The sequence below is a fragment of the Gymnodraco acuticeps genome, unplaced genomic scaffold (genome assembly GCF_902827175.1).
Source record: "Gymnodraco acuticeps unplaced genomic scaffold, fGymAcu1.1, whole genome shotgun sequence".
Taxonomy (NCBI): domain Eukaryota; kingdom Metazoa; phylum Chordata; class Actinopteri; order Perciformes; family Bathydraconidae; genus Gymnodraco; species Gymnodraco acuticeps.
The window spans coordinates 554,196-626,284 of NW_022990908.1; the positions used below are offsets into that span (position 1 = coordinate 554,196).

Below are 72,089 nucleotides of genomic sequence, written 5' to 3' on the forward strand. Positions count from 1 at the left end.
TCTATTAAAATGTCTTGACATAGTACAGCTTAAAACAGTACTGGTTATGCCTAATACTATTCAAAAGCAGTTCCAAACCACAGCGTGAACATATGAATGTAAAAAATGTCACTTGAAAATAAGTGTTCACAATGTTTATATGCAATTATGCATATATTATTATTATTATTCATTTCCCAAGTACATGTGTACATATGCATATATTTATATATTTTCATTTCCAAAAAAAGATAGTTGAAACTGCTATTGACATGTGCAGAAAATGACCCTATATCTAGTTTTCGTATATATATATATATATATGCATTTATTGTTTTCCTGCCCTAACTTTTATTGCATTTTTTCTCCTGTTTTCTTTATTTCTATACGTTTTTGACGCAATAATGCAGATGTTGTATTAGGATGATGCACGGGAGGGCTACTTTCCATAAGTTATGCTTCAACCCTCCTGCTTCTACTAATTTTGTTCATCTTTGTGTCTATGAATTATACTTTTTTTGTTTTTTGGATGAATAATAATATAAATAAATACTTTCAGCCTGGGGGCCCCCTAGTGGCCGCGGGGGCCCTATGCATCTGCATAGTCCCCCTATAGGAAGAAACGGCCCTGCATTGAATGTATTCCAGGCCGAGAGGATAAATCTGTACAACATCCTTCTTTGACTTTGTTCTTGGAAGGAGAACAACAACACAGACCTTATACAGCAAATGGTTGTCCTAGTTTGTTATTAATTATAGTTCTTGAGATTGCATTTCTTTATTTTGGTATTATGTATGTCACATCTGAGTGATACAGTATGCGTCTGGGCTATGTTCTGTAGTGTGCTGTATATTTCTTCAGGAGTTCTTATGATTTATTATACGTCTACAATATATTTGGGGAACCCCTCGAGGGCAAAGCTATCTCCACACATAAAAGTTCACATATTTGTTTCAAATATTGTCTAAAATCCTTTGACATAATGTGTCTGACTCGATACCAAAGGTCAAAGTCTGTAGGCTGAAAAATTAGAGTTTGCTCCACTGACGATGAGGCGCTCACCTCGTGGAGCCTTCAGATGCTAAACTGAGCTGACAAACCAAATTAATTTCATATTCTAGCACTGCTAACAGGTATGACCCAGAATTTGAACATAACTTGTCAGAAAGAATTGACACACAGCAAATGTAATGGTAAAACAATGTGAATGTCTCATTTTTACACAGAGAAGGGACAAATTGTATACCCCTGACATCAAATATGAATGGTTTGCTTTTGCGTTTTTTAGGAAAGAAAATTACACTCAAGTGCCTATCCTGTGTCTCAGCCTCAAGAATAATACATGATTTGTTGTTATTGGGTGACATTCCTCTTTTTAACAATGAATTGTCTTGCAGCAGTGACAAGGATAAGGAAAACATGAAAACTACTGAGTCTAAAATATATGAGGGAGAAGACTAACACTGATCTTGCTTGGAGCAACATGAAAACAAAGATATGCCTAATTACTAAAAGGAGAAGAGAAAGAGGCAACAAATACTTCAATTGGAAATAAAGCAACACAAAATAGGTTAAAAAAACGAAAACAAAGGGATGCAAAAAAAGAAAAAACCACATGACTGAACAACACCGACTTGAAGCGACTTAAAAAAAGATCCCAAAATCACAATGAGACAAAATGGAGCATCAAGACACAAAACAAGCACACATGAAGACGTATTTGGATCTTTGTTGTCTTTTATGCTATGAAACTTAATCTCTTCTAGGTTTTGGACAAAAGGTTGGACAAAAAAATACATTTTAAGAAGTCACTATAATTTATCGATTCATCAATTATTTTCATCAATAATGAAAATAATTGACTGGCAGCCCTATAGTTACAATCACTGATTACATCTGTAGTAGCTTGTGTAGAGGAAAGCTTGAATAGGCTCCATGAGCTCTTGTGGGGATAAACACAGTCGTTTTTTTACTTTATACAACACCCTCTCCACAACATTGAGAGGAGTGATCAAACAGGCAACGCAAAGCTTGGTTTATATGCAAACAGTCATGTGTTTGATAAATAAGCCATTAGCCAGGAGGCGTAGGTATACAAACCTTTTGTTAACCTGTGGTTTAGGACTACCTTAGGGGAAGCCCAATGCTAAAGTGATGATGGTAACTTGATAACAGTCTACAAGAGGTTTGCTTTTAATTATTTTCAAGCCAGTGGGATACCATGTTTCACACTGAGGGACACAGGTTAAATTGTACTCTTTGTGAGGAGCTAAGCTGCACACGAACTCTCCTGAAAATTAATCACATGCACTAGCTCCAGAGGAGTATTTGAAGGTTGAATGCTATTCTGGTATTCTGTTGAGAACAATTTCACTTGTCCACTTCCACATTCACACCTGCTAACAGTCTGGCCTATTTGTACGTCATTGGTAATAAACAAGCTCCAGTGGAACAGAATAAATATACATTTGTCTTGATGATTGAGGTTAAGCATTGATCCTGAATGGTTGGGATAGGTTGTCGGTCGCAACAGTTTTTGCAGATATAAGGTTTTGCAGACACAACCTCCTTTTAGTCATGACCCACCTCGCTCGCCTTTTAGTAACCACATCCTCTTTGTTTTGGGCCCCAAGGCAGTGACACATGTTGCCCTGGGTGGTGTTCTAGCTTTTTGACAGTCACAATCTACACCAACAATCTGTGCCGGAAGATTAGAAGTGCTGAAACATTTCAAGTATACCACTATGAAAATACTCTAAATTACAAGTCAAAGTCCCACAATACCATATTGAAATATATGAAGTTAAAATGCACACTAAGCACCAGAATGGCCAACTTGAAATGGGAATTATTGATGGAGTAGCTTCTTTATTCACTGTTAGGTAGTTTAATCTACAACAATGTTCATATTCAAACAGTGGTTGACTATAAGCATACTATCAAATACTGTAGTAATATCAATTGTATGGTACCTTATGCCTCTAAATATCCCTCGACAAGCTGAAATGTTAAAAATGATATCAGAATCAGAAACGGGTTTATTGCCAGGTATAGGTTCACACATACGAGGAATTTGACTTGATGTCATGGTGCATACATAAAATATAAAACAAAAACTGCATATAAAACAAAAAATCTAATATAAAACAAAAAATCTTTAAGGACACTGTAATAAAATAAAGTTAGATAGCAATCAAATAAAGCAGTAATTTACAGCGAAATAGAATGCAGTGAATTATAGATATGTGCAGTAAGCAGTATTTGAACATTGTGTGCATTAATGTAATGCATATAGAGACTACGTTGTGGCTGAGGTAAAGTGTCAGTGGGGGGGCCGGGCCTTGTTTAAGAGGCCGGTAGCGGAGGGGAAGAAACTGTTCAGGTGGCGAGAGGTTTTGGTCCTGATGGAGCGCAGCCTTCTGCCAGAGGGGGGGGGGGTGAACAGTTTGTGTCCAGGGTGGGAGGGGTCGGCCACTATCCTCCCTGCCCGCCTCAGGGTCCTGGAGGCGTGCAGGTCGTGGAGGGATGGCAGATTGCAGCCGATCACCTTCTCTGCAGAGCGGATGACCCGCTGCAGCCTGCCCTTATCCTTGTCTGTGGCTGCGGCGTACCAGATGGTGAAGGAGGAGGTGAGGATGGACTCCATGATGGAGGCGTAGAAGTTCACCATCATTGCCTTAGGCAGGTTGCATTTTTTCAGCTGCCTCAGAAAGAACATCCTCTGCTGTGCTTTTTTGATGAGGTAGTAGTCTAATTTTACTTTAATACTTTAAGTATGTTTTGCTGTTAATACTTTAGGCTACATTAAATATGCAATGCTCTTGTTAGAGAGCTGCAATTCTACTTTTTAATTAGTAAAAACACATTAATTCCAGCACTGTATTTTTCTATTTGGTTTATTTAGCAGATGCTTTCATCCAAAAATATTACCTTCAAAGCAGTGAGAATACAAACAAAGGCTAAAACACAGGCTTAGCAGACAGACAGTAACATTAATTGTATGACTTGAATTTAGGTCATTGGCTGTTTGTTTTATCTCTGTGCTTACTGCCATCTTTGTGAATGAATGGAGACAGTCATTCATTCACCTGAGAGGAGGAGAGAGAGAGAGGGAGAGAGACAGGGAGAGAGAGAGGGAGAGAGGGGGAGAGAGAGAGAGGGGAGAGACAGAGAAAGAGAATATAGGAGAGAGAGAGCAGATGTGAGACAGCAGCTCTTCACTCGCAAGTTTTCAGCTCGCAGGGGAATATGGGGATTCATCTATTTTAAGGGTTGACAGGGCAGCCTACATATCTATACCGGGGCTATAACGAAGAAGCAAGTATTTAAGAGGCTCCGGAGGAACAAATAACCTGGATTTGTGACAACATTACCATCCTGCGATGAGGGAAATAAAGAAGGCAAATAAGACAATGGAAATGTGTTGCAAGGCGCTTACGGGACGACAGGAGAAAATCATACTACTCATCTTTTATCTTCATCTGTGGAACAAGCCTGTGGTGAGTGTTTATTCTTTAATACATTCTTCAGATTTGGCAACAAGTAATATAATTCATGAGGTGACTTTAAAAGTGACTTTAACCTGCTAATTGGGGACAATCTACTTAATTAAAACCTAATGACATATTGATTGCATTGCTATCACCGGTATTATCCTCTGTCCTTTTCCGGCTCTAAGGAACACACACACACACACACACACACAAACACACAACACACAACACACACACACACACACACACACACACACACACACACACACACACACACACACACACACACACACACACACACACACACACACACACACACACACACACACACACACACACACACACACACACACACACACACACACACACACACACACACCACACACACACACACACACACACACACACACACACACACACACACACACACACACACTATTGAACAGCAAATGTCCTCATTAAGCCGCAGGCGGTAATTAGTGTTGATCAACGTCAAGGCTCGCGACCTGCACCCATCACCACCTTGGTATAAATCAAAGCGATCAAATCAACAGGGAAATTAAAGGAAAAAGGTTCCAGATGTTGTGCAAGGTTTGAGCATGCATTTGCAAATTAATAAGAAGATGTTTGGAATTCTTTTATTTTGGTGGCAAAATGTCAACTAAAAGACATTTAATTTGTAACGCAAATAAAACCTTTTGAGAGGCTTTAAAAAAAATAATTCTCATTTTTGAAGGGGACACGTTAAAACACATCAAGTGACACAAATAGCAAGTTATTTATAGGCGTGTCTGTTGATTGTGTGTTTGTTTAATAGACTGTTTCCAGTGTGTTTCCTCCAACGCTGCACCCACTCAGCAACGAGCAAAGAGCATCGACCTGTGATGCATGTCTGCCTCAGGCTATATCTGATAAATTAAGTTGTCTGGTATTTTCAGGCTGAAGCAATTCATCCGGACTGCGCCATCATCTCCCAGCACCTGAGGGCTCGGGAGGTTTGCAGCCAGACGAGGAGGAGCGAAGCGCAGAACCAGAGCAACCAGAGCGACCAAAGCGGTGGGTTCATGTGTGATGTTCCGAAAGAGAGAGCCTGGACTGCGAGGGGGTTTATTAAACAAGATTGTGCTCTGAAGTAAAAAAGGAAGAAGAGTTTTGAGATGAAAGCAGCATTTCATATACTCTCAGGAAGGATAATTATGTGAGTGAAACTTTCTGTGGGATGCCAGTTGGTTGTTAGTTTTACTTTGGTGGCATTGTGAGCAAATAACAATTAAATTACAATGTTATTTGGTGTCTTTATCATTGTATACAGACTACCCAGTTTTGCAAGGATAAGTAAATGTACACAAGTACAGTACTTAACTCCATAAAAGTACTTCACTTTCTGCTAGCCTATACTTCTCCCATCTCAGAAGGGAAACGTTTGACTTTTTACTCCATTACATTATCTGGCAGCAGGTATTTCTTACATAAAATTAAATATATGATATTATACAGTTCTGTATACTGCTAGTCAGTAATAAATAAATATCTCGAAATGGGCTACACATCATACATTTAATAACACTTGGAAATAAGACATTCTGCATAACAATGAATACTGTAACTTTTTATACTTTTAGTTGGCTATATTTTGATTTTAATACTCACCTGAAGAATCCCAAAAAGGTAATAAATCTGTGTTTATATAACTTTTATGGCTTCAGAAAAGTCATGCTGCGCCGTTGTATTGGAGGTGGAGTATTGGGTGGTGAAATGTTAACTGCAACTGCAATAGAAATAGCAGCAGAGAAGAATTGTTGAATATAAAAAGACACAATAGGAAATGAAGTAGACTAGCACACAATGTTTGAGTTATTTGTACAGTAAAGTATTGTCATTTGGGTTTAGGCCTACTTTATAGCTCTGCTACATTTTTGGGAAATCCTTTACACTTTTTACCACACCCCAATTAGTTCACAGCTCTAGTTATAGTTCCTTCAATAAGAATAATTTCTAATTAAAATATGATGAAATAATGTAACAACACTGGCAGAACACATTTTGCTCATTTTATGTAGCTGAGCTTTGCTATACTTTGGTTCTTTTTCCCAAATTAAGAAAAAAAAGCCCTTGCTGAATTGAGTTTTTGCATACTGCGCTATTGCTACTTTAACTTTTTTCTTTTGTAATTGACCTGAAAGCTTCTTCTACCTGTCAGGGGTCTTGAAAAGGAGCTTGACTGAAATCTGTAATTGGTGCAGGTGTGATTACACCCTGTAATATCCATCATGCTGCTATAATACCGACACTGACACCTGTTGTTCGTCCTGATGAGGTTTCACCTGGTTGGCCTTCCAATCTGACCTGCAGTATACTAATGAACCTGGTGTCTCCCAGAGGGCCGCACTCCGTGTCTCCATATCGGCTGCTTCACTGAAGCCCAGCTCTTCTCCTCTTGCCCCAGAACAACAACGCTCTGGCAATACCCCTCCGCGAGAGTGATGAACTCTAACATTTCCAGACTAATTTGATCTTAATTACTCGTGATGACTGTGAACGCAAAGTCGTCATCCACTGCTCATTACCCAGATAAATGTCTGCGGATGAATTTCACTGTCGTAATAGGAGTGTTTGGCCGTCCATCAGTGTGATGCCGGCCATGCAGGTGACATGCAATCATGCAAAGCCTGAGAGAGTCATGCTGAGATGAAATTTCACCTGAAATAATGACTCCCGGTGGTAATGGGCTCAACTAAACCTCATGCCCGCTCTGAAACCTGCTGCCGTTGGCCATCAATCCGCCACTTACTGTACTGTGCTCCTTTGATACATTTGATTTAGTGTAGGGTTGCAGCAAAGAACTATCAAATAGCATGTTGAACAGCTTCTCAATCAAATCAAATCAAGTTTTATTTATATAGCACATTTTTAAACGATTTTTGGTCAAGCCAAAGTGCTGTACATATAATAAAAAATAGCCTACAGTAGAGACACTTTACAGCTAATACAACAGCACAGATTGTGCAGAATATCAGTATGAGAAAACGACACCCTCTGTCCGGCTTAGACCCTCACATCGTACAAGGAAACACTTCCAAAGAAACCCACAGTTTAAAGGGAAAAATGGGAGAAACCTCAGGGAGAGCAACAGAGGAGGGATCCCTCTCCCAGGACGGACAGACGTGCAATAGATGCCGTGTGTAAATCGAAGAGATAATACATTTTACAGCGTAGGTAGACCAAAATGTGTCTATAATAAGAAGATGAATCCACGAGGATGTCAGCTACAGTCCTGTGGGAGCCATCAAGGAAGCAGCATGACGAGACCCAGGCAGGACCGCAGACTGAGACAGGCCCAGCCACGACCCGAAGTCCACGACTTAATCCAGAACTTCAGGATAGGGGATCAATGAAGCTTAGTATGCATAAAAGGTTAGCAAAATTGAGAAAAAACACCAGTCAGGAAGGTTAGTGCTACATAAAAGGTATGAAGGAATCAAATATATATAAAAAAGGACACCCAAATGCACATTAAATAACCTTTAAAGCATTACATCTCTCTGAGAAGTCAACTAATTGATTGCTGCTTAATACATTGAATTTAGTCATTAAAATAAAAATGTATTTAGATTTTTTTTCTCCCACTGTGGAAGAAGAAGATTCAACTTATTGTCATTACGTAGTACAGGTACTATGTAACAAAACGGTTTCTCTGCATTGACCCATCCTAGCAGTGGGCTGCCATTAAGTACGGCGCCCGGGGAGCAGTGTAGGGAACGGTGCCTTGCTCAGGGACACCTAGGTAGCACTTGGTCTTTACGGGAACTGGTGACCTTCCAGTTGCCAAGCCAAGTCCCTATGGACTTCACCACCACCGCCCGCGGGAGAAAGTCCTCATTAATAATCGCAAAAGGGGGGAATGGGTGTTAAAGTGACTAAATATATAGCCTATCGAGCTGCCTGTGGATAAAGGGTCAAAAATAGAGCCCTGCCCAGTGGGAGAGACAACCTTTCGTCGATGTGGAAGGAAACGTGAAATTACTAGTAATCAACCTATTGACGTGAGTGTTAATTAAGGACTCTGACAGATCACCTCACATTATGGTTTTCCACCAATAGTTCAAAATCCCCCCTGTATTTAAGCAACAGTATACGTTTCTATCATGGTTTTTGCTGCACTCACGGTAGCAATTGTAGCGAGGATGATTCAGGACAAATGTTTTATTTAAATAAATTATTGAGCCTCTTTCTTTGTTTTCTTCCTCAAGTCAGGCTGTAAATGAAATCTTTTCATAATCTTCACATCACTCTCAGTGTCTGCATGACTCAAATCAAGAGACCTGAATTCAAGCATCTGGGAGCAGGAACTCTCTTGTGGGAATATTATTCCACCACTTGACAGACAGTGAAACTGTTGTTCGCACTTATAAGCAATCTCATCCGTATAAGAGCAATTTAACAAACAGCTCGAAGCCATCAACCTAGATATAAACTTATGTTCAGACAGTGAAAAAAAGCTGACCCGCACAAAAGGCTTGTGTCTTCAGTTACGCTAGCAGCTCTGTGAGGCTGCTAACATCAGCATGCTTGAAACCTAGCACTCTTTCTCACTACAGCACACATATGGTAAGCAGGTAAACTGTTGACCATCTCTCAGTTTAGCATGTTAGCATGCGAAAATTGGCTAAATTGCATCCACCACAAGGTACAACCAACGCTAATGGGTATCTCATTGATTGTGTAATGACATAGGACAAAAGGAACTCAACAGACCCACACATTTTCCTCGTTTCTGGCAGAGTAGATGCTAAATCAGCATTTTGATTCAGTCTAAATTGTAGATAATACAAAAACTAGCTTTTTACAGAATTTCTGAAATGTCATATCAAGGAGGGTAAACAATCGGGAGCTTTCGTTCCAAAACTGAACAGCAAGGGCTGCATACTTACATACTGCAATCGTGTCAGAATATGCTGTCCTACCTCGTCCCAGTTCTTAACCCTCAGTATCAACTCTCCATGAAGGCAAATGTATCACGTTTGCATAATCGACACTGTAACCACTACGGATCCTCTCTATATGGAGCATGCTGTGTGGGTGGGCTTGGGTGTCAACTGATGGCAAATGCTGCAACATTCCAGTACGTTATGGAGCTTTGGTGTGTCACACTTTGGCCCAATTCCTAGGCCACCTTTACATCAGACCATTTTCATAAACTACAACTTCCTCTGCTGCTTTGTTGTCTTCAATACTGCCAGATCAATTTCAATTTCAGGTTCCTTTCCTGTCCTGTAGTGCTTTAATTGCAGCTGGGTCTTCACAAATAGCACTGCTGTTTGGATTTGATTGTTCTACCCACCAAAGTGCCCATCTCTCATGAAAACAGACACATTATAGATATTGCTGTTTTATCTCTTGAATAGATGCCTTACAATTCGGATTAAACCCATCTGTGTTAACCTGAAGATGATTCCTCCCACATATGATATACTTAAGAAGGTGTTTCCCCTCCAAACTATTCTGAAATAAAGAGAGCAGCATCCAATTCTGGCAAAAAAAACAACATAATTTTGGAGAGTAAAATCTCTTAATCCTTAATACCAATTACTCTAACACAAACATTTAGTCACTCTATAAAGACACTCTATGTAACCCCAACATACCGTGTATGTTCTACCTTGCAACCACATCCATTATTTCCAAGCATGTACTTTGCTGCCAATCTCAATCTTCTTATCCACAATGGATTTGAACAAGATGCACTTGACAGGAGGTGGGCTTAGTGTGGGTGGGAGCCCATAAACAGAGAGAGGGGGAAACAAATGCATCTTTATATTTAGCATGCTTAGTGTGTGGCCACAGCAAGATTTTGAAGTAAGTCCTCTTACGATGAAAGGGATTAACCTTTTTCACAGCAGATATTTTTTGCTTTTTAATACCAAGAGAAGCACAGGTGAGTTGACCAGGAAGTGAATGATGGATCACGTACATGCTTTTCCTTCTATAACATGTCCAAAAGTCTTAGAAGATATACATAGCTCCAGATTTGTCTTGTCTTTCTACTAAAATGTCTTATGTGGTACCAAATAAAGTGTTAATATACATATTTAATCATTTTATTTCACACTGCTCTGCCCCACAGTCAACATATGTATTTCTTAAGATATGACATAATAATGCCAACATTATGTTGTTTTTTTCTGAGACAAAGTGGAAAACGCAGAAATACATTTGTCAAGTTTTTTTTCTTGTTCAGCAAAGCTTTTTGCCCTCATAGATTTTGGGCAGGAGTCTAGTTGTGATAGCACACCTCGGTTAACTGTCAAAACACAGCATATAAACAATGTGGTTCCAATAAAAACATTTACAACTACTTAAAATAAAAGCATACTCTAGAAATATCACGATATAAGTTGATGGTAAAAATAAAAATATTGTATACTGGGTGCATTTTTAATCATAAAAGTGTAGTAGACATCATTACAAAGTATGCTAAAATCACCCATCTTCAGTGCAAACATTTACAATTTAAATATAACTAATATGTGTATAATTGAAGCTTTAGGAGGATATGCTTATTGATATTTGTTAGATGCAATAGTTTTTATGTCATGGATGAGCTAAGTTAGAAAAAGCAAGCTAGTATATTAACAACAAATCCTGTCAATAAAGAAGTGTAATATACAAGTTATGGTGGGTTTTGTTAGCTTAAGTCACCTGCTGTGTTCATGGCACCAACCCTTGAGACACAAACTCATTGAGAAAAGACGCAAGGAAAAGACATACCTGAAACTGGAGTGCTTTTTGACTCCTGGATCCTCAGCTTCGGGAATATCAGTCTGACTCAGCCTGGCAGCTACAGGAGATGCTGACGTGAAGCATAATACTCTAAGGTCCGCCGCGAGTAATTACACTCTCGCTGCATAGAGTTATGTTAGTGTTGACCTCATATTTGTATCAAACATCTCATTGGATGCAAGTGATTGTTTTTTTATGAGATAGAGAGACACAGGGGAAGGAGTGGATAATGGATTAGATCCAATGGATTTGTACAAATAAAAAATAAGGCAGAGAGAGAAAATGGATATTCAGCACACTGATTGCCGCCTTAAAGTCCGGGCCGTGCCTTATAACAATGTAAGCAGCCCATTGGATGGCTAAATGCACATCCAATGGGCTTTAATGTTAAAAGAGGTCTTTATTTTTCTCATACTGCCTGTGCTGCAGCACCTCTTTTCACCCTCTGTCTGAAACCAGAGCCCAGTCTGCTCTGATTGGTTAGGTGGCCGGCTCTGTTGTGAGTGCTCAACTCTTTAGAGATGTCCCGCCCCTTAGCCTATCATGTACAATGTGTTGGAGCGCTAGCCAATAGAAGCGCAAGTGTTACATAGTGATTTCACAATGTTATGGAAGTAAACAAAAGGAGTCCAACAGAGGCATTTCAGGCAGAGGGGGAGAGTGTGGGAGAGAAACTCCCTCTGGAGAGAACTTTGAGATGTGTGCCTTTGCAGACCATTTACGTGCACAAAAACCTATATCACACTAACAGTCTCCGTCTCTTTTGTGATGTGTTGTTGTGTTAAGCTGGTCAAGATTTATTTGCTAAATTTCGCAGATAAAATAACATATTTGTGATTGCATGAGAAGGCGTATGTAACCACAAAGTCAGGACAGGTGTACTGTTCTCTGTGTGTGGGCGGATTTGTGCTCTCCATACACAACAAAACCCAACATTTCAACAGTCCGGGCAGTGGAGACGGAGCGAATTGGCACCAAGAGAATTATTGTTATCTTCTGAAGAAATGTGTGTGACAGTTTCAGTCTAGCAGAAGGAACTACTCAACTGATTATTAATGTGAGGACATGAGACAGACAGGAAGCCTAAGACAATACATTATGCAAATGCGGTCAATACAAATCATAATTGTTTTTAAAAAATACATTAGTGGTTACATTTCCTCAAGGCCACTAAAAGGCTGCTATGAATGGGAAAGGTTGCTGGGAGTGAAATGCAAAGCTTTTTGAATAACTAACAGGTCATCAGAATAACAATTGATCCATTATCAATGTTTGTAGACAATTCAGGTTAAATGGATGTAGTTAGCGAATAGCTATTACTGAAGGTACTGTATATAAAGGTATGCAAAATACGGTTATTGCATCCGGCTCCTCTTTAGGTTCTTGCAACCAGCAGCGTCTGTGAGCCTGTCACGGAGGTGATCTCTGGGGCCATAGATCTCGGCCTCCGTTACGGGTTGTATAGCTTCATTGTTGTTGATTGTGTTCACCTGGTGCCCTGTGTTGTCTCCTCCCCCTCACCTGTGTCTTGTTGGTTGATTAGTATGTGTGTTTTTAGGCTCTGTGTTTCCTGTTGGTGTGGGTGAGATCCTTGTTGCTGGTGACTGTGTTCACATGAGACAGTAAGATTGAGGCTGTCATGTACCACAAGGAGTAATAAATGCCCACACCGGGTTATATTTGAACGTTCTGCCTCTGCCTCCTTGCTTGGTCGGGCCGCTCAACGGTCAGCTTCACAGAGCCAGTGGCCTTTCTTTGTATCTTTGAGATCCCTCAAAGTAGCTCCATCCAAACCTCGGCTGAGATGAGTGTCAGGTTTCTAACTTTTTAGATGGATCAGTCTGTCTGATCACATGGACTTCTGAGGATATTTTATGTGGAGATGTTGGCAACAGCACTGACACATTTAAAAAGCAGTGAGTGTCTCAGCTGTGATGTGATTTTCAGTACCAGATCCTAAAAGGCTCATAAGATCCCAAAACGATGTACATTTCTGATCTGTAGTAGAGTCATGGTAATACAAAGGGTTATGAACACATGCACACATGGTCATTCATGCAGTCTTGTGAATGCTGTATGAAATTATGATTTAAATACAGAATGAACTATATATGAATTGTTAATAAAATATATAATGATATATATATTTGTTTCTATTAATTCTAACTGGCAGTTTCATACTTATTATTCAATAATAATATTATTGCTCTAATTTGATTAACATTAGTAATATTTCCTTTTATATTTGATATATTATTGGTATTTATTATAACTGACTGACCTTGCTGCCCCTGTGTGTGTGTGTGTGTGTGTGTGTGTGTGTGTGTGTGTGTGTGTGTGTGTGTGTGTGTGTGTGTGTGTGTGTGTGTGTGTGTGGTGTGTGTGTGTGTGTGTGTGTGGTGTGTGTGTGTGTGTGTGTGTGTGTGTGTGTGTGTGTGTGTGTGTGTGTGTGTGTGTGTGTGTGTGTGTGTGTGTGTGTGTTTGTAGAATGTAACACAGAGTGGGATGAGATCGGCTGCTGGCTGAGAGCTGATGTCGGGCAGGTGGTCAACGTCTCGTGCTCTGCGGTCTTCCAGCATTTCTCCAGCAGTCAAGGTTGGTTTTGATATCTCCAATCTTAACAAACATAGAAAACAATAACTTAATTGGACATTAAACTGAGCAGTTTAAATACAGATGGTAATGTGGAAGTTACGCTCTCTGTTGGTGCATGCTCAGTTACTAAATCTGTGCTGTATAATCTGGAGAATTAATGCAGACTGAAGTCGCTCTGATGAAGGAGTACAGCATGAATTATTCATTAATGTTTGTTGGCAAGAATATGTATATAGATATATACCGCGGGAGTTTCTGGCAAAAGAAGTGACGTACTATCTTGTATGCAGGGTTCATATTATGTCACATTATGACCTCCTCTTGGGCCTTTGTAGTACTTTCCAGAACGATGGTGCTGATGAGGACAAGAGGGACATATTCAGAAGTTAACATTCTAGTCTTGAGTAAATAAAAAATGAATATGTTTTGTATTTATATTTTAAGTCAAACATTTCCCAAATTGGGATCAATAAAGTTCTTATCTTAATATTATTTTTATAATAGACAAAACGGATGAAGTATTGTGTCATAAGTATGTTTTAATCCATTAATCCTCAAGGAAAAACAGAAACACAATTCTGGGACTCTTTGTTCTCTGTAGTCTTGAGAGGATTGTCAATATGAGTCCAACATTAAAGGAGGTAAGGTCAGGATCATTACGGAATAATGCTCTTATCTCCTATCTCAATGGAAATCCGCACTCATTATGCTCTGACTTGCAGATCACACAAACAGACCACATTTGATCTCAGTGGTGCAGTTGGCGGCATTAGTTCCTGTTTGCTCAAAGGAAAACGAAAAAGCCAACCCCACTGCCACACATTTCTGTATATCTTTGCTCAAACAGTTCTGCTAAAGCCCACATGTGCTATCTGTGGCAAACACATTTAGATTCCCTCCAACCCAGCAGTGCAGGGAGCTTTCAAGCTGACAACCTATCCTACGACACCTGCAGTTTCCACACGGACGTTGACCTGAACTGAAATGTCAGTAGACTTGAACATGAAAGCATCAAATGTTTTATGACTGAATGCACTAATGGAGAGAAAAGAGAGAAAATGTCAAGGTGTCAGAATGTGCACCAGACGGAGAGATTTCTATAGCATTGTAGCTTACAGAGTGTCATTTACAATATGAGATACTTCGCTATGTCATACTCAATACCACTTCTTAAGCTCAAGAACATCAGCGTGAAACTAATTCTGTTTGTAGAAGATAAGCTTATCAAGATGTTTACCAGTTGCTTTATGCAATGTCAGGGGCTACAGGATTTGGGACATATGCAGCTTTGATTGCTGTTCAAACTCAAAGCAATCAATCACAGGGATTTCATGTAATTTATATTTTAAAAAAAAGTTATTAACAAGAGTAATTGCTGGTCTATGAATTGTAGCACTTTTTATGATGCCTGATGCATTGCGCCAAGTCAATCGCCTAGAAACACCAGTCTTAAATATCTTTCCTTCTTGGCGCAACAAGGGCTCATAATGACACTTGTTTATATTAGCCCCCCTATTTAAGCGTTATCTATTGGCTATCGTTCACTGTTTAAGAGTCATGATCTTTAAAGGGGCCCGCTCGCTAAACAGACAGAGCACATTACTTAGTTGGTTTTTAAGCCTGCTTCCTATTTTACCTTTTGAATACAGCTTTCTGTCCCATTTACATTTGACTGATTTTAGCAATCCATAGACGGAGATGCAAACAGCTGTTTTGACGAGTTGTTCATAAATTCAGAATATATTTAGTCTCTGATAATGCTACATTCTTATGCAACCCAGTCTCACGTCATTTTGTGTTATAGTCACAAAATTAATCTATTGATTCGTGTTCACCAACACGATTTCCACATTTTTTTCGTGTCACACAGAACGATTTTAAAAACAATGTAAATAATAACAAATTAGAAGGAAAAGAGATTTTAAAAAATACAGATTTCAGTATTCTGAGGCTCTGAGACCCATTTATTTTCCTCGCGGATGGCAAATAAACTCAGAAATTATACAATTTAAAATAAAAGGGATAGGGTTAGGCTTAGGGCAAGATATTGAGTAAGAACATGTTTTTATGAACCACACAGCTTCCGGTCTTCCAAGACGCGACCGGACAAAAAGACGTGGTGCAGGCACGAAACATACTACCAATAGAAATACATTGCTTTTAAAATCGTTCTGTGTGACACGAAAAAAAGGGGAAAATCGTATTGGTGAACACGAATCAATAGATTAAATTAATCCTGTGACTATAACACGAAATGCCGTGAGACTGGGTTGTCTAATGTGAGTGCACTAAATTAATTGATGTATTCTTTGATTTGGAACAGTAGCTTTATTATAGTTAAGTGTGGTCAAATCAATCAATTAAATATCCCCCTTACATTTTCCCCAGCCCCCAAACTCTATTCATCCTTTCGCCTGGCCTTTATATCATCCTGAATGTCACTGCATTTGCCCCATTTTCAGCACGATTCACAGCACACTTGATATAAAACTGTTCCAAAATGTTAATGTTCAGCCAAAATGAAGCCACAGACAAGATTAAGAAGAAGGTGAATAATAACAAATACATTGAGATATTGAATACATGTACATACGATGTATTGTGAAGTAGATCACTTTTTGTGGAGGCTGTGGCTCAGTGGGATAGTGCGGTGAACTTTGAATCAGGGAATAGCTAGTTCGAGTCCCACTGCAGTCAGCATGTCGTTGTGTCCCTGGGCAAGACACTTCACCCCAAATTGCTCCTGTGGGGATTGTCCACAGTACTGAATGTATGTAAGTCGCTTTGGATAAAAGCGTCTAACAAGTGACATTTAATGTTTCTATTACAAATTATTTGTAGTCTATATTTAAGTTTCTTTAATATTGCAGTTCTCCGTCTGTATCATTGTTTATTTCCCCAGACACACTCCTTGGCTATGAATAACCTGGCTTATGGTAATAAAACGTATACTGTTGCTGATTCTGAAAATATCTGCAGAGGTTGAAATAGATCTTGTCTCTCTGCCGTCTGCTCGCACATCAGCATTTGTTTTCAGGAACTGTACGGAGGACGGCTGGTCAGAAATGTATCCTCCCTACAACGATGCGTGTGCTTTCAGTGACGACAGCGAGCCGGAAACTGAGGTAAACACACACTTGTTGTGGTTTCTGTCATGCCATTCAACCTACTTAATTGTAGCTTCAGTCTAAAGTCAACGTGTTTATGTAATATGTGTTAATTTAAATACAATGAAGTAAAGTACAATTACCTCAAATTGTAGTTAAGTAAAACATTGAGTTAATATTCCCATTTACTTTTCACTACTATAGATCCACTGTTATTGATATTTTGTGTGACATTTCATTCATCACGTCATCTCACTTTCATTTAATTTGACAACATTTCCTCAAACTCTCTGTGTCACTCTTTGCAGACGACTTACCTCTCTGCGTTCAGACGGGTTTACACCGTGGGCTACGCCACCTCACTCATCTCCCTCATCACAGCCATAGTGGTGTTCACAGCCTTCAGGTAAGCACACACTGTCCCAGACACAAACAAATAACAATAAGGGCAATAAAAAGGGTCAACAACCATGATGCACACACATATATCCAGATATTGTGATGATCGACTGTAATAAAAGCCCAGGAAAAACCTTTGTTATGTAGAGGCTTGGGGATCTGGCAGTACGGCAATCAATAAACAATCCCTCAAAACGTACCTTTTCACTCTTGCCTTCAACTCTTAATCCACTAACCCCTCACCCTTATTCCACCTAGCTTAGCACTTTTTACTTTTGTTGGTATTTTTGTTTTACTTGCTTGTAAAGCGCTTTGAGCACCAGGAAAAGCGTTATATAAATGTAATGTATTAATATTATTACTATTACTATTATGTGCTTCTTTCAGGAAGTTCCGCTGCACCAGGAACTACATCCACGTCAACCTGTTCTCCTCCTTCGTTCTGAGAGCCAGCGCTGTTTTCATTAAAGACACAGTGCTGTTTGCTGATGAGACCCTGGACCACTGCTCTGTGTCCACGGTAAGCAGAGTTATCAGTCATTATTGTTCCCATCGTAAAGCAGATTCCCACATCTGCTGTATGATTGACAATGAAAAGAGGAGAGAAAAAGGGGAAGACAAGAGATGAAGGGCAGCTGTCGTTTCTCAGGCAAATCCATTCACTAGTCGACAAGATTGATGAATTATTTTAGCACGTACCTAGTTTAAAAACAAAGAAACAGCAGGTACGTTTGAGTTTGTATGCTGTGGATAATATAATGTAAGGGTCTAAGCTGTACCCTTATGTAATTGCTTCATCATTATTTCATTTTTTTCTTTTTGTAGTGAGTTTCATTGTATTATTTGTAATGGGAAAGCCGTTCATGCAGCCTGTAGGTATGGTGGTAGGTACTACGTTTTTCCATAGTCCTACTGTGCGTTGTTACAAGTGGTTGGTACATTTAGTGGACCATTTTCCGAATGACGTCAAAAAATAAATAAAATAGAATTCCATCCATATTCAAACACACGTAGTAATGAAAATGTTTTTTTGTGTGAAACCACAGAACATTGTTACATATATGTCGATAACCACAGAGAAATCTCACCAGCATGTCTCTTTGTATGTTTGTGTCCCTTAAGAGAGGTGAAACAGTGCTTTGTTGAAGGACATTTTTTTGATTTGATGAAGGAAAAATGCACATCAATGGTCTGAACTTTGAATGCTTTGCTATTTTTGATGGCTTTTGTGAATGGAACCACAGCCAAGATGATTAAACCTCCCTGAAAGGATCAGAGAGGCTGATGTAAACAGAATCAAAACAGAAAGAATAAGCGGCATCGTTTTTTGCTTTTGCACTCACTTGTACCACTTGTACACAAACATTTCAAAATATTGCAAAAACATTTAAGTTCTTGTACTAAACATGTTTTCTCTTTAAAAAGATTCACAGTCTTTTGGGACATTGCAGAAGCATATTAGCACGTGCACCTTTTCAAAACCCTAACCACAGCTTCTCAAATCACAAACTACCACCACTCTTTAAAGAACACAAACAAATAGGAATAGTAGTTTTTCTTAGCTCCTGAAAAGTAGATATTTTGGAAAGATAATATTATCAGAAAAACATGTAGTTAATACAATTTAAAGATATAAACAACACTGATAAAATAATTGTAACCTAACCTATTCATGATATAATTATAGAATCTGAAAATGTGATAGGTGTAGTATATATCTACAGGATATAACTATAAATATATATTAACTGATATAACCAGATATAACTGCATAAATGGAGAATATAAAAATATAGAGAATTAAAACTACTGAAATACTCTACTTTACGGCTTTGCGTAAACAAATGACAAATCCAGACTAACGTGGTTTTTCTGTCCTCTCTAGACAGCGTGCAAGTCAGCCGTGGCTTTCTTCCAGTTCAGCATCCTCGCCAATTACTTCTGGTTGTTGGTGGAGGGAATGTATCTTCAGACCCTGCTGGCGCTGACTTTCGTCTCTCAGAGGAAATACTTCTGGTGGTACATCCTGATTGGATGGGGTGAGTAGAGATGACTGAGTAAGGCATCTGAGAATTTGCAAGCCTTTGAAAAATGAAATATTGGCTGGATAACAAGTTCAAAACAACATTTAAAAGTTGTTTCACAAACCCACAAAGGATTTTCATTTGCTCAATGACAAGTGAAGGTGTTAAAGGGGCCCTATAATGCTTTTTGGGGTTTTCCCTTTCCTGTAGTGCGTTATTTATATATTTTTTGGGAGTTTCTAATATGTGTTTAGCTTAAATTTGATAACTGACACGATTCACCCAGCTTGCTGATTATACATGGCCGTGTTTGAATGACACTGTGGTTTTTAAAGTGGCCTGCGGTCAGACCTTGAGTTTTGCTGTGAGAGAGCGAGACTCTCTGTGATGATATACTATCCAGTGTGAAGCTAATCATAAACAATTGTAGGCTGTATTATATATTCAGCTGGTCATTCGTGTGCCTGTTGATTGTAGTATTGTTGTATTTCAGTACATTGAATGATACTGAAATGTGTTCCTGTCATCTTTGTCTTATGATAACACAATATAATCAAATTTAGATGGTTGGGATTGCATTTCCAGTAATTCAGTCACAAAAGCCTGGCAATGATTTATGAACACAATTGCTGTTCCTGAGACTGCTGTTGTGCTCGCTCGTGTTTTCTCGGCTCTCCCTTTGTTCTCTCCCTTATCTCTGGCTTAACTGAGCTCTCTACGGATGTTTAGAGTGCTTTCCCTTCTGTGCTGCTCATTTCCATTGTCTTCCTATTTCCATTCAATTGTCTTTGTTGATTCCTGTTTTCTGAATATTTACCTGTTCAAGCCTGTACTCTCAAGTGCTTCTAGAAATGTTACACAGTCTGTGGTCTAGCGAGTTAGTGATGCTGTGAAAGAAACAGAAGCACACCTTTTTTTTTGTGATTCTGAACTTGGCAAAATACTACATTTCTGGAGGGTATGCTGGGTCTTTTGTGGAAGCATATCCATTTTCCAGGTCCATATGTTTCCAAGTGTAATACTGTGTATTAACACATTAACCCTCACATTGTGTCCAGTTCAATTTTGGTGTGTTTAAAATACAAATATTTATGTAATACTATCGTATGTTATTGAAACAAGGGTTTAAAGTAGCCCAACAAAACCATATTTTATCATGTATTTGATTTGAACGGTCTTTAAAAAACTTTTATCTGTGGTCAAACGGACCACACAGAGAATAAGAGTCTTTGTTGTTCCTCGGGTAACATTTTTATCAAACACTTGTTTGATTTGATACACAAACCACCCAGAATATTTAATCGCAGCATGCCACACTATTATAAACCAATGTTCTCTGTGAGTCAGATCCTTTGTTTTTGGATGACTTGGTTTGATACTTTTTTAAATGCAGGGTAAAGGACTGGACAAAATAAAAAAGTAGATATATTCTGGATATGTATAGATTTCCCAAGTTAGAAATGTGGTTAAATAAAAAATACACATTCTTTTTAAGTGTTGTAATTGGACTAGCATATAGAAAAGGCATGGGCTCCTTTTCTAGCACAACACAAGCGAATATAAAGCTGGGGGTCTTTCTTTCCAATGTGTATGTCTAGGAACACCCTGGTAACATAATGACCCCCGTTGGGAACTCCAAAGTGCTCTTTCTAAAAATCAGTTGTTATAGTTATGATAATGCATGCCATACTCTCCATTCAACTATATCAACACATTGACTAAACACATACCAAAACTGATATAAACATACAACTATGAGCTTGTTTAAGGAAAATCTGGAGTGAAATATGTCCGTCTTGTATCTGTGTTTTTGAAAACTGACAAGGGAGCCAGCGTGTGTTTGATGTGGATCCCACTCAGTATCCAGAGTGTCTTTGATATGTTTTATCACCTTCTTTCCAGTTTGTTCTATCTTTCTCCCCAGCTTTAATCCTGTGTGTGTTTCTTTTTCTGGCATGTAGATGCAAGTGGGAGATGGATATATTTATTACACAATGTCTTATATACGCTGAACAACGTTTTAATAAATTATGAAGTACACATGGGGCTTGAGCGTCGTTCAGATGAATTTTTCTTGACACATAAACAATGTATTAATAATGAATTCTGCTTATGTTATTTTCTTATGCTGCAGGGCTGCCATCAACAGTTCTTATACTCTGGGTGTTGACCAGATTTTTCTATGATGACAGAGGGTATGACTTACTGTATCACACAACCTAATTACACAACATCATTTTCTCATCATTTCTCTGCTATCATAACTTTGAATGTTAAACAGTAGTAATTATTCTAGAGTACTTTGATTTGAGTGTGACCTGATTTTAATATTTGATTGCAGGTGCTGGGACGACACAGACAATATTGGTATTTGGTGGATAATTAAAGGACCAATCACAGCCTCGCTGCTGGTGAGTGGAGAGCAGTGAGACTGTACTTCTACCAATTAACTGTGACTATGATCCAAGTGGGGGGTTAACTATCAAATGTCATAGTTTACTTTCAAAACAAGGAATACTATACTTCACTTGACATTTGCTGGCAGATTTGTTCAGCTCTTGAATAGCTAGCAAACTAATATGAAGCTAGCTTCCTTTGATGACCTTTGATTCTTTAATTTTGCTAGCTGACTAAAATAAAGTGATTCTTGTGATAATTGTGTATCCAATTGCGTGTTTCTCTACCAGATCAATATAGTCATCTTCATCAACGTGATCCGGATCCTGGTCCAGAAGCTTAAACCTTCAGCAATGGTTGGAAACAATGAAACCGGACACTTTATGTGAGTCAATACATACTGACACTTCTGAGCCACTTACACATAATAGCCAATATTTTAAATTGTTGGATTTGGTAGAACAACTACTAATCTGAGCAGCAAAAATCATTCTGCTGGGAGAATGTCTCCTCAAAGACACATACTATGTATGAATTTCATTTATAAAGCTTCAACACATTAGAAAGGTAAGTGGGGGTGATGGAGGCACCTGCGGCTGCAGCAGCAAGCAGAGCATCTAGACGAGTCTCCCCTTTATAACTCACCTGATGAGATTGGCCACCTGCAGCAGAGTAACATCTGAACAGCTGATGAATAGACTGCAGATTGTGTGGGATGAAGGTAGCGGCTGATCAGCCAATCAGCTAATGCAGGCAGGACTACAGAGCTCTACCCCAACAAAATGCATTTATTTTTATCCGCCTCAAGTTTAGGAAGTAAAAGCATTATTTGGAAAACTTGACCTGATAAGACATTTTAAATAAATGACTAGAGATATATTTCTATATTTTATAATAAGACTATTACATGGGGTAGAGTCTATCGTGTGCAGGCTATCTTGATGAATCACACATGAGATGTTATCCAGATTTTGATAAAATAATCTTTTATGAGAACCATATTGAATGTAGATGACATCAAGATTAGAGAGTCAGTAATGCTTTTTGAAGGAACAGTGATTTTGAGAATGCGAAAAAAATAAAAGGTTTAACCGTGAAAAATCCAAAGTGACCAAAAGTGATGCAATCTTTCATTGGGATTTTATAAAGATTACACGTTTCATTTTTCAGTACATTTCTCTTTGATGTCTGTCTGCAACCAATCCCCACACAACATATAAGAACATAATTATTGTTTCCTATTTAACCTCTAAGTTTCAGTCCATTGAGAATTTGGTTAAATGAGATTCACCTTCCTTTCCTCATACAATGCATTAGGAGATCAAGTGTTATTGAGCAAATGTTCACTGCCGAGGTAAAACTGCTGAGTGAGAAACTGATATGTTAAAAATAGATGTCAGTTTCTTTGAAGAGTTTACTACGAGTAAGGAAAGGAGAGCGAATCGATAAAATCCCCTGATAACATCCTCTCTGTTTAGGAGGGGAAATGCTGCGTCGATGAATCTACTCCTGTAGCCCAGAGATCTTTCTCTACCTGAGTTAATCCTTCCTTTCTTTTGACATTTGGTTGGTTCAGTTCCAGCTCAGCTGAATTAATTTACAATGAGAGCAGCACACGAAAATAGCATCAGATACCAGAAATAGATGTCTCCTTTATTGCTGTGCGACAGGATGGCTCCACCAGTTCAATGAATGTGTTCAAGCTTTCTAAAGCTTCATCTCGGTTTTACAAACTTCAATCTGGTTCGGACAGATCTGTGACATGAACACGAAGGCACAAATCCCAGATGTGACACAACCCTATCCTATTACAGGCCTGGAAATAATCCGATAAAAATAAATAAAAGTGATCTTGAATCTTTCAGCAGCCAAATCGTTGATGATATTTCTAATCAGATAGGTTTTTGTGTTATTTATATTCAGATGACTATTTTCACTGCCTTGTGGCATCCTTGGATCTGTTGGGGTTAGATTAACTGTTGATTGATCTTTGATATATTATGTTTTAAATTCAGCTTTGAGTCGATATCATTAGTTATATGATATAAGAGAAAGGGGGACTATTAAATGGTTGTGATTTTGTGTTTCTTTTGGGATGTAGCACAGCGGGGGAGTTTTTTTCCTCGCTGCAAGTTGGTGCAGTATTGTAATGTCATCATAATAAACAGAACATTTACATGATTTTCAGACACCGCTGATCTGATTTGAGCACAAAGAATCAGGGTTCTGTATTTTGACATTTTCACTGATGACGCTGTTGTTTTAAAGGTCAGTTTGTTTAATGAAAATGTGATATCTGCCACATCGGCGAGCCTTTGTTGAAACTTGGCGACATAATAGATTCTGGCATTTGAAACCAAAGCACTGATTAGATTGACACCAATAAAGGGGAACATTTCAAGCTGTGAAGAACCATTTTATATAAATATTCAAATTTGTGTTGTTCAGTTCTTACTTTAAAGCTTCTGAAATCTTCTTGTTTTCTCTTTAACATTAAATATTAACAAATGTCAAATTCAGAGTAAAAAGCAACGTTGTGAGTTATTGTTTATTAAAAGATCAAGATTGAAAAACGTTGCTTTATCAGGACATCAAATCTGATTGAACATTGGCCAGGCAGTGTAAGCAAACAAATCCACCGCTGTCATCTCATTATGATTCAAAGTTGATAAATGACGATGGTATGTGACAATGCCTTTTTTCACATGAGTCCCACCAACTTCAAAATACTTAAAAAGAGCAAAGATAAAACTGAAATGACAAACATTTGTCATGAAATAGCCAAAAGATTACGTGTTCAGGAAGGAGCCATGGCTCAGAGTAAGCTGAAATGTGTTTTCAGGACCTTCAACACAGATTAGCTCCAGATTGTGTTTTTACATTACCTGGACGGATGTCTCTCTTCTTTCTCTCATTCCTCTGTTGTTCATTTCCCTCAGGAGGCTGGCTAAATCCACGCTGTTCCTCATCCCTCTGTTTGGGATGCACTACACAGTTTTCGCCTTCCTGCCTGAAAACACTGGAGTGGCCGCCAGACTTTACATCGAGCTGGGTCTGGGGTCCTTTCAGGTATAAAAGAATAGAGAGGTGGCGGGACAACAAGTATTAAAAACCACATTAAGACAAATTGTAAAAAAAGTTTCCAAAGATGAATGAAGATGCTGTCAGTTTACCTTGGGTTATTTTGTGTAGCAGACATGTTGACTTGCTGTAGGGAAAAGCATAGGTGTTACTAATATCACAGAAAATTGCTCTATAGCTACTATTTAAATCTGAACAGTCTGAACAGCTGACAAGATGGCGTCGCATGTATATGCTGCGGCTTTTGGACTCGCCAGTTTTTGTACAGACTGCTGATAGATGTGTATATAACTGCACTCTGGTTAGACCCTCCTAATTTCGTTACACTCTGCTTGCATTATGTAATGACAATAAAGTAATCTAATCCTAAATGTCCCATGCCATCAACAGTTCTGACATGTCAACATATCATTTTTTATAAATTACCATTAACTTGCAGGTTATTTTCATGTCTCAATCAATGTTTGGTTTGGTGATATTTAGGCATTCATGACATCATTTTTTGCATCGTTTTAAATTGTGTAGCGTATATGATATAGGACATTTTCTCTAATGGGATTTCAGTTAAATGTGTAATTAGCATTGTAGTGTTATCATTTTAAAACAGTGACTATTTATTCTGCGTTGCAGGGTTTTGTGGTGGCACTGCTTTACTGTTTCATGAATGGAGAGGTAAGTGAACAAAGTGATGGTTTTCTGATACACAAGTGCTGCAAACACTTTTCACGGGACACCATTTGTTTTACATCCATACCTTTGTTTGAGTTTGTGTTACTACGTTATCTAACAGTGATACTGCTACTGGGGCCAAATGTATATTGTACGCATACAATGACTATTTCTGCCTGAACTCTGCACATATGAATTTGTCTTCAGGTCCAAACAGAGCTGCGGCGATGGCTGAGAAAGTGTCACAATCAAAATCATCTCACCCCAGGCAAGCGGAGTATCACTCAGAACTCAGTTCGAGCCCGCGGGGGGCTCGGGCGGCCTCCTTCCAGCGGGAACATCACTTCAGTATGATTTCTAAGAGACCATCCATCCATGAGAGACTGGTTGTTGTGAGAATGTCAAGAAAACTATCAGAGGCAGTCCTTGCCCTGCTGATGACATTCATTCAACAACACCCCTGTGAGAGGAGCGTAATGATCATGAGTGATAGAGGAGATGTTTGGTCGAGATGCATTACTTTGGTGTCAGCAGCAGCTACCACCATGAAAGCACTTTCTGAGTTTAATCACAGTGTTTTTGGGGGTTGCAACCAATACAATAGTAAAGGGTAAAGAGACCCTGGAGCTTGATTTGCAAGGATGACACAGTGACATGTGGAAAGACCATAGAGACAGAGCTGGCCGGGAAACTTGTAGGATGACTTCACATGTTTGTGTTTACAGATAGTAGTACAGCAAAGGAGCACATGTTGAGGGATTATGTGAGAAAACAATGAATATTTGAATGTGGCTTAATAATGTGAAATGAGTTTGACTTCTCTAGCAGTTTTTATGCTGCACTGTAGCCTACATGCTATTTTAGTGCAGGCTGAAAGTATGTGCAGTACCGATACGGACCAAATCGCAAATTGATTTTTTGGTGCAGAAACTCGCCTGCTGCTAGTGAGAAAAATGTCAATCATGAAAATCCTGAGCACCCGTGAAAATGTACTTGAGGCCGTGTGTCTGCTTTTGTATGCGTGTGTTTGGGGGGGGGTGGGGGTGTGTGTAAAACTCAAAGATTGGGAATGTCATGTATTTAAAGACTTCTTACCCGAGTAAGAAGTCTTTAAATATATATAATCCGAAGGAGTTATATAGTTATATGCTTTGGTGAGCCATCTTCGAAACACAGTATTTGTCAATACTTATAAGCTATTTTCTTTTCTTCGTTTGTCATTTTTATTGCTCTTGCTAGATGTGGTCACCTTAATTTTTCGTCACATTTGTTACACTGCAGGAAATACCCAAATATTGCCATGGTAAAGTAGCATCATAATGATACTACTAGAAAAAGTATTTCTATTGACACAGTGAAAGTAAACTGTACAGAAATGTATGTTCAGATAATCTGTGTTGGGTACAATATACAGTAGGTGGAGCAAAAGTCAGATTCTTATATTTTTTTCAATATATGGTTTAATAATTATAAAATTAAATCACTGTACTTTTCTCTCAAGCACCCTGACGGTCATTATCAGTACACAATATATTAACATTTTGCACTTATTTTATATTAAATACATTGTGTTTCCATTGTTGGTCTTGTGGGTTTAGTAAGAGTCAGCCTGTGTAGGGAAAAGCTCAGAAATTAATTAAACGTGTGGTTTGAGAAGTACATTGACTGTTTCTTTTTGACTATATTAATTAGTTATACACTTTAAATCAACAAATTGTAAACTTGGTTTTCTGATAGTAGGATTGGGGGTTAAGAAAGATACTATATACCTTAATTTGGAAAGAACTAGAAAAGAGAAGAAGCAAATTGGTCTTTAAAATGCTTCTAACTACAGTAAGAATTATTGCTTTAACAAGAACTTAATTAAGCTGGATACAGCTGGAGATATTTTCAAACAACATTATTCCTTTCTATAATAAAAAACAGTGGCGTACGCATTAGGGTGGTCCTTAGGGCCATGTACATTTTCAAATTCATTTATTTATTTATTATCAACCACCGGAATTTGTTATGATAGTCAAGAAAAACTCTCCTGGTGAATTTCATTCAAATTCCAACAACATTTACCCCTCCCTCATCAACCTTGAAGTTTAGCCTCAGTTTTGGTGAATTTATTCCTCAATCTGACAACATTTACCCCTCCCTCATCGACCAGGGCTGCCACACCAGCAGCCGCGGAGGAGAGTTTTCTTGACTAATAGAATGAATTCTGGGGGTTGGAGCTTAGACTTTCCGACTTTCAATTTTAAGGACCACCCTAGTACGCATGCATCTACTGCCAAATCAGTACACTTTCCATTTTACCGGATAGGACAGCTGTGAAAAATGTCCAACAATATCAACGAAATACAACAATTTACCACAGATAGATTTATTTAGCAGTCAAATTTCACAATCTGGGACATGAATGTTGGACACCAGAACGCATGTTACACATGACACACTGTCACAGGTATAACATCATATTCTTTTTTGACATTTAAGTTACTTATATCCTTATTAATGCTCGTCATTACATACACATGCGTACAGAATACACTCTCCAACTTTCAAACAAACTCACGCATTCACTCTGAAAACACTTAAACATAAACATACAAAAACACGGTCACAAACATTACAGGTCTTCGTCAAGAGATCCACCTGTGTGCCAAAAATATACATATACAGTTGACTGTATATATGATCAAGAAAAGACATCATTTGTACACCATGGCAAATTGATACAGTAGCAGGCTAAGAGCAGCTGAGCAACATTGGTACATTCAAAAATTCAACACTTGATAAAACTGGCTTCAAAACACACAGCGCCAAAAAAAGGCTTCTAAACACAGAGAAACGCCACACTGCGAATAGTTTGACATATTAGGAAAAACATTAAATATTCACTTTCTTGCTAAGAGTTAGATTACACCAGAGAAAAACTGGAGAAAATGGGTTTCAACTAAGCACTGTGCAAGAAAGTTCCAACAATGTCAGACTAAACTTGCTTTTCTGTGACACAATGTGAAACTGAATGCTAAACCAACTGTAAGAAGAGGTGTGTGTGAGAAAGGTGTGGTCAGATTAAGCCAAAATTACATTTCACAGCCTGACTTTTTATAAAAATCAAAAAGTGCCACAGATTATCACCATTTCATCACATTTTGAAGATTTTAAAATCAAATAATTCACAGTTTATTTAAAAAAAGTAAAGAGAGAAGAAATGGCATTTGGGGATTGAGAGTAGGAACATGATATAGATAGAAAAACCTAATTTGTAGGCTTGTTTGTTGATTTGTGTAATACAGACACAGATGCAAAGAATGATAAACATGTGGCATTTACAGTAAGTGATTCAATGCCACACACTACCTCTATTTAATCCAACAAGTACAAGGATCAAGAAGCAAATCAATGCCAGTCAAACTTCTACATAAAAATAATCAAATTAAAATACTAACACTCTGCTATCACCTTGTGGTGGACAAATATACAGCATGGTCAGGTGAGGAGTTTTCCACTCTTCTTTTTCACACTAACAGCTTTGAGACATGGTCGTTTCCATCTGAGTGCATTCACACTCGGCTGGTGATAGAACACGTAAGCAGCAGCAGAGGGTTTTATCTCACCCTCGTACACACTTTGTGTTTTATCTGTCACATTTGTTCCACCTTCTAACACCTCCCTAATTAAAAAAGTATTTTTTTTCCACCTCTGTCTCTCCTTCCCCTTGATAGAATCTCACCTCACGGCTTTGTCCTAAAGCAGCCAAGCAAATGCACAAAACTGATACATCTCTTCAGGAGTGTGTGCGTTTTATCTTTTTTTAGAGTTTAAATCTTAGTTTTTTATCTCTCACAATATCCTCTGCGGCTTTGGACATCAACATCCCGTGAGTGTTTTTCTTGATTTGTTTTTAAAATTAGAAGTGAGGCATCACATCCCACCGGTTATGGCACTACATGTACGGCACTTTGACCAAGAGAGTCAATTTCAATCAATTTAAATGAAATCATACATCATGAATGACACATAAGAGAGCATGTAAACTGTTGAGTTATTTCACATGGCACTGGTTTATGGAAAATAAATATACATCCTTTTCTGCTCGATAATATTCATAATTGTAATCTACATTCTTTTAATCCACTCAAATGACAATACAAAAAAATAAGTATCTGGAGTAAATACTGTGGATAAATCCTTCTGTACACACCGTTTCACATTTTATCTTATTGAATTATTCCCCCAGCCGGACAGTTATTGTTTGTTCAGCTTAGTTTTCTGCACAAATAAAAAAAACAGGAAGAGGAAAATGGGTAACAATCAGGCGATTGTCAGGAGCTGTCACATTAAAGCCTTTTGTTTCGACTGTTACAACATGAAGTGTTTTTTCAATCTGTTTGTGCATCTGATGTGGTGCTGAACTGAAACGGACTTATATTGAACGGATGATGGTTGTAACCAAGAGGCTAAATAAAGCATCAGTGCAAGTCTCAAACACAAAAAAATAAATACACAACAGGACTCTTTTCGCTTGAAGCATTTCACCAAGAAATAAGCTAGCTTTTTTTATAGCACACAATAGAAACACACCTTCTGTACATTCTTTGCAGGGAATACGTTTCTTTTGTTTATTGTGATGAAACTAAAATTGATAGCTATTTGTGACTAGGCACTTTGGAATATGAGTTTAGGAGATGATTCATTCAAAAATATTTTTTAAATAAAGAGCAATTTATTATGGCACGATGGGTTGGAGCTTAGAGAAAAATGAGGATATAGAGTCCAGAGCATGATGACTCTTGATGCCTATAATAATAAAATGCTGCATGTATAAATGCATGGCACTGTGAGGACCTTTATGTGAAACCATCCATTACATGGCACTGTTTATGTTCACAGTCTGCAAGACCAGAACAAGTCTGTGACTTAAATGAACTGAAGCAAACTACTAGCACTAGCTGTGAGGATAAATCAGTTTAGAGTGAAGATTCTAAAGTTTAAAACCATGTTATTCCCTTTCGTCCTGTGCATCCTCCACAGCAGTGGTTACCAGCTCTTTTTGTCTTGTAACCTTTAAAATAAAACACCTCGTCAGAAGTTGTGAGCACTTCAAACAAAGCTGGATTTTACCTGCTCAGATTGTGTAATAAGAAGCTTGAAGATAAGACTTGAAGTATGTAATTTTTTAGCAGAAAAAGAGACCAATTATAAATAAACATAGTTAAATAGCAAAATAACTTATTTTCTTACTTGTATCTGATACAACAGCTCATATTAATCTTATACTGTAAAACCTCAGGTTGGGATCTACTGCTCTACAGTTATCATTCATTTTGGCACGTGTGTGCTTCTATAAATACTGTCTGTGTTTTTATTTATTACAAACAAATAGTTCAGAGTATAGTAGGCAGGGTCTTCTGGGTCATCAGGATATGTGATGAAGTCTACAGATTTGGGCTCCAGTTCCTTTTGTTTGAAAAGGTCATTACAATACTGCGCAATGCGAAAAAAGAAAAAAAAGAAATCTCTGATCTCGACACTAAAAGTAACTATTTACAAAGTCCATGAGTTCTTTCTTTCCCTTCCTAAAATATCTTTTGACATACTCTGTACTTATGGCTGATTGTAGAAAATGTTATACATTTATGATGAAACATTTAAACAATGAGCATTTTTTACAAGCAAGGCGAACGTTTGGTTGGTATTTCATTTTGGACATTTACGAGATCGATCCGGCAACCTGTTTGATGCACTGTACTTTAAAACAGCCAAATATGACCCCTTCATTTCATAATTAAACTATAGTTTTTCTCAATAGCTATGACTGCTTTTTGGCACCAACTCTACATTAATATTATCTATAAATAAATCAAGAACAGGGGCTAAAATTCCAGGATTTCCAATATCTCTGAGTGGAATTTAACACTTAAAATAAGTGCATCATTAATACGTTTTCAGAGTCTACTAAAGTATTCAAATAGTTCAATAATATTTTATAGTCAAATGAAATGATAGTCAGCTATGCTCCTCTAATGAATCTCCAGTAAATACTTTCAGAAATACCTCATTTTCGAAAGGCCAAACTACAAAATGTGAGAGGTCTAAGGGGCCGCTTTGGTCTGCTCTGGTTGGTCAGGATGTGAGTGGGACGGCACCTTGACGTCGACTCCGGCCCATCAGACGCTCAGGTCGGGAGGCTGATGTTGGCGTTCTCCGCCAGCGGGGAGGACATGCGGATCTGGGAGCTGCTCTTGCTGAGGATGGACAGCTGAGTCCCGCCGTTCACCCCACTGCTGGCCAACGAAGGGTGCCTTTGCTGCTTCAGGTCCACAGCAAAGTACCGGTTCACCGTCCAGCTGCGCCATTTCCTCTTGATCTCCGACTGCACCTTCAGGGAGAAACTTCACAAGGTCATTTTTTAATGTACTTTAAGCTGCACCAGCTCCAACCGAAAGGTACAGCACACTTAAGTTGTGTTTGTGGAGCGACTTTGTTAACAATAAGTGAAGGAGGACTGACCATATCATCTAGCTAAACTTTAATCTAGTGGCTGGAATAACATAATATCATCTTTTTACATTAAAAGTTGTGGAAAACACACACTTTTTAAAGTTTGTTATATGTTTTTTTGTTTGTTTATTTAATTCAATACAACTGAGAGCAGGTGTCATTATCAGTAATTAAGGGCTTACAGCATTTCATTTGTATACTCATTTGGCAAAAAACTAACAATTAATTTGTGTTCATATATGACTATACAATTCAAACACACACACGCACACCCAGACACACACGCACACCCAGACACGCACTCCCAGACACACACACACACACACACACACACACACACACACACACACACACACACACACACACACACACACACACACACACACACACACACACCTGTTAATGCATTGTTAGTGATACCTAAACCTAAATGACCACTTAAAATGACCTATAGGACATTACACATTGAGCGCAATTAATTGTTTATACATTCTAAATGTTGTTCACAGTAAGTCAAGTGATATGGTTTTATCCGAAAATATGCTCATATGCATCAACAATAGCATTTAGAGCATTTCAGGTATCAATAGGTGTCAGAAAGACAAGATGTCAGGGACGACTCATGCAGGGGCTTACCTCTCCGTTAAGGAAACAATAGAGGACCGCTACAACAAAGCCCTGAGGAGAAAAGAGACAAAACATAAGAGAAAAGTTAACCCAAAGGCAAAGGACAGTGTGTGCTGACAGCTCTGAAGAAGTGTCTGCTTTCTGTCGTCAGCCTCCAGGGATTGTAATGGATCATCAGTAAACCGAACTTCATGTTTACCTCTTTATCATTGTCTATAACAGAATAGGAGCTTCTGTTTAGGAAAACGATTGTATTTCCCTCTAAACATATATTTGACATTGTTTATAGTTGCTAAAGGTTTGAGACCCAATACTTTATCTATAACAATTGGCAGAAATATAGAGGCTTGGCTCACGCTGGTAAATGTATGTATTATTTTTTAGAAGTGTCTTTTGGAAGCGTTTTAATGCTTAATAATAATAATAATAATAATAGATTTAATTTGTTAGCGCTTTTACAGGTGCTCAAAGACCTGAAGTTTAGATGGATGGTATGTTTAACGCCATGAGTGCCTAAAATAGAACTAAACGTACACAACCGCTTTTTGTCGCTGTAACTTTAAGATTAAGACTTTTATTGATGAATCTTCTGATTATTTCATAAATGAATTGTGCCTATAAAATGTATGAAAAGGTTCTGCCTGTTTTGTCTGTTGTGTCTAACCATCAGTCCAACAGCAAGAAATTCAATTATTTTTCTAATAAGACAAAAAGATGTTACTTAATGTATGTTCTTTGTTTCTTCCTGGGACAAGACACTGTCTCCCTTATTTGAAAGCTATTCTATAATTGTGAATCTTAATGCAATACTAATGAATTTTTACAGTACCTTTGTTTGAACTCTTGATGGCATCATCTTCTTCTCACATCTATGAACCACAAAGGCTGCATGCATGCTGTCTTCAACTTTAAGCTCATTGCAGTGTTTGAATATCACTATCTCTCTTCTAAAGAGCCTCTTTTAATGATGTAAACATTATGTTCTCTCATTCATCATGTGGTGTTCCTGTTGTACCTGGAAGGATCCCAGTCCCAGTTCAAAGACCAGTCTCTCCCTCTTGCTGACATCCTCAGGTGAGAAGGCGAACACAGTGTAGTGAATACCAAACAGGGGGATGAGCAGGAGGGTGGAGCGTGCCAGACGCCTACACACACACACACACACACACACACACACACACACACACACACACACACACACACACACACACACACACACACCCACACACACACACACACACACACACACACACACACACACACACACACACACACACACACACACACACACACACACACACACACACACACACACACACACACACACACACACACAGGTTTAATAAGATTGAGCAGAAGGTCAAGCACAAATCAAAGTCATGTGTGATTGATGTTGGTCAGCAGGATGTGATGTAAGAGAGCAGAGCCCCTGATGCAATGTGATGACACACATCCTCTGAATACTGGAGGATCCATGTAGTATCAATCTTGTTTCAAATGAATCATGACTGCAGAATCAGTCACACGATTATTTCTGTGTTGATAATGAACAATAAGGTGTCAACAAGTCCCATCAAAAGACCAAAAACACAAAATGATTGAACCCAACAAGTATTGCGTGTGGCCAAAGACATATTTTCTATTCTGCTTCGCAACAGACCTCCACTGTTGTCGGAAAACAAGGTGCTGATGTTTTAAAGCAGTGTAACATAGGCTGATATTACTTGATAATTGGTACACTATGAATTAGGGGTCACTGTTTTGATTTTTTAAATAAATACTGCACACACCATCTCTGTGACACAAACGCTCCTTTAAGCTAAAGCCCCTGTCACACTGTCCCGAAATTGACACCCGATGGACACACGATAAAGGAAATGTTCAAATTCGGCTGTGATCGTAGCAACATCGGGCCATTCGTGAGGGCATCTAAGCCATCGTATGACCGCCGGTGGAGTTTCTCAGGCTCCGGCAGCAACTTCGTGAGCGGCAACTTCGTAAGGCACTCGTGAGGGCATCTTGTCAAATCGTGTCATCTTCGTGTTATCATCGGTGCATTCACCCTCACTCTGATCTGGGCGAATGCCCGATGGCACCGATGATAACAAGATGCCCTCACGATGGCCTTACGAAGGGCAACATTTACACACGAATTCAACACGAAAATGAACCTTCGCAAGGTCCTTCGGCAATTTTTTGCCATGCCAAAGATTTTGCCACCGCTCACGAAGTTGCTGCTGGAGCCTGAGAAACTCCACCAGCGATCATGGCTTAAGATGCCCTCACGAATGGCCCGATGTTGCTACGATCACAGCCGAATTTGAACATTTCCTTTATCGTGTGTCCATCGGGTTGTTTTATTGCACAACAAAATCATGTAAATATATTATGTAAATAACCCAATTTGTGTTCTGTGAAACTAAAAAGGATATAATATATTATTTTGAAGGAGAGTTGACAGGAAGTTGTTGTTGCTAAGGAAACAACATTACGGAGAAAACGTAATATTTTCTACATATAAAGACGGATAAAGTAAAGAACAAAGTCTGAAGATATCAGTACAGTATCATAGTACTGTAACATAATTGTTTTTGGTACATTCATTGCAGTTGTATGTCTTAAATGTAATGTAAATGTTGCCTTCGTGTGTGGTTCGGGGCCATCTTCGTGCGAAATTCACAATTCCATATTCGTGTGTCCATCGGGTGTCAATTTCGGGACAGTGTGACAGGGGCTTAAATGATTTATTGCTGTTTGTTGACGGTGCAAAGCTTTTTTAGAAGATGATAACTGTTTTTAAAATGTCCCTTTTTTACTTAAGATCTACATTTCCAGTAAGTGCGGTTACACAAGGGATTTGTTAGGGAACTGAGAAAGTATTGAGTAATGGTTGTACTCGGTTGATTTGAGTCTTTCATGGGATTTGTTGACAATCAGAGAATACAGAAAAACACAAGCTGTATCCCTATCAATTAAACATGAGGTAGGATTTGGTGTACTTACCCACTCTCAAATACAAAACTGTTGACATTTACAATCTATTCCTGCAGTCATAACAAGTATTGCTGTGTCCTTATATCATCTGGTGCACATCATGCAGTGAAACATAGTGACTGACAAACACACAACGAATGGAAAACACAGAAACATACAGTGGTTTTACAGTGCAGTCAAGTCAGCTAAAGGAGAACAACTAACCATCTGGACAAAAGACACCAGAGCCTGTTTTGGATATTGTTACTATGCAAGGACAAGTACTTGAAGTGGTTACCAGTTATAAATACCTAGGTATCTGGCTTGATGATTGTCTTACTTTTAAACTTCATGTCAATAACCTGCTTAAAAAGCTGAGGGTTAGACTAGGTTTCTTTTTCAGAAACAAGTCCTGTTTCTCTTTTGAAGCCAGGAAAAGGCTAGTCACTGTGACCTTTTTACCTGTGCTGGACTATGGTGATTTTATCTATATGAATGCACCTGCCCATTGCCTGGAAAAGTTAGATGCCGCCTATCACAGTGCCCTGAGATTTGTTACTAACTATAAAGCACTTACTCATCACTGTACCCTGTATGCCAAGGCAGGTCTGCCTTCACTAACTGTACGGAGGCTCAGTCATTGGTACATGTTCATCTATAAAGCCATGTTGGGTAAACTACCTTTTTATATCTGCTCTCTGATCTCTCGACGAATTGAAAGTACGTATTGCCTGAGATCTCATGATGTTGTTTTATTAAATGTGCCAAGTGCTAGGACTGTCTTAGGGAAGAAAGCTTTTAGTTGTGCAGCTCCACTAAATTGGAACAGTCTGCAAACATGTTTAAAACTGAGCACTTTGGTTCCCCTGCATCATATTAAAACTCAGCTGGGTGACATGCTGTTTGATACTCATGGTACCTGTCTCTGTAAATAGAGTTTGTAAACTGTACCCAGTACATTATGTTGTATGTCATCCTTATTGTTGTTCTGTTGTTTTTATGTTACATGTGTAACTAATGTCCTGCAGGTCACCCTTGAAAAAGAGATCTTTTGATCTCAAGGGGCTTCACCTGGTTAAATAAAGGCTACAAACAAACAAACAAACAAAACTACATGTTTTCATTTATCTGCTGGATTAACAACATTCTGTGAGTGTGTGTTTTCCTCTGTATCTATCTGAAGAGTGGATTGAGTTTTAGTGAGGACATTATAGTATTACAAACAAATATAATAATAATAATGAATTAGGAATAGGGAATTAATTGTAATAACTCAAATGTCCATCCATCCATCTTCTCCCGCTTATCCGTGGTCGGACTCAAATGTATTCATTGAAATTAACCATAACACATTTATTATACAGCACATGTCATACAAACAAATTAAAAGTGAACGAATAGCAAGAACCTCTGGCATAACACACAAAGTCACATATATACACATGCAGTTGACACAAGACACATAAACAATCACGTGTGGACGAACAAACACACACATAAACACATACCACACACACACAGACACACTTACAGTGTGATGGTGGATAACTCTGACATCCTGCACGAATGCTGAACAGCCTGTGTGGGCTCACTGAAGCATTTCTGAGCACAGCTGCTACACAGCACAAAGACAGCACAACAAAACAACAAAGACAGTGTCTTTAGGGACACAAACACAAAGCCTCACACAACACACACACACACACACACACACACACACACACACACACACACACACACACACACACACACACACACACACACACAAGTATTCACACTTGGTCACGCACGCACAGGTCTGAGCAACAGATGAGAATGACATTATCTGCAGAGCCTCAGAAGACGGCGTCCTGTGGGAGGAGGGATGTCTGGCTACAGTACAACTCCATAATGAGGCTTCAGCTTCCTGACAACAGGTACTACTCATACATATGTATTTAAAGTATCTGAGAGGACACATCAGAGGTTTAAAGATAAGCATCTGAATGTTACAGTATGGCTACAAAAGAAACCATTTAAAAATGCATGGCTCCTGTGTTAAAGTATCAGTAATAGATAGTGCGTTTAAAGGGACAATGCCCACTGATCTACAGGTATTTTAGGCCGAAATGTACCCAATTATGAGTAAATGCTTCTAGCTGTCTCTCAATCAAAACAATAACAAAAGACTGAGTTTTGTGTCGTAGAAGCGTGAGGTCATGACAGTAATGTCTTCCTTACCATTGCAGACTCTAAAATTATCTTGTGATACATTGACACATTTAAGAAATTAAATATTGAGTAGCTCATCTTTGGAACTAAGGGTAATCATGTTTATTTAGGCTTTAGAGTAGTTTATAAGCTAATTATAAGCATACAGTACACTGATCTTAAAATCATATCACTTCACTTCATATAAAACTGTTTTTTCCTTCAACATACAACACTGGAGTTTCTGAAGTTGCTGGTTACTTACAGGTAAATGCTCGATTCGTTCCCTCCGATGTCCGGGGACTGCAGCTTCTGCACCAGGATGATGATTATTCCAACGAAGAGGACAAAGTTTATCTGAGAAAACAAATAACACAAATACCATAAATCTGGCAGGAGTTTTTATACATTATGTCCCAGTTAGAATAGCAATGATTGCGAGCATTTCTAAAAATAATAGATAAGAAATGTCATACTGTCTGTGCATGATAGCTTTTATCTTTGCTCATGTATGTGCTTTTGTGTCCGTTGCATGTAAAACGGTTTTTAACTGGGCATATATGTGCTGCCATTGTGCTCATGTATTTTTTACTGTGCTTATGTGCTCATGTATGTTCTCTTAATGTCATCAACCTGCCAGGGACTACAGATGAAAATAAGCTTCTTTGGTTAAATCTGGCACATTTACATGATGGACTCAAGTGTTCATGTTATCTAATGTGAATTGTCTCTTAAAGGTGGGGTAGGTAATTCACTTCAGAAACACTTTTTGTTATATTCCATGGAATTCTCTTAACATCCCGATAGCAATGAATACATTAAATGCTTTGACAATAAATACATAAAATTCATCTGTGGAAGCCGTAGTACTGTAAAAAGCACGACCATTTATTTTAAGCCGGCCCGGCTAAAATAACTGGATGGCCTACCTGCCTGTCAGCCTTCCATCTCGTGCACAAACTTATCTCGTGCCCTCATTGGTCATGTGCGCGTTCGTGTGTGTTGGAGGAGGGGCTCTGTAAGGAAGTCTGAAGGAAGGGGCAGATTTTTTCCGGTTGTGTACTTTCAAATTCTAGCGCACTCGAGCTGGTTTCTCCATTCTTACCTACCCTACCTTTAATGTGAATTGTCCAACTCACCATAATGGAGGCCACTACAGGTCCTTTGATCACCCACCAGAGGGCAGTGTTCTCATTCGTATCCCAGCATCTGGAGGAGGAGAACAGTGTGTTTCAAAAATCACTGAACATTTTCTCTCAATACTTGGAAATAATAAGCATCATACAATACGTCAAGCATGAAGTGGCCATTTGCAGAATCAGGAGGCTTGAAGGGGAGGGTGAGAGGCTAGAGGAAGGCTTACAATGGAAGCAGGCATAAAACTGTGTTTTCAACTTAGAAAATCATATAAAATAATGTTCTAATGTCATATTGTATCATTCTGTGCACAAGAAATTATAAAGAATGTATGAGCTACTAAAAGCTTGTCAAACAGCGACTGGAAGCCTCTAAAATGTTGAATATGCATCGCAAGACATTGGTTTCTTAGATTGCATTTATTCATTGATTTAAACAAAGAAATGTCAACATAAATAAAGGATCTGGTGTTAAGAATTAAGGGAGGTATTACCCTATCCATACCAATATTCCTCCTTATTCATAATTTTCCAAAGGTTAAGAATAAATACATTTGGAAGGAATTATATTTAAACAAATCGATATTTTTGGGTCTCAGCAACCCGAAGGCATCTGCGTCTTTGCTCTGATTCTGATAATATTGTGTAGTGCCTTATGAAGATAGCCAATGACAGTATATCTAATATTGCCAGAGGAGATTTACCCAGTGTCATGAAAGTGGAGCCTCAAAAACGCCCATATAGTGACGCAGATGGTGGGAGTTCCTGTAAAACAATCATACATTAGAGAAAGGCAATACATCTTACATAAAACATACATTTTACAACAAATTATTATGTTTCATATCATTCTACTGCATTTATGCTAAAACCAGATGAAAGATAACAACTACAAGTCTTCTTTATAACAAAAGCAGAGGAAGAATGCTAAAATGTGTTTTTTAGACTCCAGGTTGGCCCATATCTCAGAGGTTTGGGCTCTTTCAGCTGTTTAATCTCATTTTAACAAGACCAATGGTAATGACGATGAGAAACTAAAATGTGTGTTATTAAATAAAAAGAACGATATGATGAGAAACCAGAATGTGTCTTGTTAAATAAAAAGAACGATATGGTATTGTCACGGAGTTATTACCCTAAACATAACACATGAGAATAATGTAATTCAAATGTATTCAAACAAAGCACATTTTCTTTTACAGGTTAAAAATGGTTGCATAAATAGTTGAATTTACAGAACAGAGAGAGGAATTGCTGCTTTCCACCATAAATAATAATATCTACACTCACCCCAGCCTACGATGGTGTACCAGTAGAAGTAGCGCCTCTCAGGGAAGAAAGTCTCCACCAGCAGAGTGAAGAGATACAGCCCCTCGATGAACAGCCAGAAATAGTTGGACATGACACAGTAATGGAAGAAAATCATCACTGCTTTACACGCCACCTGCACGGGAAAAAACACAAGGTGAGGTGCGTTAGTGCAACAATATAATAAATAGCTATATAAAATATTCAATGTGCCAACAGCTATTTCAATCCACAACCAAAAAGGAAATCCAGATATACAACGACCCAAGTCTCTGCTGCTGCCATCAAAGTGCCGAATGAAAATCCCAATGGCCTTGAACAACGATTACAGGAAATCCTTTATTCCATCTGCTCTAACTATTCTCAATAAGAGAATTCAAATAGGTCCCTTGCAAATGCCCCCTATGTATTATTTCTATGTACATGTATTGTTAAATCCTGCTGAGTATCATGCACTTCTGTTTTGGTTTGATTAACTTACATGGCAGTGGAAGAACAACCTACTCGTTATATTTGGTGACTTATAAGATTGATAAATGTTGTCTATTGTGTGCTGTCTCATATGCAAATGAACAATAAAGTAATCTGAATATGAACCATTTGTTAGACCTTCACCATTTGAGGTACTTTGAATAATTTCCTGACAAGTAGGTGGTTGTTAAAAAACATCTTGTTGCAGATTCAAACGTTAAATCCATGTTTAATGATCAGCCTTTCCTTTCAGAGCTTAAGACAATAAATGTCAGAGTGACAAACGTCTTTATTTCTTGTAAATCCCGATGTACACAGAGATCGTTGTCACTATAGGGTGGGGGTTGCTACACACTCAACAATGCAATTACCATCAAATGGAGCGTCTAGAAACTGTGTGTGGACTGAACATGTTGTCACAGTGGAGATCCACTCTACATGTCAGGTGCCCTGTAATCTAATGACACCATGTTAATGAGGGGGTCCATATTCTGAATGGGGTCAACCAATTACAGCGCGGTGCCACGATGCTGACCTGTGATCGCCATAGTGACGGTTGAAAAAGAGGGCAAAGTAACCATTGATATGTTAATGAGCGTGGAGTAGAAGATTTCCACTGGCCTTGCTGAAGCCATTAGCGTACCTAATTAGGTTTATTTATCATGCTTAACAACACGTGTGTGGTTACCAGACAAAGGCTAAGAGTTTGTTCTGCATTTGTAATCAGGGAGTATTAGTCATCTAATAGTGTGTTTGCTTTTTTGTAAAACATTTGCATGTGATTGAAGTTTCTTCAAAGGTGCGTATCAAAAAGGAAAGACTGAAGGAGAGGTGTTTCAAGCCCTCTGTCTACAAATCCCCCGTGTAATATCTCAAACAGAAAAACAGGCCCTGATCATATTCTACACGCTTGCTTTCCTTTATAAAATGAGTGGCTGCACTTTGATGAAATCCTTTAATTAGGTTCTCTGGAACAGATTACCCAAACATCTTGAAAACACTTTGCTTAAGCCAAAACAAACTCCAAACATAAGCGGAGATCATTAAGAATTATAAAGCCCTCATTTCGTAATGATCTGCTCCAAATTGAAATTAATGAACTAATCATCAGACTATTGATTTTCATTAATAGCCAAACAAGCCTTCATGTTTGTTTTCCTTCCTGTTGGAGAGTAATTGGTCAGTGTATTTGGCCGTCTTGATGACCACACAGTATAAGAAGTGTTACTGACTGTCTGAACGAAGCAGTGGTCGCTGTCGTCCTGAGCGTACAGCACGCCGTCTTTGATGAAGACTGAGATGGCTCTCAGGATGAAGGACATAAAGAGGTTCATGTGAATGAAGTTCCTGGTGCAGTGGAGCTTCCTGAAGACCAGAGACAGAACATTTATCAATTATGTTCTTGTTTTCACTCTTCATCATCTTAGCAAAGTCATTATTGCATCATCTGTTTTTTTCATATTTAATGTTTATGTTTATTTTGTGTGGCTGCTTTTGCTCAATGTTCACTCTACATCCAGTAGTAATTAAGTCAATCTGCTTGAGCTACATCATACACCGTCATAAATCATGTTTAATTGTTCATGTGTAAACAACAATAGCTTAGTAGAGGAATTGCATCGGATATTGGAGTAGTATATCCAAAGACTTTCAACAGTCAGCAAACATCTGGATGTATAGACAGAAAGGCTGCAATTATATTTTATCATTGAATCGTTTGTCTTTAGATTGTTTCCCTTCTTAATTTCTTGGTTTAGAAGTGAGACAAAAATAAATATACTGTGTAAATAAATGTAAATATTATAATGCTATAAGTGATGGTGTAAAATGTCTTTGTGCAAAAACTGCAAAACTGAAAGATATTTAATATATTACGTTTTTAAGCATTTAATCACAATTTCTCTTTGATACATGAGCACTGACAAAAATGTAAACCAAAAAGCATTTATTTTGTGAATTGGTTTTACTCCTTATGTCATTGTACCGTTTTTCCATTAGAGCTTATTTTAATTGAGTTTTTATATGATTTAAATGGTTAAAGAAACAAAATGCATCTGTTTTATCATGTATTGTACTACTTTTGAGGAATCTGACGTTGTGCCGCTCACCTGAATCGGCAGAGGATGACCATGGCTGTGGTCAGAGACACCAGCGAGGTGCTGTATCCGACCGTGTACAGGGCCTTCACCGAGGCGTAGTACAGGTCCTGATGTTAGAGACAGGAGGTTAGTCATGTGTGCTCATGATAAAGTCAAACATAATTCAGATGAGGTGAACAAGGTCGTACGGGTTTAGTGGCGTTTTCAAAGAAATAGCAGACTTCCACATAGTGAGGGTAAATTTCAGACCAGCCGTCCTCGGTGCAGTTACGACTGATACGCGCCATCTCTGAAAAATAAAAACACACATGCCTCAGGCTGGATTAAAGTAAAGAGGAATCGTTTTAAAATACAAATGAGCTCAAACTAAGAAACACATCTGATCTCCCTCTTGTTCTCACCCTCTTCGGGGTCCATGAAGTCGTGGAAGAGCTCCGGACAGTTGACCACGATGACCTCGCCCACGTTGGCCGACTGCCAGCACGTCAGGTTGTCCCAAATCCATGGACACACTGTGGAAACAAGGAAAAAAAACACACACACTGTCAGCATCATTCTGCTGTTATAAAACTGATGAAATGATACTGACACTTACTATGATCTGAATTAATTGGAATGAAAGATAATTGAAACGGGGGCTGATAGGGATTTCATTTCCAGAGATATGGAGCATTTTCACAACACCCACATGGACAGGACTATTGCTAACATGGAGGCAGCTTTAATATCATATACCTCTCTTGATTTAATAAGATATGACTGCCTGTGGTGTAGCCTGAGAAACAAAACCCACGTAGGAAAAACTAATTGAGTTATAATTGCAGATTCAGATGATATTTCTTGTCACATTATTTTTGTATTTAAATGACGTCATGATGGGCTCCAACAGCTATCTTTTAAAGGTGGGGTAGGTAACCTTGGAGAAACCAGCTCGAGTGCGCTAGAATTAGAAAATACACAGCCGGAAGAAATCTGCTACTTCCTTACAGAGCCCCTCCTCCAACACACACGAACACGCACATGACCAATGAGGGCACGAGATAAGTTTGTGCACAGATGGAAGGCTGACAGGCAGGTAGGCCATCCAGTTATTTTAGCCGGGCCGGCTCAGATGATTGGTCGTGCTTTTTACAGCGCCACGGCTTCCAGAGATGATATTTTTTTATGGATATTTTGTCAAAGCACTTGAGATATTCATTGCTATCGGGATGTTAAGAGCATTCCATGGAATATAACAACAAGTGTATCTCGAGCCGGTTTCTCAAACTTACCCCACCTTTAAATGACTCAAAAAATGAAGTCTCTCCTAAAAAAGAAATAAAACTGAACATATAGTTTTAGCTTCATCTTCTGTTGTTGATTGAACCGGATTCATAGACGAACACATCGACTGAAACATTAGAATACATTCCTGTGCTTCACACACAAACACACACTTGTTATACACTACAACTATGATCAGCTCCCTCTCCCGTATTACTGGAGATGCTGTTTTTAACAGACTATTTCACCTCGTCATTGCTAATTAAACTTCAACACAGCTTCCTGCAGAATACCACCTCGAGCACTCAAAGGGCGGCAAAACATTTAGTAAACGATGTTGATAATCATGGCGAGGTTAAATGGCAGAGCAATGTAAGAGATGTAATGCAGGGAGAGGAGTGAGTGTTAATGCAAGCGGTGGAACCAAAAGTCAACAGGAATTAGCTTTGCGAAGATATTGGCTCATTTGAGCTGAATTTTAGATTATAACACAGATAGAATAAACTGGCAACTAAAGGTATATCATCTAAAGTACTCGTATGTACAGATGCATCGCAGATCACAGCAATACATCTGACATTCTATATTTTGTTTGTCCAAACTGAGATAAAGACTCCACTCAATTGATGATCAATGCTAAAATATTATCCCTTCAGTAGGCCTACTGCCCTTTCACAGCTGTGATCTATCTTTCTTCTATTCTGCTTCGATGATGCTCTTTATCTCCAGCCTCCCCATCCTTCCCCTTTCTCTTTCTCCGTTTCTGCAGGTTTACCACATTGTTTATGCGCGGCTGGTTTTATAGTGCTGCAGAGGCAGGTCCAAATCTGATTTGATGCGCTTTCACACTCATGCATTTTGAGGGTGTTTTTGTTCATTGCTGCATCTGTGTGTTCATGCATGTGTTCCTGGACATGCATGTGTGTGTGTGTGTGTGTGTGTGTGTGTGTGTGTGTGTGTGTGTGTGTGTGTGTGTGTGTGTGTGTGTGTGTGTGTGTGTGTGTGTGTGTGTGTGTGTGTGTGTGTGTGTGTGTGTGTATGTGTGTGTTTTGCAGACCTTTCTCTATATGCTGCTTGGCTCCGTAATCTGTTCAGGTTCTGTCTGGTGAGCTGGACACGAAGCCAATTACCTTTTAAAGGGCAAATCGGAGCCAAATGAGCCACAGACGTAACCGGCTTAATAAAGCACTCTGTCTGCATCACTTGCTATCTCACACAATATCCCATAGTATGCTGAATCTTCACTGGGCTGCTACAGCACGGTACCCTCACACAGACTGCACATGCATAGTGTTGAGTATGTGAACACACACACACACATTTTTTTTCTCATTAAAGCTGATCTTATTAGCCGACTGAGCAAGATTTGTTTTTATATTCTGAGTCATGAGCTGCAACAGTAGCAGAATACAGATCAGGGCTTATTTCTCCCCATTCATTTATAATTATTTTTTATGAATCTTTAATACTGGTCTAAGAGGAAAAACATGTCATGGAGCTTAAGCTGAATATGTCTGTCGATGCGATACATTTGCTTTGTGAGAATCTTATAAATGGCAAAAAGAAAACTAAAGTAATTGACTCAATGACTTGAGTTTGTATTCTCATTTTCAGGTCCATATTTGTATTTTGTGCTTCTCCTGTGACATGTTTAAATGCTTTAATGTTCAAAAAGGTCTTTATTTGTCTCATTCTGCCTGTGCTGCAGCACCTCTTTTCACCCTCTGTCTGAAACCAGAGCCCAGTCTGCTCTGATTGGTTAACTGGCCGGCTCTGTTGTGGTTGGTCAACTGTTTAGAGATGTCCCGCCCCTTAGTCTATCACTACAATGTGTTGGAGCGCTATCCAATAGAAGCGCATGTGTTAAGTAGTGATGTCACTATGTGACAGAAGTACACAAAGGTGGGAGAGTAACTCCCTCTGGGGGGAACTTTAGCCTTTGCGGACCATTTAAATGCACACAAAAACCGACTGACTTTTAGGGGTTTTCCTTTACGGACTTTTACTGTATGAGTCAGTAAAAGTCAGTCATTTTCTAAGGGCGATGTATTGCACTCGTATGATTTGAATGGAGGAATATTCTTGAAATATAACTCTGCCAGAAAATGTTTTGCCAGTGCTGACAAAACAAGCTGCTAAATGTCAGTAGAGCTGCAACTACTCTCAATTTTGTTGTACGTTTTTTTAAGTGCAATGTTCTGTATTGTGACAGTTATGTTTCGGTGTCAAAATCCAATATTCATCCTCATTTAGCTTTTGAGAAACTGTTGACTGAAGAAGCTTTACTTTGCTTTAAAATCCACTATTCTATTTGCACTTCTTCTAAATTCTCAGACAGACACAAATCATTATTTATCAATTTCGCACAGTGTGTAGATTATTGAGTACCTCAATTACAGAGAAAGTAACACATAAATCATTAAATATGCTTTTCGAAGGGTTTTTTCTTTTATGAAAAATAAATCGTCTAGAAGGCTAAAAAACGCACCACTTATCTCCTTTTTCTTTCTCTTATTTATTCCTTCCCTGTTCTCATTTTTCCCTATTTTACATTTTCTCAAGCAGCAAGTCAGATTTCTGCAAACCAGGCGTTTTTATTTCCTCACCAACGATTTGCTGTCAGCAGAAACACAGAACGGTTCCTTTTAAAGGGACGAGAGGAAACGCATGTAAGTAAAAGTGACGAGGCAGGCATATAGGCTCTGAGAGGCGATAGCTCAATACAAAAATAAGTTTCAGTAATTGCGTTAGAACAAGGAAATAGATTGCTTCATGGTAACCATAAATGTAGGGATGAACTGAAAACATTTATAAATGAAACCTGTGATGTCACCTTCCTTAGGTATGAACAACTCTAGGAGAGATTTACAAATAAGAGATATAATTGAAAGAGCAGCACACAGGAAGCTTGCAGGCTGACCTTTAAGATCTATTGATGAACCAACAGCTTCCGTCTTATTCTAACTTGTTATCTTTCACTTCAAATCTTTCATGCTTCATGTTTATTTCCAGAGCCCCCGTGGTTGTCATTGAAGCCGTGAGTCACGGTGCAGTCTGGGAGATGCAGTCTGTTGGGCAACTTTTGAGCAGCGGGAGGCCTGCAGCTCGTTGCTAATGAAAACCACAATCCATGGCCAAGAAAATAATTGCTTCCAGGAATCACACATCCTGTGTTTTTGGGAAAAGGGACGTGAGATATGTGAAAGCAGCTCAGCGTGACATTACAGGCAGACATTTGGTTTGTGAATCATATATCACCGGATGGTTGCCTGTCCTGTTCAGCAGCGTGTCAATGTGATGTATTTGTAATTCGAACATGACAGAAAACAGCACGCGTGTTTCATTCCTCTGAGCTTTCTAAAAATGTTTGGATAAACAGAAAACCAGATCATTGAGTATAAAAAAACAAAGCCTGTTTTTTTTTGTTCCCGGAAAGTTACATTTTTAGGAGAAGCATGACTTTCCTCAGCATATCTGTGTTTAATGAGATGTAAGTGTCTTCACGGCTCATTATGCAAACAGAAGAATGCAAGAACAGACACACACATTGAAACCTTCAGACACATCCTCACTTACCTAATTCAAGGTCATCGTTGGGGTCGTGTGTCATGATATTCTCCATGCATTTCTCATGTTCACGCTTGATTAGACAGTGCCCGGACTCTGAGGCCACCTGGAGAGAATAAACAGAAAACACATACAGGGTCACAATAAATATCAACTACACTGAGAGACTGCTAGAATAAGGCCTTAAATGCCCTGAAAAAACAGCCTCTTGCTCTAGCCAGGAAATACATCTACTGTAACAGTAACACAGTAATGTCTACTAAAGTTCAAATGAATACTTTTTATGTGATAAATGTGACTAAATGATGTATGTTTTATCGCTTTTATCCAACATTTTAAAGTGGGCAGGTCTTATACTATTGTACGATTAAAAAAACCCAACTTATTCTGTGTCCCTGCATGAACTGTTTTAATATCTGTCGGGATGCATGTCTAATAGCAGGTATCCTGTTTAGCACCAAAATCCTATTTTTCTCTAGTTTTGATGACTCTTGCTAGTGGGTGGTGTAGCTAGCAGTGTTTGATTTGAAGTTCAAAATATCTTTTAAAAAACCTTTTAATTGTAACTTTCTGGTTATTTTTCTATCCAAATTAAAGCAAATGGAGGTTGATGGAGTTCTACGTGGAGGTTCCAATTTGTTGCTTTCCAAGAATCTGCTTTTTCATGTCCATTTTTGTGCAATGACATGAAACCTCTGAGCAATTACATCCAATTCCTCCCAAACATACTTCCCAGATCCTCATTCTGCTCCACTTGATAAAGCATTCCCATAACTGAAGTTTAGGAAAGCCATTTCCCCAGAGGTTGTCGAGGAACTGCATGTCTATCAACTCCTCTATAACTCTCCCTCTAGCACTCTTAAGGCCAATCTCTGTTTTGCACCCTTAGTTTTCATGCACTGCCTCTCCTTCACGCTCACAGTGAACTGATAGGTGTAATATGTCCCGGCACTCTCAGTCGTGGCTGACTCATCACTCTCTCCCTGCGCTCCAATATGAATTCACTCCAGGCCTCGCTGCCTTGATAAGATAGGGCATCAACCGACTGTGAAGATGTCCTAGGATTCACTTCCTTTTTTTTTTTTTTTTAAAGAGCAGCACATGGGCAGAATTTTAAACGCTGCATGAATAATGCGAAACATCATCAGAGACATCTTTTATCTCATTTTGTCTTGTATGCGATTTCATTTCCAGACAACCCTTATCAAGCAGTGGAAACTACACGGAGACCATGCTGGCATAACAAAAACAAAAACGATATTAAGGAACTCTCTTTTATGTTGTCAGGAGTGTTTGATATTATTTAATGAAACGGACACTGGCATTGCTTGAAAGAACAATCTCTTTGTACCCGCAGCAAGCATCCATGTTGCTAAGCAGCAGGTAGCCAGCTTGGAGCCAATACATATTGTATGCAAGGATTCGTAGAAATGAAATATAATTGCATGTAGATTACTAATATCTGTTTGGCATGACTGCAGCAGGCCTGTTAGATGACATGTGTTATACATCAATATACATCAATATACTGTATGATGTCATATCTTGGATAGCATGTTATGTGTTATTCAGTTTATAAGCGGTTTTTTCTTTTTAGCTGCAATTAAAATGTGTATAGAATTTAGTTATTCAATGTAAATTCAATGCACATTTGCAAAGACACACACACACACACACACACACACACACACACACACACACACACACACACACACCACACACACACACACACACACACACACACACACACACACACACACACACACACACACACACACACACACACACACACACACACACACACACACACACACACACACACACACACCACTGAAGATTGAGCTGCTGCTGACGCCTGCGGTTTTAGGATGGGGTTATGGGCCGGACCATTGATGGCTGCCCCCAGAGCAACTGCTAGGCAACCCACTGAGACTAGGAAGAATAATCATGGACACAACCCCCCCCCCCCCTAACGCAGCCAAATGCTATTTTGAACTTTTTGAACAGGACATCACTTTTTAATTAGAGAGCTTTACAGCAGCTGGGAGTTAGATGTTGTTACCCTTAGATCCAGGAAAGCTTTTCCATCCTTTATCATCTTTATGCTAAGCTAGGCTAACTGCCTCCTGGCTGTAGCTTCATATTTAACCGACAGACAAATGAATAGGTGTCTTTTTTATGTTGTTTTTAATAGTGCAATCTTTAGGAAACCACTAGCTCGAAACTAGCTTTTGAGAAATTAGGAAGGACAGAGACTTGGTTTTACTGAGAGCTTCTGCAACCCAGTCCAGGTTAACTGAGGACTGCTAAAACAGGCACCATGACGAATAGCACAAGACAAAAGACCAATCAATATTTTTTTCCCCCACTAACTCCCCTCCTCTCCCTTGAACAGATGTCTGTCCAGATAAACAGTCAATTTTTAAGCTGCAGATCCATGTTTCCTTCCCCTAGGCTATTTTTCAACGGCCAGATAACTCAGTAGCTCCTACAGCGCGGATAATAAAACTCAAATTTGACGTTGCAGACCACTGGCCCAGCGTAGAGACCTGTTTGACACACAATAAGTACATCATAACAGACGTATCTGCCACATCTGCCGCTGAAGGTCAGCTTGACAGTGCACTGTGCTAACAAGTCAAGAGGAGGAACCTGTCACACATTTTAGGTTGGAGAAGATGTTTGTTACTGCAAGATCGCACTGTGAATTCATTTGAACTCTATTTGTGATTAGTTAAGATAAAGACGTCATCATGACATTCAAAAATAACGGAAGTATATCAAGGTCACGTAATAAATGTATTTTTACATACACCAACTATAATCTGTAGCTTCTGAAACTGCTGCTGCATTGAGCTGGATATATTTCCTCCCACACATCCTGCACAACATTCTCAGCATTCTGCATTTTATTTCACTGAGGCCTCTAAGAAAAGTGAGTCACAGCAGATGGATAGGTAGCTCTCTGGTCAGCTGGGCCATCTGTTATTGTTCTGTAAGGCGACCAGTCGTCTTAGTGCAGAGCTGATCGTGGACCTGTAACGTATGCTGATGCGGCATATGGTGATTTCCACGCTTCCAGCGCCTGACATAAACACACACCCACCAGAGTGCACAAGTAAAAATAAAACAAATCTGAAGCTAAGAGAGAGCGGGCTGATGATGGAGACATGTGAACCCACTCACTCCCTTATATATAATATGATTCTACATTCTTGTATGCTCCTAAAACACCCACTCACACACCTACAAGTGTGCAAAGAACATAGATGCTTGCACAAACTACTCACCAAGGGCAGGAGAAAGATTGCAGTCAGCAGGTAGCCTCTCATCGTCTCCTCTGAAGGGCTTGTATCCACAAAGCTCCACAATATGTGTGTGTGTCTCAGTGTGTGTGTTTTCACAGGGATGCACTGAAATTGCTCCCCTCAGCGTCACCACTCTTCAGCATCAAGGGCTCTGAAATATAACACACAGAGAGAAAAAGGCTCTGAAAGGGAACAAACAACAACAAGGAAACACAACAGGAAACTGCTTCAGTTTTTTATTTGTTATATTATTATAAGAAAAGCACTATACAGACATAAGATTGACATTTTGAAAGGATTTACTGTTAAACCTTTTATATGTTTTGGAAACTCGAGTAAAGAAAAGTGTTGTTGCTAACTGCAGCAGAGGAAATGTTTTAGTTTTTTAAGATGTTAGTTGAAAAGTGGGGAGTGTTTTCTTTAGACAATATCCTCGATGTTACTCAACGTAGAAACATGGGAATTCAAAATACTACAATACCATGAGCATCGAACACAGTTGCCATTAAGAAGCAAAGATGCGAGTCAGTTGGATAGCGAATTCAACTCATTTGAATTGTTTTCAGAGGATTCAATGAATGTTATCAGTGGTTTTCGCTACCATTGTAATGAGTCGGACGGGTCAAACTACCCCTACTAGTGAAGTGAAAGTGAAAAAGGACTTGAACTTTGTAAAACTCAATGAAACGTAACATTATGACAAACACAACAACTTCCAACTTCTTTTAGTGGGATCACTAACAACTCAGCCAGGTTTAGTACAAAAAATATATATAGGTTTGAATGTAAAATAACCACGTTTGTCAAATGAAACGATGTCTACCCCAAGCTTCCATAAGTGGGTCTTTTTTGACCCGGTGAGGTGGTTTTCTTGAAGTATCTTTGTAATTACATTTTTATATCATTTCATATTCCAGCTATTCCTCAAAAAACATGTTTTGGATATCAATTTTAAGAAATTGTAGTTTTTGTATTACTACCCCAAGCTTCCATAAGTGGGTAAAAAATGACCCGCATGCATTTTCTATGGAATCCTATGGGAACCTTTGATTCTTATCACCTGTGTATGTCAGGAATACATTCACTGTAGAACACAGACTACATCACAAGTGACACTTCTCAGGAAGATTATTTTTACACAGCAAGATCTGATACCTGTCAGTATAATAATAATAATAATAATAATAATAATACATTATATTTGTAAATCGCTTTACAATATAAGGGAAGGTTAGGGTGGGGGGGGTATAGGACTATCAAACTTGATCAACCGGCATGGATTGATGAGGGGGGCTATGAGTAGATAAGAGGAGAAGAGATGAGTTTTGAAAAGGGACTGGAATACTGTGAGGGTCTCAGAAAAGCGGAGACAATGTGTTCAAAACGTTTTTTTCCAAAATGTAAAAAAAACATTATAAAATTATAAATTGTGAAAAATTAAATATAAAATATTTCTAATGTGAACCAAAATATAATACTAAATATTATACAAGTGATTTTTCTTCACCAAAATGGCATAAAATCACATATTATTCTAATACAGGTCCTTTTAGACCCACCTATGGAAGAGTGTAGGGTCCAGTCACTCGTGCATCTAAGGGTTGAGCTCAAAGACAAAACAATTCTGTTGGTTTTACATAGGACACATTCATCTGTCTCCTGGATGCTTTGTATCTTATACTGTATAGTACACGGCCCCAGACCTCCACCCACTATAGAGTATCCCGATCTTGACACTACGTCACCTCACTTCTGCTTCTGTTCCTGTTATAATCACTATTATATGTCAGTTTGGTCATCTTGTATTCCTTCTTTTGGTAATCAACTGTGTGAATAGATGATTAAATCAATTAGTAGCTGTAGCACAGTCCTTTTGAACAACATATAAAAGGCTGATAGTCACTGATAACACCCATTAAAATGGCTGATAACAAAGAGATTCAGAGCTCTTTTGTAGGTGCAGTGGAGAAAAAGCACCGTAGTTGCTGCATTTATCCAAAATTGAACACAAATGTAACACTGAATTACTTGAAACTGCAGGTTGTTAAATCACCTTTCTTTAGCCCCCATCAGCCCACATCAATGCATTTTAAACTCTGTGACTGCATGTCTCTTGTAGAAATGCACCTTAGGAGTTGTAGCTCACTGCTCACAAGGCTTTTTCCACTTTCTTTCTGAGAAACATATACAGTATATATACATATCCTTTCTGACATTTTTAATAGTTTGAGCTTTCAACAGGAGATGTGTATGTCAACAGGAGAAACCAAGACTTACTTTGCCCAAAAGTTTAAAGTCTGTATAACAGCATAATAATTGACTCATAGGAAACCTTTGCAATGTCCCACAATCTTCTCTCTTCAACCCGAAAAACTGGTGGAATAGTCATGATTCAACTATAATGACAATAAGCTTTATTTTCGGCCAAATATTTTCACAACATTGTCTTCAACTCACACACATAAATATACACATCGCTTCAGCGGGTATGCGTCACTTCATATCTCGTCCTAACACAATCCTACACTCAAAAAACCCCTTCTATCAAATCACAGAGGAAGCATTTGTTGTTTATTAACTGACGTTATAATTAGGGTTGCAAAGGGGCGGAAAGTTTCCGGTAAATCTCCGGAAAGTTTCCATGGGAAGTTAAGCTGGGGAATTTTGGAAATATTCGATGCAAAATTAAACAAAAAACATGACATTTCAACAGATTTTTTTAAGTAGAACAGAACAACTTTTAATTATTTTATTGAACAATTATTTGTTTCATTGAAGAACGAAAACAGGAATGTTGAATTAAATATCACTCATCCCCCACAACCCCACAAAAATGCACCCCCCAGCCAAAAGTCCCATTCAAAATGTTAAATGAAATTCAAGTGATCCTCTGCATTTTGGCTAAACCCTTTCAGTCAACGGGCTCTTCCTGGGCCTCATCAACATCACACTCTGAGTCTTCCTCTTCAGTGTCACTGTCCAGCCTTGTTGAGGATGGCTCTGTGTCAGGCTCAGAGAGCCTTAGGTTTGCCCGAATGCCAACCAGTTTTTCCACTCTCACATTTGTGAGCCTGTTGCGAACCTTTGTGTGGTCTCAATAGCCATGCAGTAAGCAGTGTGCTATGGCATGGATATTCAAGTGTACTTGAATGGCATATATTTGTTTTAGTCAAGATTCTGCTAAAATATACTTTCCCCAACTATATTGAAGTTCCCTATGAAGAGCCAACCTTCAATTTAGAAAATTCCCAGTTTATTCCCATAAATTCCCGTTAATTCCCGTGGAAAGTTTCCATCTTTGAAAATTCCCGGAATTTTGCAACCCTAGTTATAATAGATCTGTCATCACCTGCACTCTAAATAACTGTAAAAGAGAATATCGAGACAAATCATATATTTTATGAAGGACAAGTTGATTACTAAAGTAGAAATGTGTAGAAATTTGGAAGGAACACAGATTTATTTTAAGATGACGTGTATGCCTGGGTCTGACTTTAAAACATTCCCTCTTCACCCCCCCCCCCTTTCATGTCTTACTCATCCACACAGCTTCCTGAACAAAATGAATCACTGCAAACACACACACACTGGCCAGCACCAGCAGACACACACACACACACACACACACACACACACACACACACACACACACACACACACACACACACACACACACACACACACACACACACACACACACACACACACACACACACACACACACACACACACACACACACACACACACACACACACACACACACACACACACACACACACACACACACACACTTAAACTAGCTAAGCTAATTCATGCACACACACACAGACAAATTCCTCTCTGTGTCCCTTCCCTAGTACTGAATCCAATTACCTCTAAAGCATCTCTCGGATGCTTTGTCAAATAGGACAGACCGTGCTCGGAGGAAAAGCCCGGAGATATAGAGGAGGGATAACGTGTCAAGTAGGGCTGAAACCAGACTGTCGGGGGTGCACATTTAAACAGAAAAAACACACAAACATAAGAAAGTCAGATGGAGAAAACGACTTGTCAGTAAAGGCATAACAACCTAAAATGTCACAGCAGCCATGTTGCTAGAGGCTGCAAATTCAATTTAAAAACAGTCCTTGGTATTTACTGTAGGACAAAACCATATTGCTTTGATAGAGGAAGCACTGGTGCAAGAAGCAAAAGAGGAGAATCAAAACTATCCCGAGGGCAAAAAAGCAAGAGACTTTGATTTTCACATCATGGGGATACATGTGTAAAGAACTGTGAAGCTTTGTGGGAATTTAGGGGAAATATTAATGGTGTTCAGTCCCAGTATTTAAGAAAACAGAGTACATGTGTGCACATGCATACTCTGTGCATGTCTAGATGCATGCTTCAGAGACAAACAAGAGAGAAAAGCTCTCCTTAATGATTAATCTCTATTTTAAATGGATTTTTTGAGAGATCTGTCACAACACATCAGCTTCCTCCTCATGTCTGTTGAATTCCTCTGAACATCATGGTGCATTCATAATTGATTTTTGGTTTAAAGCGATCCCAGTAAAACACTTTCATTTAACCTAAAAGCAAGTCTGGTTAGTGACTGCAAAAAGGTATTGCATGTCTGCCATTGTGCACTCATTCAAAATCATTTTTTGGGCAGCTTCATGTTTTTTGCTAATGTTCATTAGCAGTAATAATACAGGGCATAATATGGGATGCATAACAGGACCAACAGTTACACTTTATATTGCTAGAGTCCTATTTAAATCACAGCTTGCAAAATGTCAAAAGATTTGTGAAAGGAAACATGCAACAGTGTTTAATTGGCTACATTTAATCAGTGAAACCCCTGGAGCTCCGGAATAAAGAGGCTAATTTTGCCATTGCTATTTTCCATTTATTCCCGCATTCGTAAACGTTTAATTCATCAAAGCATGTGGGTGACCTTCGCTTTGCACATGGACAACATCAGCAAGAAAAGCGTCTATCCTTCATACTGAACAGTCTCACTCAAAACCACACAGATTGCTCAGCGGCGTTTAAAGAATACATTTATATATATGTTTAACATATAGCCTCGGCTTGAGTGAATAGCTATCTGATTGAAGACGAGAGTAAAAGCGCGCAGCAGTCGGCTGGAGGAAAACAAGTGAAAGGAACTTACCGATGCGTAATTTTCACAGGCGCAAATATCTACACATGAAGCCATCGGTATTCACACATCATCGCCGTGTTCGGCTCGTAATTGTTTCGGGGAATATCTTGATTTACTCCTAAACCGGTTATCAGCTGGTCCAGAAAACGACAGGTGCCGTTGTTGTTGCTGCTGCTGCTGCTGTTGTTGCTGCTGCAGAACGCACCGTGCAGGCTGCTGCGGCACCACGATGTGAGGAGGAGGAGGAAGAGGAGGAGGAGGAGGAGGAGGAAGTTAGTTCCTTTGGGATTCGCACCTCGTCAGACAGAACCAAGTCAGACAGCAGTTTAGTCTACAAATGCAACTGGCAGGAGAGACGTTTTAAAAAACAAGTTGCAACACTGTATTGGAAGAAGAAAAACAAATCATCCTGTTTTTTTCACATGCGTGGGACTTTGTTCCAGATATCAAACTATTCATAAGACTCTAATTTACGCCTGCGCCTCTAGGCACACAGTCTGGTTCCCTGCTGGGTGCAATTTGTGAGGAACTTATTCTGCTGCCCCGTGTGTGACTCACAGTACCATACAGTTTACCATCTAATTCCCTGCAGGTGTTTTTCAGCAATCCAATGCAGGTTAGTAAGACTGAAGGCTACTGTGGAGTTTAAGTCCAAAAGGCATTGAAATTCCCATGAAGGTGATTTATTGTAGCCTCTGGCATTCTTTTTTACTTTCAGCACCACGGACAGTTTCCCAAAAATAAATAGCCTTAGGGCGTGAATGGGTTCATAGTCCATAACATCATTTTAACTGCAAATGAAAACAATCCATAGCTGCTTAGAGTAAATCTCAACATAATTGATCCATGTTGTTGTCCCTGCACCAGAGTGTCGGTAAAAATGGACTGAGTCAACGTCAAAGAGTCGCAATAAAACACAATGACACACAAACAGAGGGGAAAAGACCATAACAATGCTAAACAGCAATTTCCACATAATTTCAACTGCTATACACAATCATTACAACAAGAAGCAAAAGCACCACAGACTGAATCAAAAACAACCTCAAACCCAGACAAAGAAACCATGGAGATAAATAACCACAAAGACACAATACAACTTCCAAAGAGGTTCAAAACAACCACAAAGAGATGCACACTTATTACAAACTGACCTAAAATGAACTCAACGGTGTTTGTTGTCCTTTTTAGACACAGGATCTATGATGTGTTTGGTGCCTTATACACAGGGTTGGGTTGTAACGGAATACATGTAACGGCGTTACGTAATCAGAATACAAAAATCAAGTAGGCTAGAGCGTCCACACAGCAACGTGCGTTGACGCTTGGAGGTGGGCGTATCTGAAGCTTGGGGATTTTTTGCGAGCAACGCGACCAACAACCAATCACATGAATCTCCCGCCCCCGACATACAAAGCAATAGCAATGTTAAAACGAAGTAAACTGGATATAAAATCCCCAAACAGGCGAAAACCTACCAGTTTCACCCACTGTCTTTGCCACCTCCCTCCATGCCTCGCTCCTCCGGTTTGTATCCCGGTAGATCAGGGGTGCCCACACTTTTTGGGCTGGTGAGCTACTTTTGAAATGACCAGCTCACCGAGGTCTACCAACCAAAAATAAAATCCCAAATTGCAAGGGTTGCTGAATAACACGTTTTATTTATACATGGGATAATAGGGCTGCAACAAACGACTAATTTGATAATCGATTAATCTATCGATTAATGAAACGACTAATCGACTATTCAGACTATTACTGTATGCCTTGCACAATTTCTCAAACGCTCTTGTTTAGCCATCAACTTTTAAATTTAGCTTGAGGTTGTTTTAGGCATGTGGAAACTAACAATGAAGACAATAAAGATGAATACTTGATTCAAAAATACATATATTATTAAATTAACAAATTGTGAACAAAACTAACATTGCTTTTTATTTAAATTAAATAAATAATATTTCACATCAAAAGAAACAACAATATTTTAACAAATCGTATTAAATAATCTGATGACAGAACTGTGAACAGAATAGCTGAAACTTTAACAAAATAAAGAGTAACTCAGTTTCCTATAATCATTAACCCATGTTTGAATCATTGAGTTAACTGCGTGTGTTGCTGCTAGCATACATAACACCTGACGTGGAAACGTTACTCGTGGATGGGGCTACAGAGCTACTAGAAAGACAGTCGAACCCGGTGCATTCCTCCGTCTGAATGTGGAGCACTTTTGCTAAATGTTTGACACATTGCTTGTGTTCCCGCCCTCACATGCTGAACTCTCTTGGCAAGGAGCATTGTCCACCTAAAGACGGGTAACATTTAACCACACCTTGGAGCGCTTCTCTCCGCCATCTCCTCCGTGTGTTGCTGCTTGTAGCAGCCGCGTGTGTGTAAACTGCCCCGCCCCCTCGCGCACAGACGGGGGAGAGAGATCTCGTCTGGATTGGAAAGATCGAAAATACACCGACATTTGTTTGTCTTTTCGCATGTTAGAAACGAGTTGGCGACACTAAGACTGCGAGATAATATTTGTGTAGCAATAATACATGACCTTTCTCTTTCTCAACTCGCTACTCGGAGGGAAGTCGCTGTCATATGCCTTGTGAACACTCCGATAATGCCTCTCCACGTTACCTTTCTTTGGCAGAGCGACGCTTGCTTTACAAATAAGGCAAATAACCTTTGAATGTGAATCACAAACAAATATTCTCCCTCCCATTCTGGGTGGAAGTGGTATGTCTTTAGCTTCTTGCTCGGTCCCGCACTCATTTTGTTGTTTGTCTCTTGTTTGTCTCTTTAACTTAATTTGAGTTTTCCCGGCACTTGACTGATTTTGTATCGCTTTGCATTCTGGGTTAACAGACTGGAAAGCGATAGGTCGCTTTTTCTGTCAATCAAGTAAACTCCTCAATTAAGTGGCAGGGAGGCCAAGGGAGGAGGGATCAAAACCTGTTTTGTCTATTTTAACGGACAGGATTTTTTTTTTATGAATGACTCGCGATCTACCAGCATTGCCCCCGCGGTCGACCGGTCGCCCGCGGTCGACGTACTGGGCACCTCTGCGGTAGATGAACAGAGACTGATCATACAGCACCGGGTGATTCACTACCGCTATAATGAATTTTCCCTCCATTTTTTTGAATATGAGGAAATGACCTACGTAGTCTCTCCCAGCATACACGCGGTTTGATTGGCTAGCGATTGATTGGCAGATTTGCATAAACGGGATTTCATTGGCTGACGCCTCCGTCGAGGCGTCAAAAGTTGAACATTGCTCAACTTTTGACGCCAGCTACGCCAGCAACGCTCCACGTCGCTTCCCAAAATGCAGTTCGGCTAAAAGTGACGTCACCCCATTCAAAGTGAATGGGCAGAAGCGTTGGAAGCTTCAATGCACGCCGCTGTGTGGACGGGCCGTATTCAGCTCGCGTTACATTTGAAAAACGAGTAATCTGATTACAGTTGGCCTACTTTCGTAAACCTGAAGTGAATACATTTTGGATTACTTATTGGAATTATTGGTGGAAAGATATCCTCACAACATTTAATATTCATTACTAAAGGTACAGCCGAATCATCACAGCGCACAACAACTTTTACCGCCGCAGATGGACCAAAAAAGGGAGCGTTTGAAAAAAAAGGGGCGGGTCCGCTCAGTGAAACAATAACAACGAAACATGGAGGAACAAAAGTCTGCGTTTAAGTCGTGTATGTGTAGAGGTGTGTGTGGTTAAAACACATCAGCCTGCGGTCGCTCTTTAGCCTTATGATTCTGAAGGTAAACACAGCGAAGGCGGTGCTTGAAAGGCGGTGCGTGAAAGGCGGTGCGCGCTCGTCTTCTCAGAGGCTGAGTTAACCCTCCCGCTACCTCCTGGTGCTGCAGAGATTTCATGAAGTGAAGGAGGTTTTCCTTCTATAAAACAGCTGTGGGCAGCAGATACTGTGAGTGTCACGGACATGAATTCATAGATCAAGGCAGACTGGTGCACACACTCTCCTGTTTTGCCAATCCGGTGCTTAAACAAATATAGCTCTACACCCCTGGCCGAAATGTCCTTAAAATGAAGTCCGAGTTCGACATTTGAATTCATGTCCTGCCAACACTGGCAGGACAGAAGGCGACACGCCCGTTCTAAGCCGTGTCCCTCACTCCTCACATCCCAAGCTGCATCCTCAAAAAGTGTATTATGTTGTTACATTGTTTCAGATGTTATGTTTCAGTTGTGCTCTTGATACGCCATTAAAACAGTAAAAACACGTTCAGTTTCCTTTTGATTTTTGTGTCTCCTGTTCACCAAAACATACCCATCTGTGATGGAAAAAGAAAGTAATCCAAAAGTAATCTAAAAGTAATCTGATTACGTTTTTAAGACACGTAACTGTAACTGTATTCGGATTACTTTCAGAGCCATGTATTCAGTAATCAGTAACTGATTATATTTACAAAGTAACCCTCCCAACCCTGCTTATACCTATGGCTGTATTTGATTTGGAGTGAAAAAGCATCTAGTTATTGATATTAATCACATAACAATATAAGAGTTGTGTATTTGGTATTGCTTTATTTTATTGAATACATATTGTAATGTTTGGTTGTGTAAATATGATTAACCAGGGCTTTTACTGTTGGTCTTGAAAAGTGTTTTATTCAATTTGAGATGTACCCGCCTTCTTTACAACTGTGCTCCCTCATTGGCCCTGGGTGAATCCTAGAGCATTTCCAGTAGCAGCAATATGCAGGACAGTGTTTTGAGTGCAGGAGTGATTGATCACCTAGCAGGGTCTTTGATGGGTTGGCTATAAATCAATGAGACATAAAAAGTATTAAACCCTGCCATGATGTGGATATTCTCAGAGAACAACACAGCAAACAGGAAAGGCCACAACAACTGGCTTGAAGACACTCACCCTATCAAAATGTAGAGGAACAAAAACAATTCATGAAAACGGCTGATTGGAGGAAGGGTAGTGACGCATGTCTGCTGCTGTTCCCGGAACATTTTAACACTGTTACTGGCCTCAAGGACATCCATGAAAATGTTCCCATTGAGAGAAATTCAAAAATTATCTGCTATTGCAGCCTGCAATCTGTGGGCTATTTCTGTAGCATAATAGCAGGTAAGACAATGATTTGATGCTGGTTTCCATGGAAAACACTCAGCTGCGTCTTTAAGTGCTTCAGATTTGCAATTTAGTCTGAACTAGACAAGCGGGGTAAAACCATCTTTCACTGCTGTGATAATGACAACTGTGTGTTAGCAGAAAAGAAGCAGAGAGAGACAAACTAAATATTTTAAATATCTCAATGTTTTTTTCTTGGATTTTGATTTTTTCTGCAACATCTCCACAGACTGCCTTCTTTTTGGTCGCATGATAAAACAATCGAGTCATGGTTTCAGGCATTCACTCAAGGGCAGAGCGACTGTGGATCATAATTGAAATGTCTGTCAGTCTCAAGGTTCAAATCAACCGCCTTCTGATTAATAAATGGACTCTTGACCTTGATAGCAGAATACTGGTTACATTCGAAATATCTGGCTTGTTGGGTAGATGAGGGTTGTTTGAATTATATATTTATATATTTGTGAATTACTTCATTTATACATTTTACTGGATAAACATGTTTTTTGTTTGGTTCACACTGAAACCCTTGCAGTTTAATAGATTTTAACTTTGTAGATCATTTTCACAAAGACAAGCCTTTAGTTAAGGTTCTACTACAATTTGTTTTACAACGTCGGTAACGCAAATTTAAGCCAGGACATTTTGTCTCCAGAAATTAATTCGTTAAAATCATGCATTCTTACTGACATTGTATTAAATCAAAGAAAAGCTCAACAATTTGAAAGAAATTAGCAATTCAATACCTAACAGGGAAATGTAATTAGCCCTGGGAAAGAAATCTTCTCCAACCAACAATTAATGTTCCTGACATTTTAAGAAAATTCAAGCAAAACAATGTTGCCTGAATCTGAAATGAAGAACAAAAGACACGATACAAAATGTAAAACATGAGCATGCGAGCCTCAAAGGATTTGATCTGAACCATCAAGATAAAGAAAAAACGTTCACAACTGTAAAATGTGAAATTGAATTCATGATTTTCACAGTCATGTGTTTTCATATTCATCATTACTAATTCAGTTAATCCAATTCATAAGAAGACGCTCAGTTGCTTTATTTTCTTCAATAAATAAGACGATGTAGGCAATCAGTAAACGTCTCAGGTTACATTTCTTGTAGAAAAGTCTTCAAATACAATATCTAGCTTTTAAAGTTTCAGATATGGTCAAATAGAAAAAGTAAACATACGTCGAAACAACTAACACACCGTTGGTTTTCCATCCCTTGATATTTCAGCTCCCAGTGAAATGATGCACTACTTGTTGAGCTTATAGAACTTGTGTTTATGTTCTGTGCCGTTATGCAATAGCTACGAGAAGAAGTTAGTAAACAGATGAGAAGACTTTGATTCTTGTTTGTTGTTTATTGATCTAACTCAGTCTCTCGAAGGGGTTTATGCTCCATTGCACCGCCACTCAATGAAGCTCGCCACAGGACACTTCTCTCTCTCTCTCCCTTTGTCTCTCTTTCGCCATCAGGCACCAATCACACTGTGGGATTGCCATGGAGACTCATCATCGGCAGATTGTGGGAGGGAAGCATCAAGTGGTGGAGTGCAAAGCCCACCTAACCATCTCATCTCAAAGAGGACGCTGTCGGGAAGCAGCCAAGACCTCTTCCTCACCTCCATCCTCTCTTCATTCTCCTCCCACATGCCTGTCTCCCACTGAGTGTCCCTCTGAGGGGATTCATCAATCAGATGTGCACATGAGAACAAGATGAACTACTTCAGCAGAAGAGTTGCCTTACATGGGACGATTCAAAATGGAAACAATTACTGACCTTTTTTGTTTCATTTTCTGACCTTTTGTTTATACATGATGATGATTGGGAGAGTCTACTGATTGGATGACTGGGAACACAGGTGCATGATGATGATGAAGGTGATGATAATGATGAAGATAAAGAGTGTCAGTCTGAAGATTTCCTCTCCAAACTCATGAACCGAGATTGCTAGAGATCTAGAGCAACAGAAAATAGATCAAAACAGACAACATGGACGAGAACATTTTGTTCATAATTTGTGAATAGGTTTAAAACAAAGTGTATTAAAGAAAAAGGTTTTACCTGTTCCAAATCCTTAACAAAGAATGTATATGTTTGCATTTTCTCTAGTTTAAACTCAGACAAAGACCTGCAAAGGTTAACACTGGTTGGTTAGAAAATATACTTTTTATTTAAAGTGGACCCATCATGCTATATTTGAAAAATATATTGTAGGGCCATACCTATATAAAACATGTCTGTGAAGTTTTTTTTTCAAAATACTAAACAGTTCACCCATTGTAGCCATGCCTCATACTGCTCAAACCCCTCTTTTGAAGCCCTGTTAGAGAAACGCGGATCTTGGGTCCTTAGCTTGAAAAAAAGAAAAGAAGAGGAGGCGGAGCTAATGCCTGATCAGAATTCTACCGGAGATAAAGTTGAATTCGGTTGTGATAAAACGCCATCCTGTTTAAACCACGTCAAGGATTATTTCTGAAACAGTATGGAGCGCAAATGCTTTTTCTCTTGCGGGTTTATCACAAGGTGAGTTCTTTTTTTATTTCCTGCTTTTTAAACACATGTGCTCTCCAGTACAGGTTAGCTCTGAGTGTTAGCGAGGCTTGCTAATGTAAACAAAGACGAGGTTACGTCCAAAACACGTCGGGCATTGTTTCTGATAGCAACTTTGCGGACTTTGTGGGTCCGCCGACGTCAGAGCGGATGGACACGTCAGATCGGATGGAAATCTGTATCTGCTCGTTGTACACCCGTTTTTAAAAGATTTGGGTACAGAGGAAAAGAGAAAGGGTTTTATTTTCTGACGCTGCGTGAGTTCCCCGACGCACCGGGGACACATATTTATGCATAAAATACATCACAAAGTGCATTTTGCACGATAGGTCCCCTTTAAAGTGACCTTTTTGGCTATTTCAGCGCTATGGAACAAGGTTTTTACAACGAGGTAGGTAACCATTTTTGTACATTGTGCACTGATGAAGGCAGTGAAGAAGAAGGAAGGGCTGCTTTCAAGAATGCCTGAATGCCACAAGATTTAAAAATGTTTTACAATTCTATGAGGAAATGCATTCAGTCTTTAGTGAGTGACACTGAATGTAAACATAGGCTTTGTTTGTTTATGAGAAAACCCCACAGGGCATCTTCCAGTTACACATGGCTCCTGCTGTTGTGTGTGAAGTTTCTCTTTTAAGAAAAGGTCATGTCTTTACGAAAAAATGTATTGCCATATTGACATTAGCTTCCACTATTTACAGAGGCTTTGTGAGATAGTTGAATTGTTTTCCTCTGGTTCCCACACTGTGATGATAAACAGTTGGCCCAATAAAGAGAACTGATTTCTGAGTGAGGATTCACATATTGCATGACGAGGTAGAAATCCATCCATCAATGTTGCCCTCAGTGCAAGACACCATTGCTTTTATTTGGTATTAACTCATTTTCAAAATCTTCTGAATTCAGCACTAAATCTGTTTACGGTCCTGTTTTTAGCATTTTAACATTAACAGATCATTAATTTAGATAAATTGACATAATTACCCCCAACAAAGAGATCAACGCCAAGAAGATTGGCAGCGTCAACCGGCCTTTTCACTACATTTTGAGGTGCTACCCCAGTTAAGATTTCACAGGAGGTCTGCTGGATTGCTTCATGGCACAAATAATGAAGGACGAAGATGAGGAGGGCCGCTGAGCTTCCAGCACAGAAGGAGCTAATGTTTTCTCGCAATGGCAGATGGTGAGATGAGCAAAAAAGGCTGAAGGAAAAATCTCAGTTCTCAGATACGAGCACTCGGACTCTTTCTTGCTCTTAAAAATAAATGCACCAACCAACTAAATATCACTACCATGTGAGATGAGTTCATTCGAAAATGATCTAAACAATGCATATGCAACAACTTCTTGCAAATAAACTGCCCACTGTTCATAGATACCAGATTTCTCCAGGACAACAATAAACTGAAGTGAGGTATTGAGGTTGATATGAAACATACATAGACTTTCATGTTTATTGAGTCATTTCTCTGGAGTCGTGAGCATGGGCAAAGGGCCTGAACCTCCATTTTGTTCCTGACAAGTCTGCTCTAAAGCTTCTGATTGCCTGCAATGTGCGGCTGGCAGTGTGGATTGACTTCTCTGAGCATGCTGATATAATTGCAGGTTGTCAGAGAATAGAGCAAAGCAGCCCAACAAAATGTTCTGTAATGGATGACACATGTCGTCACAAGGTCCTTTCACTAGTGTGGGAGAGGAGAATGACAAATCACGCTTCAGAAGACTCAGTCTGGGAGATTTCAGTGCATGTGAGTGTGTTTGTTTGTTACTATGTTCAGACATCTCCACAGAGGCCAGTCTAAGCAGCAGTGTTGCATAAAGATGGATAAGAAAATAAGAATAAGAGAACAAATGTTAACTTGTCAGTCATAATCTGTGTAACTACAATACAAGGATGCACCAATAGTCACTTACTCTAATGAAACACACTGCTTGTTTCTCTCTTTAATACTACAGTGTGTGTAGATGAAGCTTTGTGTTGTATCTTCAATGTGTGTAGTTCATGAGCATGTCCATGTCAGTCCAACTGTGCACATAAACACTGCTCTTTTTAGATGGTATTTCACTACCGCTGTGGCTTGTAACCTTTTAAAACCAAGCAATGTCTTCCTGTCAGCCTCCCTTTGGTTACATGTGTCTACCAGTTGAGGCCAGGTATCCTGTTTTATTGGAATAGTTTGAAAAGGCGTGAAAGGTTTGACATTTTTGCATATTTATCAAGAAAAGGGAGGGTATTAGAGGAAAGTCAAAAAAAGGAAATCATTTAGTGTAGCAAAGATGTTTTTTTGCCATACCGTTAATAATCTTTTGATTGTTCAGATAAGAGACCCCTTGTGAGGGATTCTGGCTGTTAAAGCAAATGGAAAAGGGTAAGTCTTTCACACGCCTCTGTAACTTTTGTTTTGTAAACACTCATAGTCAGTTTTTGACATTTTTGCCATCTTTGTTAGAAAAGCTTTACGAAATCTATTGTGTGCAACCTCGAGTTGGTTGAAAACATGGATCTGTGGCTTTTACAAGCCAAAAAACATAAACTTCTACATGAGGGACTACTTGCCTCTCAGAGTTTGCTTCTCTACCCTTGTTGTTATTGTAAACATTAAGCTGACCATCAAAGAGATGAGCGCAGTCATGGTTGATTGCAACTCTGATATTCCACGAAATACTGACGTGGGAACTCAAGTTCAGCAAATAAGAGACATGTGTTTGTTTTATTTGTTTCTCAGTAATGGTGTATATGCACGTTTAGAATGGTACATCCTATTTTCTGTAAACCAGGAGGGATAAACACAGTAGCAGGACATTGAAATGACTAACATAGCGGGTCAGAGTGATATTTAGTAGACAGGAAAACTAGAAATTACACCCTATGAAACCCTCTAATTTTATATTCAGGCTGGCTCTGTTTATTCTAAAAACTGTGGCATTGATATCACTATGACATTATTTCTAAGTCATTGCCTTGCTAATGATGGCAGGCAACTCTTTTAAATTGCCTTTCACAGGTTGTGTCTACACTTAATGGTTTGTTTGGAACATTGTGCATCTCCTGCACACGTAATAGTTCAGGAAAATACAATTGTAGGTAGTTCCCACCCCCAGTCAGTAAAGTAATCTTGCTAAATGCTCATTTGTCTACATTCTTGACGCCATTTGCCATGAGTACATCTGACATATTTATCTTCTGCAATGTGTGTTTGGCATAAAGGTTGCTTTCTTAGTTTCTTTAATATTTCTGTCCTCACTACTGATGGTCATTCTAAGCATTTACTAACAACCTCCTCAGACTTCAGTCAAACAGGTCTATGTATGAACAAAGTAGCTCAGTTGATTATTGGTTGCTATGAGCGACATAGTAATCACTGTCATTCTTCTTTAGAAAACTAATAATAAGGTGAGGGCAAGCCAGCTGCACAACCTCTGGGCTTTGTTCAAGCAGCTGGAGCTTTCAATACGCTACAATGACCATTTGGCCTTTTTCTGATGACTGAGATCTCATGAATCTCTCCAGGCTACTTCACAGGGTTAATGCTGAATGCTACTTGTTGGTGACCCCCTGATTGTATTTGTTCTTCTAATACCACAATGAGGTAAAATGCTGCATAATAACCTTTCTTAGCTGTTGAATGAGCCTCCATGGTATCAAGAAAGTCTTGTACCACTCAGGATTAATGGAAACAACTTTGAAGATCCCTTACATTTTTATCTAACAACATCATCTGCACAGTATTCTGATGTATGACCAAATACCAGCAATAAGGTATTATTACCATCACCCTTACATACACTCAGTGTTTAATGCTTATTAGCAAATGTTACCATGCTTAACACTCTGAAATAAAATTGTGAAAAAGATCTGCTAAACAAAAACATGCTAGCATTGTCACTGTGAGCATGTTAGCATGCTGATTTGAGCATTTATCTCAAAATACCGGGCGTATCATTTGGTGGCATAGCATTTGGTGGCATAGCATTTGGTGGCATAGCATTGCGGTTTGCAACTGAATATATGTATTTGCTTACATCTGCTAAGACAGTGGTTCCCAAAGTGGGGGGCGCGCACCCCCCCTGGGGGGCGCAGAGGCATGACAGGGGGGGCGCGAGAGACCAGGAGAAAAAATGGTTAATCAAAAAAAAAAAGATTTAAAAAAAAAAAATCATAGTTTGAAAAAGTATTGATTCGAAAATAATATGATACAGTACTATTACGTCTGGGTCTCTGTGTTTCATTAAAGCTCGGCTCTGTGTGTGTGTGTGTGTGTGTGTGTGTGTGTGTGTGTGTGTGTGTGTGTGTGTGTGTGTGTGTGTGTGTGTGTGTGTGTGTGTGTGTGTGTGTGTGTGTGTGTGTGTGTGTGTGTGTGTGTGTGTGTGTGTGTGTGTGTGTGTGTGTGTGTGTGTGTGTGTGTGTGTGTGTGGTGTGTGTGTGTTGTGTGTGTGTGGAACGAGCCATTTTGTGTGCCTGTGCGAGCGAGAGAGAGAGAGAGCGCACCGGTACCGGGGATTGTAGTTGTTAGCTTCTGGTGCTAGCGAGCTACGCTAACGGATATAAAGAGTTTTTTCAACAACAAAGTGGAGGAGAGTCCTCTCCTGTCAGACTGAGAGACTCAGTGAACTAAAGGACTCTGAGTGTTTAGATAGTTAACTTTAGTCTAAGTTATCTCAGTGGGTCTCAAACGTTTTGGTCACCATTAATGTAAACAATTATTTCCGAGTCACACGTTTATATGATCATTATAGTTATAAACAAATAAGAGAATAAATGAAAAACAGGTATGAAATAGCTACTATATGACAGTAAAAAAAGAATAAAGTTTAAAAGGGTGATTTGTAAAATATCCATAAAGAAAAAGTCAATCTGTTTACAGTTCTGTTTCAAATGGGTGTTGAGATATGTATCCATAGATCTCTTCATTTTGCTCTCAAAGTGCACGAGATTGATGCTTTTAACTTCAATATTTAAAAATAAATCTTCCCGGGGGAACTTGCCCCCGAACCCCCCTACTGTATGTGAGGTCCACACACCACCTATAAAAGCACTTTACCCCTGCTTACACCTATATGCCTCGAGCCGTCATTGTAACTGTCACTGTGTATTTGCGTGGGGAGCATACTTGCCAACCCTCCCGATTTTCGCGGGAGACTCCCGATTTCATAGCCCTCTCCCGGTTTCCTCCCGGGGTCATATTTCTCCCGCTTTTCTCCCGATTTCTGACAAAATCAGATTTACACACGACTGTTTCCACTCAGACTTTATTACAGCTACACAAATGTTTGGTTTCCATGGTAGCGCGTCTCTTTAGTAGCGTGCGCAACTAGATAGTCCCAGAAAAACAGAACAAGAATGACAACTCGACCCTCTGCTCACCCTTTTCCTGGTCCAGCCAACACATATGCTCCATCAAGAGGATGGTGCTACAGGCCGCAAGGCATTGTACTCAGAACTACAATAAAAGCATGTTAATGTTAATCTAACAGCTCCGGCGATCGACTAGCACCCCCACCCCCACCCCCATAGAGGCCAAACATTATGTGGTACACCCCAAAAATGGTACAATTATTTGTGTATTTACTTTTATTTATTTTTGCTAAACAGTGAATTTATTGTTTTGAAAAGCTCAACATTATCTGTATTTATTTTGGTGACATTCATATCATTTTATGGTTTATCTGTACTGTTTGAGAAACAGTAATAGTAAGTAGCGTCAAGGTGTAACCTTTGGCAGGTGAGCGGTGACGCCTGGGTTATTTTAGGGGGGACACTTCCGCCCCCTCCTCAGAAGCTGAAGCAAGACCCAGCGCCTCAATCGGATCTAATTCTTGCTGCTGCACTTTTCTGTTTTCTACAGGTCAGTACATGATAAAAAATGATCGATGTTAACTTGTGTAAATGAGATATAATGTTAGAGATGTTTAAGAGAGTGTGTCAGAAAGTTTTGAGCATGTTTGACATAGTAACGGTATTTTAAAAATACTAAACTGTCGGCAACTATAGATACCATTTTCGCGGGCTTCAGCCGCACCGTGTGTAAAGGTGACCTGAGCGAAGGCTCTCAGGCAGGTTAGCTGCTGCGCACGGATAATCTGTTTTGAGTGAAGTCTTGCAGGCACATTGCCTTGTTTTTTGTTTATTAACACTGACAGTGTATTTATGTGAGCTCCATAATATGTTATATTTGGTAAAGATAGATATATTGATAGAAAGTATTATTTGTTAGCGTTATGTGTTTATATTGTTTATTGTTGAATTTCTCCTTGAGATACAGTAATTGACTGTGACAGACGGATAACTTAAATGGAGAAATGTGATATGTTTGTAAAGTACAGCTATTTGAATGTAACTATGTGTACTTTGAATTTTGAATAAGAAGCAATCCAGACGATCAATCGGATCCTGTGTCTAATTCTTGCTGCTGCACTTTTCTGTTTTCTACAGATATCATTTATTGTTGCTGTGGTACCCAAGCTTTTGGGACCCGTAACAATTACACTGACTTAGCAACAACTACATTTAGAAGTGAGCTGGCTTTCCCCCAGTTATAGAAATATGTTGCAGTGGTCTTCAAGTGACATCAAATCATGAATGGCTCTCTTTGGACACAGAGTAGAAATATTGCAGTTTGACATGGCGGACTCTGTGGAAGAGGTCTTGCTCTCTTTTTAGATATACAGTAAGTAAAACACAACAATTCTTAGTTTAAAAACTAAAACATAATATAGTATTATATTCAATTTCTGCTTATAGATCCTATACACACTGGCCATTTAACAGAGCTGCTTCAAAACACGAGATCTGTTTCTACTTTTATTTTTCTTCACCTTTAATTACCTTATTGATTCCTTACTGTTATCAGCTGTAGCAGATCTGGAGATTGTATCTCATCTGAGCTTCTTATAAGAACTAGTTATTATTCATTAGTGTCTTTTGAGTCTTTAATTGGTGCACTCACTGTTCACAGACCACCTAATTATGACTTCATTATTAATTGTCTGAGCTTTTGTCTCGTTACATTTATCCTTGATTTTAAAATGTGTTTCTATTGATTTAATCATAGAATCTGGGAATTTAAAGACCTATTGGATTCTTTTAACATGAGACCCTTAATCAGTGTTCATAATAGAGACCATCTTGTGAACACCAGCCGCGATGCCCAATCAGGGCAGGGGTTCAAAGTAGGGAGATCAACGCCCCTTTCCCCATTTCATATCATCTTTCTTTTGTCACCCTTGCTCGGGCCACAACCATGTTCAAACTCAGCTTTCAATATAATTTCAACAACACATCTGGAAAGTTTTGTGATGACTTAAAGGTGGGGTAGGTAAGTTTCAGAAACCGGCTCGAGTGCACTAAAATTTGAAAGTACACAGCCGAAAAGAATCCGCCCCTTTCTTCAGACTTCCTTACAGAGCACCTCCTCCAACACACATGAACGCGCACATGACGTCAGCAGACTGGTGAAAGTGGCCGCCTGTTGCTGGCGAGTCATTGAAGTACTGCTGCAATGCACGCCCAATGACGGCACGAGATACATTTGTGCGTGCACGAGATGGAAGGCTGACAGACAGGGCGGCAATCCAATCCGTTTAGCCGGCCCGGCTAAACGGATTGATCGTGCTTTTTACAGTATTACAGCTTCCACAGATGACATTTTTTTATGGATTTTTTGTCAAAGCACTTCAGATATTCATTGCTATCGGGATGTTAAGAGCATTCCATGGAATATAACAAAAAGTGTATCTCGAGCCGGTTTCTGAAACTTACCTACCCCACCTTTAAGGTAATGGGCTTAATAATATATATACATTTTTGTTGCACAATGGACCCTTGCGCCCCTTGCTTGGACCATGCCCATCTTCAAATTCAATTTGATCTTAAATTCACATCTGTAACGTTTTATAATGGCGCCTGATTTGCACAGTTTGTCGGGACACAATCTGCCCAAGGCTGGATATATAAATCAATCATTTGATTGGATCACACCAGCTGTAAAGTCACATTGAGTATTTTCTATGTCATTCCTTGAAAATGCACTCTAATTAAGACAGCATGCCAAAGTCAAATTAAATAACCTCTGGAATAAGTAAAAAACTAATGGGAAATTGAATCAGAGAGACAAAAATACACTTAATGTCAATATCATAATATATGTGAGAATAATCTGACACAGTGACCATTTTATCAGATGAAACTATGATGAAGTCACTAATGGTTCATTGATTAACAGTCGTTTTCTCAGTGACACAGTACATTGAGAATGTGATTGAATATCATATAAACTAGGTTTTGCATTCAC

General features: G+C 39.1%; 2 protein-coding genes across 5 annotated transcripts; one reads left to right on the forward strand and one right to left on the reverse strand.

The window, feature by feature from the left end:
* The first annotated feature begins 4,214 nt into the window (after positions 1 to 4,214).
* LOC117557873 (vasoactive intestinal polypeptide receptor 1-like) lies at positions 4,215 to 26,976 on the forward strand. The gene is made up of 13 exons (XM_034233852.1): positions 4,215 to 4,479; positions 5,412 to 5,529; positions 13,741 to 13,848; positions 16,873 to 16,973; positions 17,264 to 17,361; positions 17,742 to 17,874; positions 19,240 to 19,393; positions 21,513 to 21,573; positions 21,720 to 21,789; positions 22,066 to 22,160; positions 24,715 to 24,844; positions 25,487 to 25,528; positions 25,733 to 26,976. Exons 1-13 carry the CDS (start codon positions 4,363 to 4,365, stop codon positions 25,877 to 25,879), a joined length of 1,374 nt encoding a protein of 457 aa, XP_034089743.1. The 5' UTR covers positions 4,215 to 4,362; the 3' UTR covers positions 25,880 to 26,976.
* A 904-nt stretch (positions 26,977 to 27,880) lies between these two features.
* On the reverse strand, positions 27,881 to 56,478 carry LOC117557872 (pituitary adenylate cyclase-activating polypeptide type I receptor-like). Of its 4 annotated transcripts, none has more exons than XM_034233848.1 (15): positions 56,125 to 56,478; positions 50,948 to 51,116; positions 47,667 to 47,763; positions 43,229 to 43,339; positions 43,016 to 43,116; positions 42,837 to 42,934; positions 41,961 to 42,093; positions 40,240 to 40,393; positions 39,654 to 39,714; positions 38,953 to 39,022; positions 38,079 to 38,170; positions 37,155 to 37,238; positions 33,666 to 33,795; positions 32,660 to 32,701; positions 27,881 to 31,914 (listed from the first exon to the last, which is right to left on the reverse strand). In XM_034233848.1, exons 2-15 carry the CDS (start codon positions 50,987 to 50,989, stop codon positions 31,690 to 31,692), a joined length of 1,440 nt encoding a protein of 479 aa, XP_034089739.1. In that variant the 5' UTR covers positions 50,990 to 51,116; positions 56,125 to 56,478; the 3' UTR covers positions 27,881 to 31,689. The 4 variants fall into 4 exon arrangements, with proteins under 4 accessions (XP_034089739.1, XP_034089740.1, XP_034089741.1 ...); XM_034233849.1 differs by having other exon boundaries at positions 27,881 to 31,901; positions 56,125 to 56,467; XM_034233850.1 differs by lacking the exon at positions 37,155 to 37,238 and having other exon boundaries at positions 56,125 to 56,470.
* Between the last annotated feature and the right edge of the window lie 15,611 nt (positions 56,479 to 72,089).

Coding starts and splice junctions, on each gene's coding strand:
- LOC117557872 (XM_034233848.1), bottom strand. CDS start 50,989: ATGAGAGGCTACCTGCTGACTGCAATCTTTCTCCTGCCCTTG. Junction 43,340..47,666: donor CAACGATGACCTTGAATTAG/GTAAGTGAGGAT, acceptor TTGTTTCCACAG/TGTGTCCATGGATTTGGGAC. Junction 33,796..37,154: donor GAGTTATCCACCATCACACT/GTAAGTGTGTCT, acceptor GTGTGTGTGTAG/GCGTCTGGCACGCTCCACCC.
- LOC117557873 (XM_034233852.1), top strand. CDS start 4,363: ATGAGGGAAATAAAGAAGGCAAATAAGACAATGGAAATGTGTTGCAAG. Junction 5,530..13,740: donor CAACCAGAGCGACCAAAGCG/GTGGGTTCATGT, acceptor GTGTGTTTGTAG/AATGTAACACAGAGTGGGAT. Junction 17,875..19,239: donor ACCACTGCTCTGTGTCCACG/GTAAGCAGAGTT, acceptor TGTCCTCTCTAG/ACAGCGTGCAAGTCAGCCGT.